This window comes from Impatiens glandulifera, chromosome 1 (genome assembly GCF_907164915.1).
Source record: "Impatiens glandulifera chromosome 1, dImpGla2.1, whole genome shotgun sequence".
NCBI lineage: Eukaryota > Viridiplantae > Streptophyta > Magnoliopsida > Ericales > Balsaminaceae > Impatiens > Impatiens glandulifera.
Genome location: NC_061862.1, coordinates 147379718 through 147451806, shown reverse-complemented (window position 1 = coordinate 147451806; position 72089 = coordinate 147379718). Strand labels below are relative to the sequence as shown.

The following is a 72089-nucleotide window of genomic DNA, read 5'->3' as shown; positions in this document are numbered from 1 at the left end:
AGGCTAGAACGATGAAAAACCCATTTGAAACTTCATTTCTAGAGAAACTGTATATGCTATCCTGCTTCAACAATCAACCCATAACCTCATAATTAGCAAATTGTGCAGTGAGTACTTCAATTCCATAAAAGCCCCTTCACATCTGAAGTGATTCTAAATAATCTAAACTTGATCATATAAAGCTTGATTACAAGCTCCTGAGCTTACTTCTTAAGAAATTATTAGCACAGCAACACTCAACATGCATTAAAATTAGCATAACCTTCCCATAAATTTAGTCATAGAATATTTAGAGAAGTGATATTTATCAAGTTAATTTATGTAAGTTATATGATAAAAATATACTAAACAATTACACATATGCATAATGTTCATAATGTTCATAAGGTCATTAACACCAAGCTACTGAGTCATCCCATCAGGTTGTGACCTATGTTTAAACATATGAAGCTCAATCAAAATGATTCATCAGTCAGAAAAGCTTGCATACATGTGAACTGAGCAGAAGATATCAAGCAATCGACACCTTCAGTCAGCAGTTCAAGACATTATGTATCAGAACCTACAATTAGGAAGCTTCTTAAGTCTATGCCAAAGGCTTGCATGGACCTTTCTTTACATTTTATAAGGGAAAACAAAATTAATCAAGACGTGAGAAATATGCATTCTAGATTTTAGTAGCCACAATTATGCATATAGAAACATCCATAATTAATTAAAATGTGATACCTCAGTTGGTAGTAGAACAACAGGTCTGCACTCAGAACCAGAACCAACATCCAGAACAATGGCAGTAAATTCTTTTCCTCCCTCAAGAAAAATTTCAATAAGGACTTTGTCGTCAATTCCCTGTCAAAGTGGCAAATGCAGATAAATCCAAATAGCATGCACTCCATTCTTTGCTGGAACTCAGATATTACTCGCTTTTTTGTGTTCATTTGAAAACATACTTCACTTTTTCTCGGAAAAAAACATAGTTCACCTATTTATGGCTTTTCAAATAGAGAAAAAGAAAGATTTTTGATATATTATTCTCATAATATGTAGCTGATATTCAAGTGAAGAAAAAGATAATTTTTTTATACAAATATTAAGTTAGTTTTCCTCTATTAGAATAGATCAGAATCCCTAAATACCTCAACTAACTTATTCTAATATGTAGAAATAAATTAGAGAATAAAATAAAAACAAAGCCTAGTTTGACAATTTCCACAACAACTAAAGTCAGAGATTTCACTCCATTATTGTCACTGCTAATGAAACAATAAAGCATATATTTTCTGAAAGTGCACTCCGTTTGGTTCCATGAAAGGTTGAGAAAAAAGTTCTAAAAATATTTTGTGTGGCCAACTCTTGAAGTTCTCATAACAAAATTAATCGGAATTTTCATCCCACTACAATAATTCTTTAAAGCAGCACCTTCTTGTCTATCTTAAATGATGTAAGAGAACACCCAACATAAAGAAGAAAGGAGCATACCTCCAATATTATGTCATTAGCTTTCTTAAGAGAATCAGTAACACCATAAGCAACAGAGACTCCAATGCTTGACCCTGCTTTTGCTGGTTTAACCTTCAATTTAAACAATGAATCCCAATGTAGACCCAGGTTTATCATCATAGTTCAAACATTATTACATATTTATCCATAAAGTAATACCACAACTTTTCCATGGTCAGCATCCAGATTATTTTCCACAAACCATTTTAATAATTGGGATTTGTCATATTCACTTCCCTGAAATTACAAGAATAAGCCCAAACAGAGTTAAGAGTAGGCATATATGTTCCAATAGCAACTCTAAATATTTCTCCACATAAGTAGTTCTTGATTAAATAAAAACTATTCAACATTCATATCATTTGCATCAGAGATGTAAGATTCTAAGCAATACCAATGAACAGGAGATTGAGTTCCTTATGAGGCTACTAATAGATAATTTAGTTAAAGCAACACCTGGAATAGGAAACCAGGTACAGTCACAAAACCTTCTCTATCAAGAGCCACAGAAGCATCATACTGCAAATCATCAGAACAGATAATGGTTCAAGTCATAATACAATGAAACATATATAGATTTTTTAGTAAGGCCATTTATGTGTACATAAACATCAAGTTCAAAAACATTGCTTTTTAGAAGAAGAATGTTGACAAAAACAAATGTCTACCTTGTCAAATGCTGTACGGCATTCCTTTGACCTAGTGCCAACAAATGGAATATTAGCTTTTTCCAATAGTTCCTAAAATGAGAACCAGAGTAAGAAGCAAAATGTAAATGGCTAAGTTTTCCAAAATTTTCTTTAACAAGTGATCATTACTGCATAGTGAATGAACTATACCTGAATTCCACCATCTTCACCAAATCGGCCATGGATAACTGGGAAAACTATATCAACTGAGGCAGCAAGATGTTCTGTAAAGTCTGATAAAGATGGGAAATCTTGGGCAAGGCTGTAAAAATTTAAAATTAACAGCATTCAGATCATCAATACTGGAATAGCAACTTGTGTGTTACAGCTTACAGCTTACAGCTAAAAGTTCACCTTTCAAGTTTGTAATCAAAATCTGCAGGAGTATTTGAATATACCTACAAATCATATGAAAAAAAATTAGCAAATCACTTGGGTTTATCTTCATTAGCAGGGAAAGCATGTTTATCAAAAAATTTAAAAAATTAGATTACACAGTCTATAAACCTGAGCAGAGGATATTGCAAAGGCATTGAGATTACTGTCAATGTAGTAGCACTTCACATGAAAATCTTCCCCCTGGTATAAAATATAAAGAAATCACCCTCCTATTCACAACTGTACTCATGCTGATGTACTCATGCTGCTGATGAAGTTATGATTGATAATTAATTTACCTGTATGTGATCAAGGACTGATCTAGCGGAGTTCAGCGAAATCCCACGCTCCGCAGAAGGACCTCCGCAAATGATCCCAACTCTTAATGATTTTCTTTTCTCTCTGTTCAACTCAAAAGTGTCTACTCGATCATTGGAGACAATCTCAGTGCTGGCTCGGATGACGGAGCATCGGTTCAGAGACAGAGTTGTCTTCACTGGCACGACCAGCTCCGGCGGAACAAAGGAGCTCCGAGAAGAAAGGGAATTCGATGGATCGTAACGGCGGCGGAGGATGGTAGAGAGGGAGGCGGGGGAGAGAGAAGAAGCCATGGAAGTAAGTGATGGTAGTGGGAGTATGGAAGGTTGGGTTAGAAATGGAGATAACTACTTGATAATTGTTCGTTTTCAAATAAAGAAATGAAGACGGCCGGCAGACGACGGCCATTTTGCCGGTTGCATCTTTTTTGTCGCCAAGCTGTTGATGTTTATGTGTTGTCGTCTAGAGATTTTTTTTTATTTGTTTTAAAATATTGAGAATTATGATTAAAAAATGACTTAGATAACAAAAGAAATGTCACAAATTATTCTATCATATTTGAATTTAGAGAGAAAATAAAATAATAATTATTGTTAAAAAATAATAATTTTTTTTTTAAAAATGACTATATTCTGAAAATTGATAATATTCGCGAAATTTTTTTCTGATACATGGTCATGTTTGGAACATTTTTATGGTCTTGTTTTCGTTCCCAACATGATTATTTTTTCGAATATGGCCATAATTTTAATTTATTATTATATTTTTAAGATAATTTTTTTATTTCTCTCATATACCAGTGACAGATCACTCTTACAATAATATTAACTTATGATAAATAAATTATTTGGTGAGGTATTCAAATAGACGTGCACAACATCGTTCTCACATAGTGGAGAGAAGTCCCGAACCTATATATAGACACAAAAATGACTGAATATAATGTAAAATAATTAGATTTTAAGTTCTTTACCATTTAGATGTAATTGCTTAATATCATTTGAAAATTTTATTATATTGAATTAAATGTTTGTTTGTTGTACCATGAAAACGACTATATTATCTCTCAACTTTATGTTATTTTTAATAAAAATTACAAAGATCCAACCACTACCCAACCAGCTAACAAGTCTCCACAAATAGACAAAGTTTGGTAAAAAAAATAAGAATATTGATTGTTAATTAAGCTCGATCCTATGCTAGAGATGTTTGTTAAGTTTTGTTTGTATATAAAAACTTTAACGTTGTTTGTTAAGAGAAATTATTTCTAATGAAAATTAGTCTTTAAGTTATAGTGTAGTGAATTTAAGTACGGATAGGTCAATTGAATTAAGAGTAAATCTTATAAAACAAAAATCAAGAGTAAAAGAGTTGTCAAATTGAATATTTTACTTGCATAAGAAAATGTTTTTTTTCTTTTTTATTGAGTATCCATATAATTAAAAAAACATTTGGCACAAACAAAAAAAATCATTTTTAACTAAGGCTTTGTTCAGTTTGGGATATTTTTTTACTCCCCTCTCATCAATAAATCACTTAATTCATTAACCAAAATACTAAAATACTCTTTATTTTAAATTATTATTTATTATTTTATTATTATATATCAATACCCTTTAAATAATTTTACCAAAAATATTTTAGTCTCCTCAAAAATCATCACCAATCATTATTCATTTCCCCTTTTAAATTATTACAATAACCCCAATTCAAACGAAGCCTAAATTTTAAATTAATGTACTAGGGAGATGGGACCATTTAAAGATTCCCTTTCCATAAAGTATCTCTTTGTCATTTTTTTATCTTCATTAAGGCTTTGTTTGAATTAGCTTATAAAATAGTTTATTTTCCTTTACATAATAATTTAGTATGGTAATTTTAACTTAAAAAATTAATGCAAAAATTATAATCAAATATATTTGTGTGTTTAAACCTCTTTTAATTACCTTTAAACTTAAATTTAAAATTCATTTTTTTTATAATCTTTTTTAATATGTTATTATTCATTTTCTCCTTTATTCTATTTTTTATCATTTATTATTTATTTATATACTTTATTGAATTATATATAATTATTTATATAAAATGATTGTAATAATAAAATATAAATTTAAACAAATATATATTTATTTTTTATTTTTTACAAAAAATATTTATCTAAAAACACAAATTTAAACTTATATATCTTTTATCTTATTTATATTTGTTATTTAAAATAATAGTATATCATATTATTTTTATAAATAATTAATTATATTATTAATTAAAAAATTAAATATTTATATTAAATATATTAGTAAAAAATATAAATAAAAATTGACTTTAGAGATTTCATAACTTATTAGTGAAGGTAGCTCAAAATTATAATAATTTATAAAAATTAATATATTTATATAATTGATTTTAAAATAAATTATATTTTAATTTAAATAATTTATTAATATTTAAAATTAAGTTAAAAAACAAACTATTTTAAATAAAAATATTAAGTTTATAAATATATAATTAAATAATAAGTTATATAGATTATTGATAATTTAAAAAAAGAAATAAAGTGATTTATCATGACTCTTCAAGTAGGATACCAATATATGGCAATACGTGTTCAGTTTGATGTACGAAATTTTCATGGGACACGTTATAAATGAATTTTTAATAGTATAACTTTATTTTAATATATATAAAAGTTGTATACAATACTCTTTATTTTCGCATAGCACCTACCTAATTTGGAAAGAAGAAAAAATATTTTTTTTCTTTCTTATATTTTTTTAAGATATATTTCTTTTTTTTTCAAATGAGGTAGGTGTTGTGCGAAGGTGTTGTATAAGAGTGTTGTATGTACCATTACTCTTTTATAAAATATGAAAAATAAATAAATATATTTGTAGTTTTTTTTAAAAGATTTATAAATATTAAAAGTAAGAAAGAATACTAAATATAACTTTGATGGTGTGATCATTTCTTAAATATATTCATTACCTAAAAATTTATTGTTGGGAAGAATGTCAATTTTATCTACAAAATTGGACGGAGGTGTCAAATTTATTATTAAAGTCGTAAAATTATATTTATGTATATAATCTTGACAAAAAGTGTCAAATTTATTTTTCTTAACAGAATTATTTAACGGCGTTAAAATTTTGTTGACATGGCAATGCCATGTCATATTCACATATTTTATATATACATATTTTTATATTCACATATTTTATATATACATATTTTTTATAATCCAATTTAATCATTTAAACATGACTTTAATGTTATCCCTACATTCATGTTTTCCAAATTTCACAACTTTCCGACTTCAATAATTGTTATCCTGTTGCCGCCGATCTCGTCACCAAATCCTTAACTCATACCTTCGTTCCTCTTAATTAATCCTCCAGACTTTCTCTTTCTCAGACGCCAATGTAATTCCGATCTCGTCACCAGATCCCTAACTCATACCTTCATTCCTCTCGATTAATCCGTCGGACTTTCTCTTTCTCAGCCGCCAATGTAATGTGGTACCACGTCCTCCTCAATATCTATCCTCTATCTTCCACAACTTTGAATCGACTTGTTCGCCGTCAAATCAACAGCCTCCTCATATTCGAGTTACCATGAATAGAGGTCAGCTCCAGATCATATATAGATATCAAAATTCAGGTAATTCTCAATCGCAGCAGCGATCAAGCTCGATTTTTTGCCCGAAGGACCATATAGCAAGTATCCTCTCTTCTACTGTCCTCTAAAACTCCTTCCTCCTGATGAACATATCCAAATCTTCGATTATCATCTTCTTTATATCTCCCTCCGTCGCCAATGTATTGCAGGATGAACCAGATTAACGCCGGTCCATGGACTACCATCGCTAATCTTCTGGTCCCGTGATTGCCGAGAGTAAAAATCTTGAGAATCTTCATCTGTTCGACTCGATGATTTCACCTCATGCGAGATCCATTTAAATTTTGCGCCATTGAAATAATCCAGCATCTCCTCATCCTTGCCCATTGATGTCATGTGTAGATCTTTTAGTATCCTTGTCAGGCATGGTGACTCTGAAAGTTGAGGTGGATTGGAAGATCTTAGATCTTAAATAGAATTGAAATAAGCAAATAATAGTAAAATTGAACAAACATTTGGGCAAAAGATCCGAACAATACTCTCATTCCTTAAACACTGTTACTGGTGATCATAAAATTGAACCAATTAAGCTAAAGATCAGATAACAACTAAGAAAACATGAATTATTCAGATCAAATTAAACTAATTAATTTGATGAAATTGTAAATCATTGGGTGCCTTAATGTCAATCTGCCATCATTTGAACTGAAGTGATGATGCAGAAGATCAGGCGGCGGCGGTAACTGTACAGAAGGGAATTTCAGTCGACGGTGGAATAGGCGGAATGAGAATTTCAGTCGACAGTGGAATTATGCGGGAAGGAAATAGAAAAGTAGAAGCGATGAAAAAATGTTGAAACCCTAAATCCTATAAGAAAGGTGAAACTTGCAGAGGGGCGTTATGGTTTGGTTTCAAAACTACTGTGCACTCGTCGGAATACCAGAGCTTAAAGAGGTTTAACATTTTAATTTATTTTATTTGTATGATAAAAGTATGTTTGAAATGAAAATTGAATTATAATATATATATATATATAATGTGTGAATATGACGTGGCAATGCCATGTCAACAAAAATTTAACGTCGTTAAATAATTTTGTTAAAAAAAAAATAAATTTGACACTTTTTGTCAAGATTATATACATAAATAGAATTTTACAACTTTAATAATAAAGTTGACACCTTCATCCAACTTTGTAGATAAAATTGACATTCTTCCCATTTATTGTTTATATACTTAACGTTGAAGGCCATCACAACTCCTCGACCCACTTGTAACGTTTTGTCTTTAGTATATGAATTAATAATTTCAGTTACATCACATTTATTCCACAGTTATGCTTATTAAGTTAGGTGTTTTACGTTTTCTTTCTTTCTTTCTGACTTTAGATAGCTGCAATTCTTTTTCATTAGTTGTATCTAATCTGTTTTATCTTTATCTTTGACAATAAAAGATCTCTCTTCATCTGTTTTTTCCACACTTCGTTGTTCATCACTTTCTTGCATTTCGCACAACAATTGGTATCAGAGCGGGTTAGATCCGATCAGATTATCACTATTTGTTTTCTGGCGAGAGAATGTCTTCAATGAATCTGAAAATCGAAAAATTCACAGGGCAAAACAGTTTTGGTCTATGGCAGATCAAAATGCGAACCTTGCTTAAACAACAAGTCGTCTGGGCACAATTGTCGAAGGAAAAAGCGAAGATAGTTGTAGGTCCTGCAAAGGAGTCTTCCTCTAGTAAAAATCACTGTTGAGTTTGAGGTCTTGGAAGAGAAGGCACACTCAACAATTTTACTCTGTCTGGCTGATGAAGTGATTACTGAGGTATCAGATGAATATACCGCAATCGGTCTGTGGTCGAAGTTAGAGGCTATGTACATGACAAAGTCACTGACTAACAAGTTGTTATTGAAGCAACGTCTATTCAGTCTTCGTATGCTTGAAGGTAAGTCTCTTCGTGAACATCTTGATAAGTTAAACACTATATTACTTGAATTGAGAAATATAGATGTTAAGATCGAAGATGAAGATGCTGCATTAATTTTGTTGGTATCTTTACCCAACTCGTTTGAAAAATTTGTTCAATCGTTCGTTGTGGGTAAAGACTTTGTAGTTCTAGAGGAAGTTCGATCAGCACTTCATACTAGAGAACTGCGCCATAAGGCGAGCGGTGAAATTCTAGACAATCAAGCATCTGGGTTGATTGCCAGCACAGTCAACTACAAAGGGCCTGAAAAGAAGAAGGATCAAAAATACAAAGCTAAAGGCCTTAGTGCTAAAGACATCTGCAATTACTGTAAAGAACCTGGTCATTGGAAGAATAATTGTCCTAAGAAAATTGTCAAATATTCTACGGCTGCTATAGCACATAAAGACAAAGACGCCGACTCGGAGGAAGCATTGCCCTTGTAGCCAACGCTTCTCTACACCCTATTGATACGTGGGTGTTGGATTTAGGGTGTTCATATCATATGAGTCCGAACAAAAAATGGTTCGATACCTATGAAGATTATGATGGTGGAAACGTTGTCATGGGAAATGATTCCATATGTAGAACGATGGATATTGGGACTATCAAGATTCTGACTGATAATGGTAAGATACGGACCTTAACTGGCGTTTAGCATGTTCCTCAATTGAAGAACAACCTAATATCTTTAGGCATTTTAGATGCTAAATGTTTCAAGTTTATCGGTGAAGAAGAAATATTGTGCATCAGTAAAGGTTCAAAAATAATACTGAAAGGTATCAAATAGAATACCTTGTATATACTACAAGGTAAGACGCTGATAGGTTCCGCTGCGGTCGCATCCAAATCTGTGAATCAGCACCCTTATGTAACCAAGTTGTGGCATATGCGACTTGGACATATGGGGGAGAGGAGGATGCAAATTCTGTCCACACGAGATCTTCTATCTGACCACAAGGTTACCAACCTTGAGTTGTGTGAACACTGCATTTTCGGGAAAAAGCATCGCCGTAAGTTTAGTAAGGGAGTTCACAAAACTAAGGGCACACTAGATTATATCCACTCTGATTGTTGGGGTCCTGCTCAAGTTGAAAGTATAGGAGGTTATAGCTGTTTTGTAACATTCATAGATGATTACTCAAGGATGACCTGGTTGTATCTTCTGAGACATAAGAACGAGGTATTTAAGACCTTCAAACATTGGAAGGCACTGATGGAGAATCAAATTGGAAAGAAGGTTAAGAGGTTGCGAACAGATAATGGACTTGAATTCTGTTCATCTGAGTTTAATGAGTTCTGTAGGGATATGGGGATTACAAGACATCACATTGTCCGAGGTACACCACAACAGAATAGTGTAGCAGAAAGGGTGAATCAAACACTGTTAGAGAGAGTTAGAAGCATGCTCTCTAATACTGGATTGGCTAGAAAGTACTGGAGTGAGGTTGTCTTAACGGCTTGCTATCTAATCGATTGTGCACCACACACCAGGATTGATTGCAGAATCCCTTATGAGGTATGGACTGGTAACGTCGTTGATTATTCTCATCTGAAAGTCTTTGAGTGCACATCTTACTATCATGTTAATGAAGGGAAGTTGAACCAAGGGCAAAACAGGGTATTTTCATGGACTATGGAGATGGAGTCAAGGGATATAGAATCCGGTCATCTTCTGAAGGTAGAGTAATCCTTAGTAGGGATGTCACCTTTAATGAGAAGTTTATACTTAACTCCTCTATCAAGCCATCACTTTCTGGAGAAAATAATAATACTGAGAAACAGGTGGAGCTTGAGGTAGCTCCAGTTCAAGGGACAACTGACATGACACACGATACTGATAAGCCATCTAAGGAAGTTTATCAATTTGGAGCACATGAAAGTCAATTTGACATTGCAACACGACCTAGAAGGCAAATTAAAGCTCCTGACAGGTTAATTCATTCAATCGAGGGAAGAAAGCTCTCAACTAGTCCTGGAAATAGGACAATCATTCCCTCTATGAATGATACTGAAGAAATAGTAAGTTATGCACTTCAGGTAGCTGGAGATGTCATACATAACGAGCCATCTTCTTACAATGAAGCTGTTAATTTTGGTGATTCTGTGCAATGGATTGCTGCCATGTGTGAGTAAATGGAATCATTTCACAAGAATAATACATAAGAGCTGGTTACTTTACCTAAGGGAAGAAGAGTCATTGGGTGCAAATGGATTTTTAAAAGAAAAGATGGAACATCTAGTGCCGAAGGGACCAGATATAAAGCACGATTAGTTGCAAAGGGATTCAGTCAAAAGGAAGGCGTAGACTACAACGAGATATTCTCACTTGTAGTCCGACACACTTCTATTAGGGTACTACTAGCTATAGTAGCACATCAGGATCTGGAACTCGAGCAATTAGACGTGAAGACGGCTTTCTTACATGGTGAAATTGAGGAGGATATACTGGTGAGTCAGCCTGAAGGATTTCTTGTTTCTGGTAAGGAAACACATGTTTGTAGTCTAAAGAAGTCTTTGTATGGACTTAAACAATCTCCTCGACATTGGTATATGCGGTTTAATAATTTCATGATTGAACATGATTACAATAGGAGTGCATATGATTGTTGTGTCTATCACAACAAAATCGGTGATGGTTCTTTGATTTATTTACTCCTGTATGTAGACGACATGTTAATCGCAGCCAAGAAGATGTCGGAGATTCAAAAGCTAAAAGACCTTCTCAGTTACGAGTTTGATATGAAAGATCTAAGTGGAGCACGAAAAATTCTGGGCATGGAAATAGTAAGAGATCGAGTTCAAAAGAAGCTATTTCTTTCACAGAAGAGTTATATTTTGAAAATGTTATCTCGTTTTGGGATGAGTACAGCAAAGGCTCTCAATACTCCTACAGCTGTTACTGATCATTTGTCTGCATTCGCACCCCAGTCTGAAGCTGAGAAGTTATACATGTCTAATGTACCGCATGCTAGTGCGGTGGGTAATTTAATGTATGTCATGGTATGCACTAGACCTGATATTGCGTATTCAGTTAGTGTTGTTAGCAAGTTTATGTCTCGACCTGGTAAGGAACACTAGCAAGAGGTAAAGCGATTATTTTGCTATCTGAGAGGTACATCCGATGTTGGTCTCATTTATGGGAGTAATAACCAGTGTCTCGTAACTGGTTATTCGGACTCAAATTATGCTGCAGATATCGATGGTAGAAAATCAATGACTGGTTATGTTTACACTATTGGTGACTCTGTGGTTAGTTAGAAGACAACATTACAGTCGACGGTGACGTTGTCCACTACCGAGGCTGAGTATATGGCGCTAACTGAAGCAGCCAAGGAGGGTATATGGTTGAAAAGATTAATTAGTGACCTTAGTATCCATCATGATCAGACAATTATTTTTTGTGATAGCTTAAGTGCTATTTGTTTGGCCAAAGATTAAGTGCATCATGATAGAACCAAACATATTGATGTTCGTTATCATTTTCTTCGTACTGAGAGGAGAATCAAAGTGAAGAAGATCAGCACACATCATAATCCTACTGACATGTTCACGAAACCAGTCCCACTTAACAAATTCACTCATTGTTTGGATTTGCTAAATGTTGACAGTTGGAAGTAGCCTGATAAGGCTTTTCTTGTTGGGTGATACTAAGGCAAAGTGGAGATTTGTAACGTTTTGCCTTTAGTATAGGAATTAATAATTTCAGTTACATCACATTTATTCCACGGTTATGCTTATTAAGTTAGGTGTTTTACGTTTTCTTTCTTTCTGACTTTAGATAGCTGCAATTCTTTTTCATTAGTTGTAATATGTTTTAACTTTATCTTTGACAATAAAAGATCTCTCTTCATCTGTTTTTTCCACACTTTATTATTCATCACTTTCTTGCATTCCGCACAACACCACTCCATATCTAAATAGAGTCGGGATGAAGGAGTCACTGTTTAAAAAGGTCTTTTGCCGAGACACCTTTCTCTTCGACTTTGCACAAGTCGGCCAATTTACTAAACTTATTTTCCTTTTCTCTTTGATGGCATCCAAATTTAATATATATAGCGGTAATAAAATGACATTGTTATATTTTGTTACGTGTCAATCATGTAAGCTATACGACTTTATATTTTTTTATACAATCACTAATTAAATTAATTTACCAAACATACCATTAACTATTCATCTCCCCACCCGTAGGGGTGAGCATAATTTAGGTTTACCCAAACCCAACCCTAACCCAAACCCAAAATATTAATTTGAGTTGTGTTGAGTATGGGTTGAGTTGAGTATGGGTTGAGTTTAATTTGGGTTGGGTTAAGGTTACCCAAATTATATAAATATATTTTAATTCTCTATTATTAATCCAATATAAACTAATTATCTTCCAACTTTAAGTCGAACATGTTTTTAACATATTTAACACATTTTTTCACACATTTAACACGTTTTTTACACGTTTAACAAATTTTAATATTTTTAACATGTTTCCACACTTATAACACATTTTTCACACGTTTAACACGTTTTCACATTTTGGCGCATTTAACACGTTTTTGACATGTTTAACACGTTTTCACACTAATAATACATTTTTCACGTTTTTGTCACGTTTTGACATGTTTAATACGTTTAACGTATTTTTGACAAGTTTAACACAATTTTTTTTATATTTTTGGCACGTTTAACACGTTTTTAACATATTTAACACGTTAACACGATTTTTACGTTTTTGGCACGTTTAACACGTTTTTGACATTTTAACACGTTTTTGATATGTTTAACATTATTTCACATGTTTAACACATTTTCCACATATTTTTCACGTTTTTGACATGTTTAACACGTTTTTGTTATATTTGACACATTTTTGACACGTTAACATGTTTTTCACATTTTTGGCACGTTTAACACATTTTTGGCTCATTTAACACAATTTTAGCACATTTAACACGTTTTGGTACGTTTAACACGTTATTCACATTTTTGGCACGTTTTTGGCACGTTTAACACATTTTTAACATTTTAACACGCTTTTGCACATTTAACATATTTTTGACATGTTTAACATGTTTTTTGGCACGTTAACACGTTTTGATAAGTTTTAACATGTTTTGTCACGTTTAACGCATTTTTCACGTTTTGACACGTTTTTCACGTTTTGGCACGTCAAACGTGTAAAAAACGTATTAAACGTGTCAAAATGTGAGAAACATGTTAAACATGTTAAACGTGTCAAAATGTGGCAAAACGTGGAAAACATAAAAAGCATGTCAAAACATGAAAAACGTGTTAAACATCTTTAAAACGTGTTAAATGTGTTAATAATGTGAAAAACATGTTAAACGTGTCAAAACATGTTAAACGTGCTAAAAACGTGAAAAACATATCAAAATATGTTAAATGTGTCATAATCGTGAAAAAAAAACGTGTTAAACATGTCAAAACATGAAAATAGTGTCTAGCGTATCAAAATGTGTTAAATGTGCCAAAAACATATTAAACGTGTTAAAAACGTGTAAAACGTGTCAAAACGTGGAAAACGTGTTAAATGTGTTAAATGTGCCAAAAACGTGAAAAACATTTGAAAATGTGTTAAACGTGTCAAAAATGTGAAAACATGTTAAACGTGTCAAAATGTGTTAAACGTGCCAAAAACATGAAAAACGTGTCAAAATGTGTTAAATATGTCATAATTATGAAAAACGTGTAAAACGTGTCAAAAACGTGTTAAACATACCAAAAACATGAAAAACGTGTTCAACTTGTCAAAATGTGTTATATTTGCTAAAAATATGTTAAACGTGTTAAAAACGTGTTAAACGTGTGAAAACGTATTAAAATGTTAAAAACGTAAAAAAAACGTGTTAAACATTTCTAAAAATGTTAAAATCGTGAAAAATATGAAAAACATGTTAAACATGTCAAAAACGTGTTAAACGAATAAAAATGTATTAAATGAGTCAAATACATGTTAAATGAAAAAATAAAAATAAAATAATTTGGGTTACCCAACTAATACTCAACTCAACCCATATTAGTAAATAATATGGGTTTGGTAAATTTAATTTTGGTTGAATATGGGTTAGGTAATACGGGTTGAGTTTACCCGTTTGCTCACCCCTACTCACCCGTAATTGTTCCTCTCCCTAATATCCTCCAACCACATGTTTATCTACTTTCTTCTTTTTTTCTTCCCTCTCTATTTTTTCACCTTCAAAAATTTTTGTCAATAACTAACCCTCACTAGTAAAAAAAAGAGTATTAGTAAGGCAAAAGCTGTCACTGAAAGTCCTTAAAACCGTTACTGATGACATTCTGTAACGGTAATTATCGCTATTACCATTCGTTACAGAAACGAGCGTCACTGATACTAGAAGAGTATCACTAAGGGCTTTCGAAAATCGTTACTGATACTGGTATTAGTAACGGTTACACAACCATTACTGATATTAACATCAGTAAGGACTTTACCAAAGATAAAACCGTTACTGATATTCTATTAATAACGGTTTTCTTATGCTTAATACCGTTACTGATATTAACCTTAGTAAGGACTTTACCAAAGATAAAACCGTTACTGATATTCTATTAGTAACGGTTTTCTTATGCTTAATACCGTTACTGATATATTATTAGTAACGGTTTTCTGAACTAACGAAATTCATCGCGAGGACCATCAACCGATGATATTCTCTTCTTCCTGAGCTTTGAACGATTTTTCAATTGTCTAATTGGGGCGGTAAAAGATCTCTTTCCACCACCATGTACGACGATATCAAGAAGGATACAGCTATCGATTTTCATGCTTTTGGAATCGTGCATATACTTGTGAGCTGAATCACCCTTTTTAAAATTTCACTAACTATGGTTCCTCTTCCTCTTTCACCAAATGTCTATAAAATTGAAAACCAAGATTTCAGAGGTATAAATATTACCACAAATGACAAGATTGAGATATAATAATCACCTTGATACTTGCATTTAGCAAATTCTCATGAACTGAATGAGAGAGTTGAAGATAAGTTGAACCACTCAATTCAACATCTGTGTTCAACAACATTTCAAGGCGTGTATTAATATAAAGTAGACAAGAATGTTTATTAAGAAAAGATTTGCCATACCTTGCATTGCATAATGACCCGAAAAGGCAATGTTTCCTACAAGATAAGAAAAGTTAATAAAAACTATCAATAAGAAACCCATACAAATTTATACAAAGGAAAAATTAAAAATTAAAAACCTTTCTTGGATGAGATGTTGGGAAAGGGTTTGGTCTTGTCTGTAGAAGAATCGAACAAAATAATGTATTTTGTTTCCTTCATCTGCTCTCTTTGTTTTCTTTTGCTGTTGCTGATGATCCTCAGCCTCTTCAAGGGCAAGTGATCTTCGACTTATGGCATCAAGTGCCCGTTTCCTTTGATCATCATTGTTTGATTTACTTATTATGAAAACAGATACCAGTGTTCTCTTTCTTAAGATGGTAGCTTGTTCTGCTTCTCAAATAACAACCAACAACAAAATGGGGTTTTTGTCTGCAAAACAATAAGCATGACTTTGTATTCTTCATTCATACATCTTTCAACAACAAAAGTATTCTTCATTCATATAAGATCATAAAACTACTAAATCGTAACACATATAATATTGAATATCAACATTGAAAGCAATAAAATACATCATGTAATTCTGTAAACACAACACAATACAAGAATGGGTGAACAAAATTCCAGTAAGCCTTAGCAAAAGCAAATTTTTTGGTTCATGCATTTCAACAAACACCTTATGTTCTGAATATACTAGACCTTAATTCACATAATTTCTGTTTCCCCTATCATATAGCAATCTGATCTTCTAACCTAGAAACTAATACATTTCACTTCAAATCAACTTTGAAGGAACTCAAACAATCCGAAAATTTACCTGAAAACTCAGGTCAGGCGAACTCCGCAAAAGGAAGATCACCAGAACTCTTGACAATAAAGCTTTCTACTAAACAGGGTTAGGGTTCTTCAGCACTTCCGGCGACGCTTCCACATTGTCGATTATATCGCAAGTAATATCATCGGCTTCACCGTCAGACTCCCATATGCATATTCTCGGGAAATTTCTCTCCGTCACGCTTCCTCTCGAATGATCAACAGATGATATTCTCTTCTTCGCCGCAACAAAATTCTCGTCCACCATCAACGGAGCTGTAAATTTCTGTCCAAAAGTTACCTCCTGGTCCTGGATAGAACGTACCGTTCAGAATCTGCTGCGATTGATTAGGTTTCGATTCCTTGGATACATTTCCATTGTTGTTGTCCTTGTCCAGCAGCCGATATAGCAGCTTCCATCTAGCCAGGAAAATACACGGTGTCTCTTAATCATATCAGTAATGGTTATTGAGAAAATCGTTATTGATACCGTGTGAAAATGAAACGACAGAACAAAACGCATATCAATAACGATTTTCAGAATAACCATTACCAGTAACGGTTTTAAGGAAAATCGTTACTAATACCCTTAATTCGAAAAAAAATTAAAAACATCTCTTTAACGGTGCTTACTTATACTCGTTACTAAAGATTTATATTAATAACAGTAACGGTTTAATATAATTGTTACTAATAAAAATTATCAGTAAGAGGTGCCGTTACTAAGCTTCGTTATCGAAGACTACTTTTCCACTAATGCCTATTTCAACGCTCGATTTTTACTGCATTAATATTTTCTCGAGAACAAAAACTTCGTCGTTAATCCACTTCGCCATTTGCACGCTTTATCTACACCAATATAGACAAAGATGAAAAGTTTGTCTTATTCGTTGTCGTCGTATATCATAAAAAAATGTTATATTATTTGTTGTTCGACTCGATGTGGAGATTTATATGATTTGTATGCAATCTGAAAATTTTAATGCTTAGGGTTTTAAGTTAAATATGTTTCCTTTGTCCAAATCTTACTCTTTTTTAGCGGGTCCTTTAACTTGGTGAAATTTTAATCCTCCAAATAATGCCATCGGATTTTCTTGCTCCATTTCATGTTCTACCTGTAATTAATCCTCCAATCTTTGGGAGGTTACTAAGCTCTTTAATTATATGAAAAGATGTACTGAAAACCGTCATATTATCTATCAAAAACCATTAATCTGATAAAAAAAAATTGAACATCATCATGTAATCATTCCATCATAAGCTTGTGAGGTGTCATTTTTGTTATATGTAGCAAACTGCCCGTAAATTTTGTTATCATGCACGTACACATCTATCATCAAGAAAGATAAAAGTTTGTCTTTCACCATCAATTGTGTGGGTGATGTCTTTTTTTTCAAACTTTTCTATCATTTGATCTTTAGCTTCAATCAAGGTATAATTTAGTATTAGTATATCAAAATTCATGGTTTCTAACTCAACATCTCAATTCAATTCAATGATATTAGAGGTTATGATCATGTAACAAGACTAATTCGCTACCTTTGATTTTTTATGTTTAAGAATTTAGTTTGATTAGTCTTAGTCATGCTAATTAATCTAAATCATGTTTAAGAATTTAGTATATATAAAATTTTAAGAATTTAGTATATATAAAATTTTCCTACCTTAATTTTATCATTAAATTATATTATGGGGTTTGTTAATATTATTAGAGTATATGGTTGTATTGTTGTCATGAGTTCCAGTCTTCATGTTCATTTGAAAAAAAATAAAAATTATCTCCACAAATTAATTTTGTAATATGTTTAATTTCAAAATTAGTGTGTAATTATCATGATAATGAATGATTTAATAAAAAAAAAATTGAGGCTACAAGTGGGGAACTTGAGTTGGTGGATTATATGATTTAGTGGAGGGTGGGTGTTGGGAAAATTGGGCTTATTATCTTCTGATTTAGTCACCTTTTTAAAAATAAAAAAGTTAAAATTATGAAAGTAAATTTCCTACTCAAAACATCACCAACAAGTCTTATGGATTCATTCAATACAAGAATATCAACAATTATGAGTATTGAATCATTATTAAACATTAATCCATATTTAGGGTTGAGAATTGTTGTTGATAATATTATTTGTATTTGTTTATTAATTATTACTTTCTTAATACAAGTTGTTAATATAATTAATTGTTTTATTTTTTCTTTCCTTCTCAGTTGGGATGACTATAAACTAGTCATATATTACGGTGGAACACTTCATATAAATATTAATGGTGACACAATTATGTTAAGGATCCAAATAGATTAAGTTTATAATGAATTTGGATACATTATGCTATTGAAATATAACGAATATAACTTACAAATTAGGCTATAAGTCATCATATACTGTCAAATTATACTAATTGCAAACCCAATCACGATTTATCGATAGGACTTGTCTCATTCAAAAGAGACAAAGAAATTTTGACAATGTTTTCAAATTTACAAGAGAACAAGAAGATTGACATCTACTTAGTTAATGAGCTAGAGATACCTATAGTTGTTGACACGGTAAATGTAATTTTATATTTGGAAGGGGAATCGGTTGAAAAAGAGTTTGAAGTACCGATTGAAGAGGAATTTGAAGTATCGATTGAAGTACCAGTTGAAGAAGAGATTGAAATACTTATTGAAGAGGAGATTGAAATATCGATTGAAGAAGAGAATGAAGAAGAAAGTAATGAAGATGATTCAACATTTGTGTTGCCACCATCTAATTATGAAAATCATGATGAAGAAGAAAGTGATAACCTGATTCAAAACACTTTTAACTATTCAAATTATGGAAACTTTGAGAATGAAGATGGGGGAGTAGAGATTGATCTTGAAAACTTTAACATCGAGAACTTGACAAATGAACCTCTGAGAAAGCTAAGTCGAAGACATGCTTATAATTCCAATGCTAGTGGGATTACTAAGCTTATGGTTGGCATGACATTTAATACCAAGACATATGCTAAATTAGCTATAACCGAATATAGTATTGAGAATAAAATGGTTTTGAAGTTATTTTTACAGGCCATGTTAGAATTAAAGCCATATGCAATAAAGGGAAGTGTCATTGGCTATTGTTTGTTAGAAAAGATAAGACCAATGAGACTTGGATGGTGAAGTCATTTCTACTGGAGCATACATGTTACACTAATAACAAAGATGGGTTGGTTACAACTCAGTTCATTTCTTTCAAGTATGAAAAAAAGGATAATAATGGATCCGACAATTACATTGAAAGTCCTATCTAAATTATATAAAACGAAACTCCATATCAAAGTTACATCAAAGGCTGCAAGGAAAAAAATATTGTTATGCAAAAAATTAAAGGGGACATTTTGAGAGAGTATTAGTTGTTGTTTAACTATACAGAAGAAATAAAATCTACAAATCTAAGATCAACGGTTGAATTGAAATTGCAAAGAGACGAAGACACAAATGAGTTAATCTTTAAAATGATTTGCATGCTTAGATGATGTGAATAAGGGTTGAGTGTGTGGTTATAGACCCATAATTGAAGTGGACGAGTGTTTATGAAAACTGAATCTAAGGGACAAATATTGTCTACAATTGGTAGTGATGGAAATAACAAAATGTACCCACACGCATGGACTGTTGTAGAAACAAAAAACGCAGACTCATGACGTTAGTTTTTTGAGTTATTATTGAATGATATTGAATTTGATTTTTCAAATGGTATCGATTTGATAATAATATCAGGTATGCAAAAGGTATTCTCATGTTTAATTAGTACATTTATATTTATTAAATATAATTTGATTATATATTTATTTTTTATTCTATTGTATAATTACATGGATGGATTGCAACTATAAGGGAGCATAGATTTTATGCACGACACTAGTAAGTACGCTTATTGGTCAAAAGAATTAATATGGACAAAGAGTATATTCTAATATGTTTTTAACATTACTAAGAAAATTAAAATAAATAACATTTGTAAAAGAGAAATTAGTAGTAAAACAACAATATTTAATCAAATTCAAACTATTTTAACAAAAAAATTAATATCAAACTCTTACCCGCAAGATAATTAATACACATTTTAACATTAAAAATTAAAGATAAGTGTGAAATTCTTAACAACTAAATAATCAATTTCCAATTTTGACTATCACATATACAATACATAAAATAAATATTATAAATTTGAAATTCATCTTTAACAAATGATTTTCAGTATTCAATAATTGAACCTCATTCTTCAATTGTTTCACTTTTAGTCTTCAATAATTGAATCTTCAATAATTGAATCTCCATTGACTAATTCTCCAAATGCGTATTCTGATTCTCCAATTGTTTCAATTGGATCTTCACTAACTCGTTCTCAGTCTTCGTTTCTTTGAATTGATTTTAGATTTATTATCTATTAATCGAAAAGAGATCATCAAATAATAAATAAATGAGATCATCAAAATAATGAAATTGATATTTTTATTTTTATTTTTTAAACGGTTTAGCACCATTTCATTAAGAATCTTAAAAAGTAGGAGAGTCAATAATCAAAATTAGACAAACTCTACTTTTGATTATAAGATGACAAACAAGCAACCCAATAGTTTCTAAATGGTAACAATCAAAAATAGTACAAACAAATATAACAATGTTCCCAATCTTTGTTGTTATTTCCATATTCGCCTTGTAGGACATGTTTTTTTCTTCCATGTCTCCTTTCTCGCTCATACTTCATGAAAGATGATTGAATTGTAGCAGCTGATGATTCATGTATTCTCCCATTGTTTAGCCTAGCTCTGTATGAACCTATACTATCTAATAAAATAAATTCTTTTTCAGAATTTCAGGGTTTTTATCAATGTTTGTATGTGCTTCAATTTTGCGCGTTTGAGAATAAACAATCCTAATTTTCTCCTCACTCTTCTCCACTATTATTTCTTTGTTTTCTTCTTTTGTTTGTTCCTCTTTCTTTTCTTCATATTGAACTTCTTCAGCATCCTTTGTTTCTTCAATTTCATTACTTTCTTCATTCTTTGATTCTTCTTTTATTTCCTCTACATTTTCCTCATTTTTGTCTTCTTTATTACTGTCCTTGATTTCCACAATATGCTCTTCCATTCTTAATTCTTTTGTTTCATTTCCCTGCTTTTCCGCTTCCTGGGCTTTCAGGATTTTCTACTCTTCCTCAATTGTTTTTGCACATTTAATATTAGCATGTTAGAAAATATTGTAGAAGACACACATGTTTTGCCTCCATTCATATGAAATTTCCATGACTATGGGCTTTCTCTTCCTGTCAACAATTGTCATGTTCTTTGACAGTGTATTTGATGCATTTCAATGTTTATTCGAGAAAAAGTAAGGTGTTATCCTCCCTCTGTAATTGAGTCCATATATGGTTTCCCCAATAGATTAGCAAAATGACTTAGAACTTTTGCATTATACATGTGTGCTAAGATGTTCTTAAACTTGAACCATATTTGAGTTGTTCTCTTGGCTTGCTTAGAAAGCTCAATTTTTCAAATCATCTCTCCAAGTTAATACAGTTGGATTCAATATATGTATGCAGAATATCATCCAAGTTTGTTCCCTACTTGAATTGTAGAAAAAAAAGATCATTGATGCTTGTAGAAACATTCTTTAGTCTCTTCTGCTCTCATTGTTTCATTAGTGACTAGAAAAGATACATGGTTATTTTCTATGTAGTTCCCAGCAACTATATTTCTCATTCTTTGACGCATTTCTCCTCCACTTTAGTTGGAAATTTAAATTCAAAAGGAGAGTTAAAAATATCGACTGTTGTTTTAAACTCACTCAAGTAGATTTGACCTTTGTATGCATGATCCTCTGCTTTCTTTTCTACATTTTTTTACAGACTTCGTCTACCTTCCAGATGGAATTGCTCCGGATAGTATAAGTCTTTCATTTTGGAGACTTCATCAGCTCCCTCGTTGTTTCCACTAACCAGTTTACTATCTTTTCGCATTCTTCCTTCTTCAGTAGGTTCCAATCTTGAAGATAGTGTATATATTCAATTGAACGGTTGTTTATTGTATTTTTTCTTTGTTGAGCACAATCTCTCCTTTATTTGCATGCATTAGTAGCTTTGTGATTTGATTTTTAAGTCCAAAAAGATTTGTTCTTTCATTTTATCCAACTTTTTATATTCCTTCTTTTTTCCCTTGTTTTTCTACTTTAGTTTCACCAATATTTTGAACAACAACTAGTTATTTACATTTGTTGCTTTCATTTACCTTTTTTTTTTGTACAGTTTCTTTGGTTATCCTGTTGATTTATTTTCAGTAGTCTCTGTTATACCTTCAAAAAATGAAAGTATAACAGAGAAGAACAGTAGTCTCTGTTATACTTTTCTTTCTTCTCATTATTATAGAAGAACAGAGCAATTACAGAACAGGGTAAACCATAAACTTTAATTATCTCTTCGACCATATAACCGGCCATATTTTCACAACCGTAAAAGCTTGGTTTCGATTGTGACTTAGTGAACATGATCTTAAGATCACGACCTACGACCGAGAGTCGGGAATGACTGTAAACTAGCAACTAAGTAACTCTGTTCACAACTCAACTACCGTTCTTAAATATAATCGTGACCCTAATTTCGCGACCCAAAGACCACGACCAAAGATTGCCGACGCTTGCCAATTGTGTCGATTCTTGCCCTAAGTTTGCTTTCTTCCTTAATTTATGGTTTTTTTTAATAACCTATTAGGGTAACATATTTTTACTCCTTATATATCCTTAAAGATCAATCATTTCCAAATAAAGACCTTAATTTAATTGTTAATTTCATGTTATAACAAATAAAAACAGAAGACTATTTTTCTAAAACCAAAACACAATAAAATATGAGAAACTAACTTTAAATCTCTAATTGTGACTAGTTAATTAATTATAATATATAAGATTAATCATAATTTATATCTATCTATATGAGGAGGCATATCTTATTGCTTTTTTCAGTCATATTGCTACATGTTATGTAATCAAATATGGAAAAAATATTATATTTATTCATGAAGTTGGGGTTCTTTTTAAAACTCATCCACCACAAAAAAAAATTGATATGTGTTCATATCTTGTAAAATTGTGTCATAAAAAAATAACATAATTTTTAAAAAATTATGCCCAAAACATGAACCCTTTAACAAAAATAATTTAATTCTTGCATAATTGGTCAACAACTACTTTTAATATACTTATAATTATTTAAAATATAATTATATTTGTAAAATAATTATATATTCAAAATTTCCACAAAATTGCTAACTTTAAAAGTCACTATGCATATTGTGATTTCAATTTCGATAAACTTTTTTTATACATTGATACAACCACTTTTGAAGATGATTGTATTTTCATCAATTCTTGTAGAATGAAGGACGAAGGTCGATAAGGTCAGGAGCGGGAAGAGATGGATGTAGGATGTGGCGAAGAAGAGGAATGAAAGCTATTAGAAGATCGATACATTAGAATAATATAATAAGCTGAGTTTGAATAATCTAGTCCTGAAATAGTTATTGACGGGGAAATTTGACGAAATGATCTTAATGATTCACTTATTTGACTTTTTGACCCGCCCTTAAAATAAAAAGCATTGGTGACACTTTTTTTTTTTTTTGACAATTTTGTCCCTGTCGCGAGACGTCCTCAATCGCGAGACGCAACCGACACTCGTGAGACGATTTTTTATTTTTTTTTTAAGTTAATATTTTTTTTCGTCTCGCGATTGCCGGTTGCGTCTCGCGATTGTGGACTTTTCACACGGCATCTGGTTGCGAGACCGGAGGACATTTTTGTCTAAAAAAATAAAAATGTCACCCTCGGATTTATTTTATGCGCTTGCAAAAAAAAATCAAATAAGCTGAAATTTACTGTCATTTCATCAAATTTCCCCTTGACAGCTTATTACCCGTTGACGGCTTATTAGTATTAACAGTTGGTGCCCGACTGGACGAAGATTGAATACAAAAAGGCAAACTAGTATCGGAAGTCAAACATAGATCGATCAATCAATCTTACAATCTAATGGCTGCAATGGCTCAACCTATCAGTTACCCGGCGGCGACAAGCGGCCCTGATCCAATCGTAGTTGTCGGCTCTGAATTCTGTACATCCTACCCAATTGATATCGTTATCCAAAGGAAGCTCCTCACCCTCAAGGAATGCAACTTCGTCGTCACTGACGTAAATGGCAATATCTTGTTTCAGATTAAAGGTAAACTCTTCAGCCTCCATGACCGTCGCTCCATCCTTGATGCCGCCGGAAACCCTATTCTCACTCTGCACCAGAAGGTACATTGTACCCTAAAACTGCTTGTTTCATCTGGGTTATTTGCATTGTACCCTAAAACTGTTTGTTTCATCTGGGTTATTTGAATTGTACCCTAAAACTGCTTTTTTCATCTGGGTTATTTGGATAAAGAATCATCCCTAATTTAATCATCTATCAAACAAGCTTCTTTAATGTGCATTCTGATACTTTGATGGGAAAATGAAATTTTCAGACAATAACAGCACATAGGAGATGGAATGTTTTCCGTGGAGATGACACAGAATCTAAGAATCTACTTTTTAGTGTAAAGAAGTCTTCACTTATTCAATTCAAGACTGAATTGGATGTTTTCATGGCCGGAAACACAGAGGAACATACTTGTGACTTCAAGATTAGTGGAAGCTGGTTGGATAGGTCTTGTGTAATTTATGCTGGAAATACTAAAAACTTGGTTATTGCCCAGGTAAAATACTTAAATCCTAACCTATAACTGCTTCTATTTTACAAATTATGTTATTGCTAATGAAGATGTGAACTGGATTGGATTGGATTGGATTGGATAGATGAAGAAGAAGCACAGTGTTCAGAGTGTTGTTCTTGGGCAGGACACATATTCGGTGACTGTTTGTCCGAATGTAGATTATGCATTCATAGTTGCACTTGTTGCTGTTCTTGAAGAGATTAATGCAGACAGAAATGGAGATGATTGAGATTAATTCATGTCCAACTTCCAGATTTCTTCTTCTTCTTCTTCTTCTTCTTGCCTAACTTGGTTTATGATCCATATTCTCTGTAAACAAACTTCCATTAGAATATGGGCTTGTTTTATTTATTTGGGATTTTCTTGTTTGATGAAAAAATTGATGATTTAGGGAAGGTTTAAATGTTATAAAGAATAAAGAATTGATTGATATGAAATGGTTTAATTTGTATTTTTGAAGAAAGGTTTCACAATTTTTTATTTTATTTCCTTCATTTATCACTTTATCTTTTATTGTTAAAAGAATATAATTTAAGATACAATTAATTTGTATGTTCTCTTTCCATATAATGACAAATTTGGTACTCTTATTTTACAACATTTTTTTACAATTTTGGTAAGAATTTAAGTTTGGATTTAATGATTTATACATATTTTGAGTTTATGTTTAAATAGGCTCATTTAAGTATAAAAATAAATTATGTCATTACTACTTAAATTTATTTATAATATTTAAATTTGGATTTCAATGCATAATTGGGCTAGAAATATGATAGATTTTAAGTTATTATTACCTTCAAAAGTTATTTGGCTTTAGAAAAACAAAGACTGTATTTTGAGATTTAATTAAAATATAAAAAATAATTAAAAAATAATGTATTTATTATACAAATTGGAGTTGGAATTTAATACTTGCTAGAATTATTATTTTTAAAATGAGTTTTGGCTTTTAAAAAATAATGTTAGTCAAATTTTAGGCAACCTTATGATACTTATTAATATTTTGAGATCAGATCAATTCAAATTTAACTAATAAAATTTTATGATTTTACAATTAATAAAAGACCATTTTGTTTTTACTTAAACTCTTAAGTTAGTTAAACTTAACTATATGATGTTTTGATGTGAACACTTTAGTTAATTAAACTTGATAAGGAACTTAAAAATTTACAATTTTATAAATTATTTTGATTTTACAAAAATAGAATAAATTTGTATTTATGTGTTTAAATTAATTACTTATTGAAATAAATAAATTCATGTAATTAATTTTATAATTATACATTTTCTTAATATCATTTATTTATTATTAGTTTTTAAATAATTTTATATTAATTATAAATGATAATAATAATATATAATTAATATTATTTTAAAGTAAGACTCTTACAATTTTACTTAATTTTCAATGTTTTCAAGTAAATTTTCAATTTTATAAAAAAAATGTAATTTTCTAGAAAATCTGAATTAGTTAAGTTAGTTATATCATGAAGAATCAATGTTTTGTTCTCCTGCTTGTCATCTTGATGGTGATGGAATGTCTTTCCTGCAAAAAAAAATTTGCAATTCTCCATCTTGCCTTAAGTTAATTTTACTTATGCAGACAAATCTCTACATGCTAAGGGATAAAATCTTGGTACTTTGTTGATTCTTGGCAAGAATCTGTTGGTGGCTCAGGATGGAATCATCCTCAATGTAGATTAAACTGACATTTGTAATTAAAAGAAAAAAAAATGATAGAGAGCGAAAATTTGGTGTCACGATGTCTGGGAATGACATGACAAAATGTGATTGGACTTTGAAAATAGAATCTTTCTCATATTAAATTTAAGGTGGGACATTATTTCTGAAACTAAATTCCGACTCTCTATCCTTACTCTTTTACAAATTGTATTAGATATTGTGGCAAGGGATAAAGAAAGAGGCATTGAGTTGAATGAAAGCTAGAAGCTCTCCTTTGCATTCTACCTCCAGTTAATACACAAAATCTTAGTCCCATGAGAATGGAGTTGGAGAATCCATGGCCTCAACAGCTTGATCCAAGGTAAAAATAGTGTTTTCCAAATGGGTTCAACCACTTTATAGTTAAATTATATCCAACCAAATCTTTCTTCAAGAAACAAGTGTAAAGATGATGGTGAAAAACAGAAAATGGTGTTTCAAACTCAATCCTTGCTATTATTCTTTTTCCATTAGCACAACTTTAAACAATAATATGAAAAAGAAATAGTAGTTTTGGCCATTTAAGTATTACCTACAAACAATTGTGGATCATCATCCCAAAATATGAAAAAGAAATAGTAGTTTTGGCCATTTAAGTATTACCTACAAACAAATGTGGATCATCATCCCAAAATATGAAAAAAAAATTATAGTTTTGACCATTTAAGTATTACCTACAAACAATTGTGAATCATCATCCCAAAATATGAAAAAGAAATAGTAGTTTTGGCCATTTAAGTATTACCTACAAACAATTGTGGATCATCATCCCAAAATATGAAAAAGAAATAGTAGTTTTAGCCATTTAAGTATTACCTACAAACAATTGTGGATCATCATCCCAAAATATGAAAAAGAAATAGTAGTTTTGGTCATTTAAGTATTACCTACAAACAATTGTGGATCATCATCCCAAAATATGAAAAAGAAATAGTAGTTTTGGCCATTTAAGTATTACCTACAAACAATTGTGGATCATCTCCCAAAATATGAAAAAGAAATAGTAGTTTTGGCCGTTTAAATATTACCTACAAACAATTGTGGATCATCATCCCAAAATATGAAAAAGAAATAGTAGTTTTGGCCATTTAAGTATTACCTACAAACAATTGTAGATCATCATCCCAAAATATGAAAAAAAAATAGTAGTTTTGGCCATTTAAGTATTACCTACAAACAATTGTGGATCATTATCCCAAAAGATACTTTGAACTTATTATTTTGGCCCCAAGCCCAACCAGAACAATTTCATGAGAATTGAATTTAAAATCTCAGTCTCTTCATTCAATAAGACTATTATTACCTTATTGATAATAAAACATTAATAACAATATATATTCCAGATCTGAATCTAGGTCAATGGAAAAATAATGCAAGTAAAAGAAGAAAACCAAAACCGAGAAAAACATCTGAGTATAGATAGAAGGGAAACAGGAATAGACAAGTTACAATGTCAACACCAGATTCAAATTATAACAATGACAAATAATTCCCCTGCTTCTTTTACAAATTGAACATGATTGAATATGGACTAAGAACAACCAAAGAAATCAATTGAAAAAGAAAAAGACACACCTAAAGAAAGTAAGAAAGTAAGAAAGAAAGATAGAGAGAAGAAAGCAATAGAAGAAAAGAAAAAGAAAAAAAAAGGAGGAAGGTATTTACAGTAGGCACATCAAATTATTTGTCAAAGCCTGCACCACCAACAGTAGTAATTGTTGTAGAGTATATAGAGCTGGAATCTGGATTCATTCATCTTCTTCTTCACAACTTTTGTTTATATGAACCATTCTTCTTCATTGGAGAAAGAGCGAGGCTAAACGAATATTTAAGATACAAGGGGGCAAACGTCTAGTAGTTGTAGTAACTAGGGTTGAAGAAATGTGAAGATTAAAATCCGGCAAACTCTTCTTCTTCTGAATTATGTATATGATGGTTTTCCTTCACTGTTATTTTCTTTTCTCTCCAACCCAATATAATAATAATATTAAATCATCTGCCTGGAGCGATTTCATCGGCGTAAACAGAAACGCATGCATCTGCAGCTCCGGCTGCTAACAACACTTCATAAGGATGAAAGGCAAGACAGCTTACTGAACCTATTTTCTGTGCCATAAATGTTGAGAGGTATTTAATGCTGCCTAATTGTTCACCCTCTAAATTGAACACTTTTATGAGCTGTTTTGCCGAGCCACTTGCAATAAGGGGTGCATGACGATGCACAGCTAAAGCAGTAAGAGACCCCCTGTGTGCGTCTATTGTTAAGTAGGCATCCTTTGGCCATCTTATATCAATGAACTGAATATCACCTGCTTGCGATGCACTCACAATCTGATCAAACCAAAACAAAACAAATTTGGTCAATTTAGCAGAAGAGATATATGGCCCCCACATTTGTAACACTTTATTTCTGGAATCTTTAGAAACTAAGAGCTTGTTTGATGTTGGGTTATTTGAAAAATAAAAAAAAAATTGTTTGACGAGAAAATGGATTATTTAGGTTAAATAACTAAAATATTCTTTGTATTTAATGTTTTAAAATGTTATACAAAAGTAAATAAGGGCACTTTAGTATTTGTATTTCAGTTGATGATGGAATTGATGTGTGTGTGATAAGGGGTTATTTGAGCCTTTGTTCGATCTTGGGTTTTTTGGATAGCCAGTAGGTTATTTCCAAATAACCTTGTTTAGTGTAGGTTATTAGGTTACAATAGGGTATAAATATACAATGAAAGATAAAAAATAGAGGGTATTTTGGTGATGAAATAAAAAAAATTGATGAAGGGATTGACGACGGGATAGTGTTATTAGAACTAAATTCAAACAACCCAGTTCGAACAAGGCCTAAATTTTGTCGGAGGCTAGACAAATTTCAGAAATCTATTTTTGTTTTTATATCTGAAAATGGTTCCATATCAGCATAAAGTGCAATAATTAAGCTCAATATTCCTTTATATACCTTTCCATGCTCAAACCCTGGTTGAAAACCAATGCCTACAACTCGCACTCTCTGTGTGTGTGGCCGGGATGTACAAATAAGCCTGAGTTTAAATAGTAGAAATACACATCAGAGGACTGTACCGTTAAATATCCTCATTTTTTATTCAATTTAACATCAAAACAAGTAGAAGCACAAAGAACTACTTACATCTCAGGTGCCCTAATATCATAAAGCCTCACAGAACCATCCAAAAATCCAGCAGCGAAATGTCCAGGATGGACTTGTGAGGCGGACTGCAATAACAAAACAGCATATTATGTATCAGAATGATTTCATAGTACTGCAGGTTTCATATAGAAGCAGGAGCAAAATGTTATTACTACACACGTCTTTTTTCTATTGAAATGACAATCATTTCCAAAGTTTTCAAAGCACTGTGTGAGTAATAGCCATGAGTTGGTACTTGAATATTGCATTACACAAGGAGATTAGTATGGCAGTTTTTGATAACACAGCTTTTCACTTAATCTAAATAAGTAATTTCATTTGCTAATTGTTACTTCAATGTCACTTATTATTTAGATTTAACTTAAGGTATAAAATATGGCTTAATTCAGTAAGTTATGAATTAATTCGTTCATATAACAAGAGCATCCAAAAGACAACTTAAACCCTGAAAACTAATCAATATGTCATTATAGGGGTAAAATAATCTTTAAGTACTTTTCTGACATTAGTTCAAAATCATATCAAATCAATTTACATTTCACATAATTTTCAATTTTATACAAGCCCCCATAGTATAATTTTTTTACTTAATTACTTCTTGGTCTTATCGAGCCTCAATCAATGCTGTCCTAGTGAATTCAACCTGAATAGTCCTTTAACACATAACATAGAAAAATGAACCTACCAATGCTGATATGCTGCAATCCGATAATGACGGAATAGAATGTACAAGCTGTTCTTTCTCCAGATCCCAGACCATAATGGATGATGTTTCACCAGATGAATACTGGTTACAGAGATTTATCGAAATGGATGAGAATTAATTAGAAGATGATAGAAATTATTAACAATTATTTATCACATTTGAAAAGAATTTTACCAGATAACCAGGTTGCTGCTGCCAATCCACAACCACATTATCATTGCGCACACCAGGCCTATGACCATGAATTGAAGAGAATGCAGTTACAAGTTTCTGCTTGCCCCTTAAATTGTAATCCTTCCAAATTCTGATATTCCCATCACCTATATCATACGAAATTGAAAAGGGTTAGATCCAGAAGAGACATCAAGCAATAACCAAGAATTGGCCCAATTTAAGAGGGTTTCTATGGCTGATCAAGCAAAAACAGTTGAAAGGAACTTACATGAAGCAGCAAGAAGTAGACTGTCATCAAGCTCATTAACAAGGCACAATTTTGAAATTCCTTTGTCAATAAGACCATGATTGTCAAAGCTATTCATCAAAGTAGCCTCCTCATAATTCCATATCCTTAAATAATAAATACAGAATAATGTTAGAGTAATGTTGTAAAAAGATAAAAAAGAATTTTCCACCAAAATAGACAAAATAAAAAGTTACCCACTCAATAAAAAGTATTTAACATCCACAAAACTGCCAAATAAAAAGTACCACCCCACCATATTTTAGATCATTACGATTTTTAGAAAATATAACAAATGTGCATTTTTTCAGGTCATAATCAACATGAAAAAAAATTATAACAAAACAGGCCATTATAAGATCAACTTTTTTACCCTGATAGAGTGGAAGCATAAACAAAGAACATCTATAAAATAACCATAAGAAATTATTATATGAATTCTCAGGAAAAGTGACTTCAATACCTGATTCGTTCAGTATCGTCTGCAGCAATTACAACTGGAGAGAAAGGATGCAGCAAAATTGCTCTGGTACCTGTTTCAAATTTTGTATCCCAGCTAGCTATTTGATTCTGCAAGCTGCTGACAGCTGAACAGAGAAAATAAACAAAGTTAAAAAATCAGTCAGTTGTGAACAAAAACAGTGATTGGTGATTAGCAACGGAAAAATGGAATGTCAAACCAACAAACCGATCATTGTTGTTTAATCATTTAGAGGACAATAAGAGACATACAAGAATGTTGACACTTTGCTATGTGGTCCAGAGCAAATTTTTCTCTTTCTTCTCTTCTGACCATTACTTCTTCGCTGTCATCAGCTGCTGTAAGTATAGGCTTCGAAAAATGACCACAACTCCAACTATATATTGTTGACTGCGGAAGAAAACTTCTATCAGATGCTGCATCTGACCCAACAGCACTTAAGAGTGGATCAGCCAATCCTGTATCCGGAGAATTCATGATGTGTGGTCTGAACTCTAGTGAACAAACTCTTCGGATTCCAGGTAAGTAACTGGGTCGAGGCGGACTAACAGGAGGAGTCCTAAAAGTAAGTGGCAAATGACCTGTAATAAGACAACATATCAGAGAAATCAATGGATGCAACAAGAAAAAAATCTCATGACAATTAATTGTGCTCTTTGGTAATCATCCCAAATACATGGTGTGATTTTGAATCAAGAGAAGAAATGTTCAGAATGATGGTGGCTAGAACATATCCAAAACTCGGAGGATGAGATTGATTCTTGAGAAATATGTGTTCTTGATTCGATCGGGAATGGATCAAAAATTTTGTAAGATGATGAAATTGAGGTCGTGTATTAGTATAGACAGGTTGTGAGTAGGTCTAGAAAGGGTTTGCACCGTTGGGAGGGTCTGAAAGAGGTTCAAAAACTATGTTTTCATTTTTATAGCTTCGAATTGAATATGAAATCCATTTAAGGTTTATGATTGATGAGTCCTAAGATCATCTAATGACCTGTCATTTGTCACATTAGTCAAAAAATATAACCTCAAATACAATGTCAAAGAGTGACTTGACCCTAACCTGAGACAAGAATTAAGTCTACAAACAATATAACCTGAAACTTATCACCCCCACTTCACTTCATTAATCATGTGTAATTAGTAACTTCCAAAACTAAAGACAAGTGTGATGTGTTGAAGATAATTCTCTAAACATTTGTATAAATTTGAAGGCCATGTAAAATGGCATATCTAAGAGCCATGGCGTTACATTTTCAAACCAAAAAATGGCATGAAGAATAATGTGGACCAGGAAATAATTCAAAATTCTCTCAAACAAACAAAAAAGGGCGACCTTACCTCCACTCATATCAAACCATGAAGAAGATCGTGCAAGGCCAGCAAGACTAGGTGAAGGAGCAATTGAGTCACTCAGTCTAGCCATATTGCCACTTGGCTTCACAGATTTTGTCACCACTTGTTCAATCCCTATAATGGAAAGTACTCTTCTACCAAGACTAGCATTGCGAGGAGAAGGATCCTTGGCTAATGTAAGCATAGCAAGCACACATTGTGCATATAATGCATTGTCTAGAGGCCTTTGCCTTGCACTTGCCACCCCATTGCTCAAGCAATCATTAAATATCCCAGAATCAGAATGCTGAGATGAATCATCTGATACAGGTGACCCATGCATTACTCCAGAAGATGTAAGTGGACTGCTAGTGGAGACTCGCCCATCTCGAACTATAGCTTGGCTATCTCCACTTCTAAAAACAGGACCAATTTGTGAGGGACCCATCGTACCATGCTGGACATACTGAGTTGGAGTGGTATAACCGCTAGTACTCTTCATGGCAAATGAAGGTAGGGAACTAAGGACGGAGTTAGGCTGAGGCTTCTTCCAATATGCAGCAGCAATTGCCTTCAACTGCTTGTTGTGCCCAAAGGCAAAGCGTGCTAGAGCTGTTATCAATGATTATAATATGTGAATGAGAGAATCATGTCAAATCGTAGATCATAGGATGTGAAAATATTAAATAAATGTTGTTAGAATGGCTGAAGATGGCATACCTACAGCAACTTCAGCTCGTACAAGTGGGCTTCCATCTGAAACAACATTTAGAAGGCATTTGATAATGCTAACCTCAGCTTTACTTTTTTCATCATCATCACAATCTTCATCACCTCCAACACCACCCTCTCTTGATGAATCAAATCCAACATCAAGCAGGGTTCCTAGAGCAAATACAGCTGAAGCTCTTACCTGAAAAGAAGATTCATCCACAATCGGAGTTACAGAGATATTATGTCAACAGAAAATGATTAAATCGATTTTAAGTAATAAGCAACCTCGGGTTGGGGTTCAGAAAGTAAGTGTGCAAATACAGCAGGAGCTTCTGCCTGCAGAGCAACTATTTGTGCCTCAGTGAAATCCTCCCACAACTTTCCCAGGCAAAGACAAAGCCATTGAAGAAATAAAGGTTCGGTTTGTGTTTCACTTTGTGAAGAAACACCAGACGAAGACTGAAGGTGCTTCAAGCAAACATGTAGCAAACCAGCTTCAATGCAGGCTTCCTGGCCTCGTCTGTGCCCATCCACAATGACTGCAAGAACAAATGCAGCCATTGCTCGCTGTTCTGGAAATGCCTCCATGCTATCAAGAAACCTTATAAAATATGTGTGTCCTCCATCCTTCACAAGATCCACTTGGCATGACTATCAATCAAAACCAGAAGCAAAATAAATGCAGTTGTTATGAGACAAAAAAAAACTGCAAATCCATAACAACAAAAAGATAACAAAAGGTGGTGATGATATGTACCTTGTCAAGAGCAAGAATCTTTGTCCAAATGAATACAAGAATTTGTCGTAGCTCTGGTGTAGTTGTTTGCAAAAGCTTCAAAACGTATGGGAATATCCCAACAGATAAAGCCTGAAAAAAGGTAAGAAAAATCTATCGATTCATGCCGATAAATGGCATATGTGGAATGTATGGTCACCTCTTATGAAACATAAGCACTTACAAGATCTACGGCCCATGATCCCATATCAAGGAATCTTCCCAGAAGCACCAAGGCTCGAAATCGATGATATTGGCTGAGTAAAACCTACATGCATAGTTAGTTTGTTAAAGTTCACCATTTTTCCTTCAGCATAGAGAATAACTGGTTTGGACATATATGACAATATTGTATGGGAAGATCATCTTCAGCATAAAGAATGAAATCAAACTTTTTACGCATGCATAATAATAGATTGACCTCAGATAAATCAAGGATGAGTCTAGTGGATAGATCATCAAAGACTACCATTGTGGTGTTGAAGCTCAAACAACCATTCATTTGGCATGATTAACATAAAATAATTCATACAAAAAGTTGAAGATCTAACTACAGTTGCTCATCACTTCCAGCCTCTTAAGTTATAAAAGCAAGTCAAGTTTACTCTTATTCCATCATGACGTGGCACAAAATTACTAAATGACATTTCAAAATAATCAGAACTGTATTATAACTAGGTGTAAAAAGTCCAATTATGAAATCCTAAACATTGGTAAAACTTTGAATGGAATGAAATTTGTATTACCATTGTTGCTTCACAGGAAAAAAATCCACTACACAATTCAGCAGTACAAATTATTGCTTAACGACAAAAGACTTTTTATTACTGCTAGAGATTTTCAGATGCTATAGAATGTTCAGTTCAAGGAGGTTAGATAATGTTCCCTGAGCAAACACTAGCTCTTCTATGTTTCTCTTTTTTTATGCCTACCTGCCATCTTTAATAAAATATTCATACTTGCCGAGGAATTCTACTTAGAAGCTCATATGAATGGGATAAAATATATTAATAAAATAAATCACGGCCAAATCTATCTAATTCACAGAACCTGAAGAACAATGGGCAGCTGTTCAGGTGGCTTCTTGTGTTCTGATCCATGATCAAGCCACACCTCAAAAGCTGTCAACTGTTCTGTGAAAAAGGGGCTTGGCTGGAAAAAATGATGAAAATTTACTCAATCACATTGACCAAAGATAGGACAATCAGAAGACAAGAAATTTTAATTCATTTTTGCGAGCTAAAGAATAAACCTGGAACTCAGCATTTGGATCCTCAACTAAACCTGGTAGCTGAGAAAGGCATATTTCAGCAGCCATGTCCCATGAATCCCTGGGCCACATGAGAGAATTTCATATAAGTCTACTATCCACTAATAACTGAATAAACTTATAAGTGACAAAATATATCATATCTGACCACATATGGTGCTGATGAGTTGGAGGCAAACTAGGAAATGAAATTGGAGTGCAATTTGCAGTCCGCAAGATCCTCTCAGCCAGTAGAAAGTTTCGAAACAAACTGGCAACTAAAAGATCCTGCCTAAACAGTTTTTGGAAGGTCTCTGAAGGACAAAAAAATTAAGTAATTGCCAAGTCACTACATTGGCCAACATATAGCATATAATCAGAAAACTTTTCAATGTTACAGATATAGCAAGAGAATCTTTTTACCATGTGGGAGTACATTCCAGGCAATTGTGTCGGTCACTGCCGTGAAAATCCAATTTAATTCACCTAAAAGTGTCTTGCGATCATTTTGGCGCCCTGGAATTCTATCTATAAGGGAGTAGTTTAGAGATCCACGGAGCAACGAACGAGTACAAAACCTGAAATAAGAAAAAATAAATAAAACAAAATGTTGATATATGAAAAAAAAGCTACTACAAACAGCCCCAAAACATTTTAAAAATTACTAGAGAAAGGGCAAAAAAAATGTCTGGTATATTCTAGATATAAAATACACATCTTAAAGCATTGTCAGAAAAAAAAAAACACACCAACACTATACCACAAAACAAGGTTAACCTATCATTCGTGCACATTGGCAAAAAAATGTATAGAAGGTCCAAAATTTTAAACAGTGGTAAAATTAGCTGAAAGAATAATATGACAATATATTATAAATAACTGAGAAGATGCAAAACCATGAATACCATCTCAAAGCCATCTTGATTGGCGTTGTGAGGCAGGATGTGAAAACATCAGCAGGAAATTCAGCACTTTGGGGAAGAGTCTCGTGTGCATCACATGCTGCAAGCAGAATACAATCCCTTGTAGGAGTGGTAGTTCCACTTGAACTAGAAGCACTCAAATCTTGAAGCTATAAAAAAGACAGTTTTTACAAGAAGAAACAAATAAAATAAGCCAATAACATTTTAAGCATCATTAATGTACCTCTGCAAAAGCACTAACAATCATCCCTGCAGCAGAGCAGTCAAAAACATATATTGAAGGTGTCTTCAGCCACGAATCAAGCTCACTTATTTGCAGCGGGATATATTGAGTATAACTCTACACCAAAATATACACTTCAGAAAATATTATTTTTAAGGAAACACTTGCAACTTATTAGCATACTAGAACTGAGAGAGATAAAATAATAGAAAAAATACAGACACCGTTTCTGAAACCTTGTTGAAGAGCCAAATTTCACCATTTGGAGTTGGTTTGGGTACACCATGACCATTGTAGTGGAAGAGAACTCTCTCTGTCTTTGCATATTTCCGACATGTAGTACAGAGTTTTTTCACTTCCTCCACAGTAGGATCTAGCTGAGGCTTGTACCGAGCCTTCATAAATTCAAACAAATTGAGCTTAAGTAGTGTCAATGAAAATAACTATACCAGAAACCCGGTGTCTGAGGAAATCTTTAAAACATGTTGCACATCCAGAAAATAAATTTCAAATTGAGCTCCCTCTATCAAAAAGTAAAGGGTGTTTTGTGATTGTCATTTCAGGAGTGATTTCGACGAATAAGACGATGATGATTAGCCTATGTATGTTCTTTATCGTAACTAAACAGAAGAGTACATAGAGAACTTTCAAGTTTTAGCACTATTCACCTATCAGTCTGTGAAATCCCACATCTTAGTATGGGAAGAGAGGGAAAAAAATGGAGGACAATGATGCTATGTATTATTTTTTGGCATTTGATAAATATGAAGTTCTTCTCTAGCTATTGGGTTAAAATTTTCATATGGATAACACCATAAATGGCAACAAAAAGATAAAGTTGAGCTTCAGCCTCACCCTGGGTTGCCACCTCTCATACTGAAGACTCAAGTTTTTTCCAATTGCTTCAAGTGCTTTCTGGGGTGCCATAGAAAATGGATCTGCAGAAAAAAGAGAGGAAAATAAACCATTTGTCCCTTTTCATGATGTTGCAATTCCTGCATTTGAAATCATGCCTACTTGCTAACAATTTTGTTGTCATACTTTGAAGAAGACTGGACATTATTTTTAGAAAGAGACCAAGCAAATGCAATTAGATTGGACAGCCATGATCTCTATGAACCAAAAAAATACAGATAGACAACACAAGCCAGAAGCCCAACTGACTATATAAAAAGCAACTCTATACATACCCACAACTCCAAACAATCGCATAGAGAATATACATACAGCAACTACTGAAGAAAACCATAATTTATCAACAACAAAAGAAAAAAAAAGATCTAGGAAAATACTTTACCTATCCAGCACTCCATTCTAGCACAGGGAGATATCTTAATTACATCAGGCGGATCAACACTGATGTTCAAGCAAAGTACAAGTGCAACACAACCCGTCTTCATCTGCAATAACAGTGCACAACCATTAAAGAGAGAGTTGAATACCTTTGAAGCATTAACTGAATCAGCTATTGAAGTTATTGGTCAAATTATATGAATATATGTTAGTGGAAAGCAATCACTCCATCCTTGAATGTAACCATGTCATTATTCATATTTTATTAGAGACTTTTATCTATAGGTTGGGCCTGTTACCAACTGTCAAGGATACGAATTTTATGTGACTATTGGTGATAAAGATGTAACCTGTCGTCAGGTATATATGTCTCCATGCCTATCAGTTATACAGATCCAAAAGACTACCAAGAAAGGTCCAATTGGAGTTACAACATCATACAAGAACTTTGCACCAATTAGATATTCATTCTGAAACAAGTTTGTAAATGACATCAAGTTCAAGGCTAAGACAAACTAACACAAATGGTCAAGAAACTAAAGAGCAAATATTCCTAGATTATAATGATCCAAAGTATGCGATCCTTCAAAAACAAGATGATGATACAGGCCATAGGAACCAATCATAATGTAACAGGAATTCATATAGCCTAGTATCAATTCAATCAGCATTACAATTAAAAGAAAAATAAACTATAAGCAAGTGGCAAAATCTCCAAACCAAATTTAGGAGAGTGACTTTGCTTCCCTTCAGAACACCTAACTACAGGGTGTTCTTGAAACGAACACTTCGACAAAGAAATCAACATCTGATAAGTCACGCATCTGTTCAAAATTAAGATATTACTCCTCCCAAATGCTCATGACAGTGCTGTGATGAGTATTAAAAGTTGAATTAAATGAACAAAGTCAAGTAGTTCATGCTTACTCCGAATAATAATCTAAAATCCAGGATGTGGTCCACGCAATATTATGTTGTTTCCAACACATATCTAAAGACCTTACTAATAGTAATAAGAATCTGAAGCAGATATTGCATAATACAGAATAAAAACAAGTAATGGACACATTCATATATAATAAAATCAGTATCCACCAGTGGCCTTATATTTTTTTTTATATTGGAGGAGATCTCTAACTGATCAAATGTGACAATAGCATGGTTTAAAGATAAAAGGAATTCACGGGAGACAGATAATAACCAGAGCATACTAGAAGTATTAAAAAGGACAGGCAAGGTTAGTTAATTATGTCCTGCGACTGAGCTCAATGCAAAAATGGGATCCAACAGCAAACACGAATTACAAAAAACAATTTATTTAACTGGTGATCAATTGGTAACACAGTTGAGTTTCAGTAAGTTAAATGGCACAATCAAGCTTGATTTTTGGAAAGACACTCGTTTTGCTTCCCAAACTTGCATCAAATGCTCATTTTGCTTCATAAACTTGTGTCGCTCTGTTTGCTTCCCGGACTTTTAAAATGGATTGTATGACTAAAATTTTGGTTAAATCTGTTATGTTCATAAATTATATATGCAGAATATATGAAGTTCCTTATCCTTAACCATTGGTATCAATATTATTCCCTTTAGACTAAAGCGTACAGCAAGTACTAAGTTAACTAAAAATGACTACGAAATGTAACTTTGGACATTTTTATAAATTGAGGAACAAGCCCGACGCAAGTTAAGGAAACAAAATAATCTTTTTTCCTTTATCATGTAGGCATCTTTTAAATCTGCACAATACAACTGCAACAAAAAGGTTAACTTCTCTTTTTCAGTGTACAGCTCACAGAACCTAAAGTCACTTCATTGTTGACTAGAAGAACATAAATTCACGCGACAAAAATTGGATCCAATATAAGCCATTTTGTCTCTACATCCCTTGGTAGGACACCAAAATGTAAAGAACGTTCTAGAACCACTCATTCAGGACACAGAAACCAAAACCCTAGCAGTTGAAAAATAATATGAAAGTTTGAGCAATACGGGGGACTTTTTTGAGTACCGACAAATTGACAATTATGGCCATAGAACACTTAAATGCGAAGAAAACTAACATTTGCCAAGTGGCTAAATCTTCGTATTTACGTCATCTATGGAATTTAATCATTGATGCCCCAAATCCAATTTCCTCATCATTACCAAACCGAACTCAAGCAGTTTGAGTCAGACTAATCTCAGCCAAAATAAAATAGGTCGACCTTAAAAGCTAATTCTCAATAGGGAGTTATTTATATTAATCCCTCCTAGACAACAATTGTTAACTTGGTTCAGTTTTCCGAACTAATTTGTGTTCCGCTTTATTCGCGACAAAGTTCCACAAACGATAAAAATTTAAGGCTTAATAGATTAGTCATAAGTAACTTTGAATATATATAAAGAGAAAACTTGTCGGCTCAACGGATACACAATTAATAGCAATAAATTACTACTGCAGCATCATAGGAAACCAGATTTCAAACATATAACTCATCTTGAATAACATAATAAAGATATCAGGAAAAGATTAAGTGATTAAGTGATTACCCTATCCTTGGGCCACCATTTCGAGATCAACCCACTTTCTGATGGACCAGAAGGAACATAAGTTTCGAAAGACTCATGCCTGAGTTCACATAAAACCAGAGTCTGAGGCAAATATGCCAAACTTGTTGGAGCAGTTGCAGCTGTAGCATTGACAATACTAGTACTCGCATTTTCAGCATCCCTATCCCGTCTCTGTCCTAAAATATCTACTTCATCACGGCTCAAACACTCCTCCAGATGATTTGTTAAAGGAACTAATGATTGAGAAAACTGAGACGCCATCAAGTCCCCCAATGCCATTCAAATCTCAACCCCTTCAGCTCCACACCCTAAATGAAATGCGATACACTAATGACATATCAAGCTTTGCCCTAATCTAACCAACTGGGTGGGTATAAAAAAAGCTATAAGTCTGAGCTATCCAAACCGAGATCGATCAAGCAAGCAAGCAAAATTGAAGAGACGAAAAATCGGAGCTTTAGTCTTGACAGCAAATATACCTCAGATAGAGAGAAAGAAACAGATTGATTGTTGTCTGATGAAGACGTAATCAGAAGCTAGTTCCTAATCAACAAAGCCGGTGAACCAACGACACATCGAGAATCTGATGAAGAACGATGACGAATCCAGCTCCGGATACTCAAGAGAAGGGTTGAGAAGTCAAGTATGGAGGCTGCAAAACCCCCCTAGAAACCCTAGCCAAGCGAAGAGGAAGAAGAGAGAAGGAAGGATGGAGGCGCACACACAACAGCCACTGCGTCCAAAGAGGGTCCGGAAGAGGCGATTTCTTTCTTTATTTTACCTTACTACTATTTATTGTTTTTATTTTTTTATTATATTTTACTACTTTTTCATTAATATTACTTTTAATTTATTTTATTTTTATATAATATTAAAATAATAAACTTCAATTACACATGTCCTATTAACAGTTTTTTATTTTTATTTTAATATTTACATGCAAGTTAAAAATTATAAATAAATTCAAAGACAACTCACTAGCAAATGGTGACATGATTATTATTTATGTAATGTAATCATTCAATTTCATTTCACATTTCTTTTCTTTTTTCCAAATATAAAATAAATAAATAATTTGAAAAATGTATTTTACACCTTCAACAAATTTTCTACATCGGAGTTGTGATCGGTTTTTTTTTTCAAACCATTCAATTTTTTAAAAAAATTTTGTAATTCGAATAATATTTTTAATCGTTTGTTATTAATACCATCTGATTTTGTTCATTGATTTTGTTCATGATCTTTTTTCGAGTTTTTTTTCGAATAGTTATTACATATAAAAATATATTTTTTAGAAGTATCTCGAGCTTTTATTTATTCCTTTAAAGAAGTTTTTATTTTCAGTTGAATCGTGAGCTTGACAATGTATCTTCTAATTATTTGCATGAGTTTTTCAATATTCTAGTCGTATACATAGATAATCATTTATTATTTAGCAAAAAAATGGTCTTGGTTAAAGATAATTTTATTTGTCATTTTAAAATATTTTGTAGATTCTTCCGACACCGTTTTATTAATTTAGACTTATTATTTTAATATTTATCGTTTAATAACTCACATGAGTCTGTCTTAGTAGAGACTCTCAACCAATTTTTCAAGATATTGAGTTCAATTCTATTAAATAAAAGTGTATGGTTCAAAATTTACTTTAAAAATGAATAAATTGAAGTCGAATCATGATAACTTCTTCAAATTTTTTATAAAATGATGTCATACTCAAATCAATTCATCTCCAAAGAACTTGTTTAATATTAAAATATTTGAACTTTTTATTGACCTTTTTATAAAAATATAAACTTTTTGAATAAAATATAAATTATTTGAATATTTAATTAATTTAATTATTATAATAAATTTTAATTAAACTTTATAAAATAAAATAATAATATTTTAATATTTTGGTTGGTTGATAAATTAAATAAGTAGAAAAATGGAAAAAAAATTAAATGTCACACCAACTAAATATTGAGTTCTAAGAGTTTGTTTGATTTAGGTTTTTTGCAAAGATTTAAATTATTAATTCAAAATTTTAAGAAATTACTTGGGGCTTGTTTGGGAGTGTGTTTTAAAACCAAGAGAGAGAGAAATTTTTTTTTAATAATAAGTGATGATTTTGAAGAGATAATGATTTTTTTGATAAAAAAAATTAAAATGGATTAATTTATGTAAATAAAATAAAATATAACAATTTAAAATATATTAAATATAATAATGAGTTATGATTTGGAGGAGATAATGATTTTTTTATAAAAAAATTTAAAAGGAATTCATATAGGTAAATAATTTAAAATATATGAAATGTAATAATGCGTGATGATTTTGAAGAGATAATAATTTTTTTGATAAAAAAATTTAAAAGATATTGATATATATAAATAAAATAAAATATAATAATTTAAAAATATATGAAATATTAGTACTTTAGTTATGAATTAAGTGATGTGATTGATGAGAGGAGAGTGAAATATTATTTGATTTGGTTAGGATTATCTTAATAACTCGAAATCAACGCAACCTTGATATTATTTATATTAAATGAATAAATCTTAGTTTTTTAAAAAATTGAAGTAAAGATTATTTGATATTTTGATTGACAAAAGTAAGTAAATTGATAATTAATATGATAACTAAATATTAGAATTAAATCCTACCAAACAAAGTTTCATTTACATATGGAATCTGAGTATCCACCCATGAAAACCAAGTGCTCTAAAGCATTGGTTTGGTGGGTTGGTGAATCACTTACTACTTATGTCTTGTTTGGTGTTAGAATTTACATAGGGAACTAGCACTATGAGGTTTTAGATTAAAAATATATATACATTAGGTGTTCATCTTAATCAGTTATTGTTTTAGTCTCTATCTAATGAAAATAAAAATCTCACAATAATTACTTAATAAATAAAAAGTGTTATCTCACATATATAATTTTTTAAAATGATACAAATATAAAAATTTCGAACTCATACCCATATTAAAATCTGATGAATAATGTGTACAATATATTTATATATAAAAATCTCAAAAGCATTAACCGATGAAGTAACTTAAATGGTATTTAAAGATACCAAATATCACGAGTTTGTTTTTCACTTAAAATATTTTTTTAAATGTGTTTCGCAACTCTTTCAGGTGCGACTAATCACTATGGATTAAACATATAACTCACGAAACACATTCAACTAATTTAACCAGAAAGTGTCAAATGTGTCGTCTAACATGTTCGAACCTAGAACCTCGGGGACGCCGTGGATATTCATTTTTTTTTTTGTCGTTACTCGTTAGGTTAAAAAAAAAAGGGAATATAACATTTTAAATTGTACTAAAAGCATAATAAATTAGGTGAATTTGGACTTTTTGATGTGATTAAATAATTGTTTTTGTTACTTAGGAGGTGAATGTGCATATTTATAAAATCAATGTACATCTCCCTTTTTCCACAGAAGACAGTTGGGATGTGTTGTTTTATTATAAGAGATGAGTTGGTATGTGTACTAAGTAACCCAATAATGATGATGGACCTCCCAATAAAGTTTTGCTAAATTAACTCATGCTTCAGTGTCATACACTTACTACCTTATTCATATTGTTTTTTCATTTCTAGAATTTAATTCCTATTTAAAAACATCATCATTATATTTTTAATTAATGACAACATTAAATCATACAAACAGCTCACACAAATTCAAATTCTCTCATTTTAAATTTGTATGTAAGATGAAATTATTCTTTTTAAACAGATGAGCATCAAACAAATTATGAATATGTGTTGGTACAAATATAAGTTTTGGAGTATAATCTATATTTTATAATTCCATATAAATATAAATATGCCCTTATTCATTAAAAATATTTTATGAAGTGGGTTAGTACTTAGTACTTAGTACACATTATTCATGACATTTATTATAAATTGTGATATTCAACATTATATATATATTTGAAAAATGATTTAGACAACGAAAATATAACGAAATCAATGTCACAAATTCGACATGATCTGCCGCATGTGCAAGATAGAAATAAAAAAAAATATCATGTCTAAAATTAATAATAAATTTAAAAAATAATCATATTCGAGAAAATGGTAATATTCGGAAAAACGACGATGTTTCGAAAAAATGGCAATGTTCGGAAAAATTGACCCATAATATAAAATTTATTGGGTGATGGTCAAATTAATTTGGATGTGCTTTCCTATACATAATTAACCGTTAAATCCAACTGCTAATAGATTAGCCAAGTTTTAGACCCCTATTGATATTGACTTATAAAAAATAAAAGTAGGTAATTACTTTGATTGATACATTAAAAAAAAATAACATGTCAAGTGTCACGTGATCACTAGCTTAGATTTTGTACTAGTCTTTAAGAAATTATTTTAAAAGTTAACCTTTATTTTACATGCAAAATAATAAACTTTGAGGTGTGTTATGATGGTGATGCTTTTTTTATATATTTCTCCTCATTTTCTTGGACTAACTAACCATTATTAATTTCACATTGACATGACTTGATGAAAGAATACATCCACTTGATTAAATTAAGCCGCCTCTAACAATATATTTTATATAAATTACCAATTAGAATTTACAACATTTTGCCATGCATGCATCATTTTTATGGATAATTTGAAAATTTGTTGAAAATAAGCAAAAGGGTCCAAATGAAAATAAAATAAAATAAGGCATAGTGGTGGTGATTTAGTAATTTAATTGTTTTAAGTTGACATATGGACTTTGAATAAGTTTTGAAAACAAAAGGCAAATTTTATTTGAGAAAATAAAGAAAGAAGAAATCTTGAGTGAATCTAAAGATAGACATATCATAAAGAAAACAAAGTTTAAAATCAAAATTCTTAAAAATCATATTTTTCTTTATTGGAAGCTCACTAAAATGATTAGTAGTTAACATGGTTTAAGTTTTATTCATTCATTCCTCCTATTTTGATTTTTCAATTACCGATTTATACTTATCTTACGTTTCATCCTTAACTTTCTAATAAATGTGCATCCACAAAACTTAATGTGTCTTGAACGTCATGCAGTATCTTCATGCCTATTGCATTCCTAAAATATTTTTTCAATTGAAGAATTTTATAAGAAATTGATTCACAATATTTTGTGATAATGATAAATTCATTATACATAATCTTGGTATAATGAGAGTAAATATTATAGATATCTATGATCTTTTTGTTGCATAATCTTGAATCAAGAAAATAAAATTAATATATAGAGAAAAATTATATAATTTAATATGGTACCACATTTAAGAAAATATATTGACCATTTTTTAGAGACTATTGAAGAGTTTTGAATAATGTATTGGTGTTTACAAAGTTACAAAACTTCTATAAAATCAATGTAGACATTTTGGTTGAATCACTATAATATATATTTTTTCAAATTCAGCGAGTGTTTGGTGTTTGTATTAGCCCAAACGATTCGCCTATTGTCTGGAAGGAAAACCGAACACGAAGAAGTCGAGAATAGACTAACAATAGAATTAGAGATCATACTATTTTGTCAAGACTAATAGAGTAGAACATTTTAAGGAACAACAACTCACAGTAGTGAAAACTTAAGAAGAAAGACAGGAACACAGAATAAAGAATAACTAAGTTAACTGACTGACTAACTAACTAGAAGTTGTTGACTTCTTCTTCTTCTTTTTGTTTTGCTTGCTCACAAGGATCGAGAATCGAGTAAACCGAACAAACTTCTTCCTTTTTGTGGGTAAGTGCTCCTTAATGCCATTGTCACTGGTTGGTTTGCAAAGCATTTGGCCAAATGAGACTTTCTGCTTTACACAACCTTTCTCATATTCTTCCTTCAGAAGTAATTTCCTGCTTAGTATTTGCCCTATGGACAAAGTTGGCCTCAAGACAGGTTTAGTCTCATCCCCTTCATTTACCAAATTCAGAGGATCCTTTCCATGGTTGATGGATTTGGTATTCTTTCTTCTCTGGCTATGGCTATCGTGATCACATTTCCATTTCTTGAGAGATTCTTCAACAACCAACTTTGCTGTGTTTGCAGCCTCTACTCTGTTAAGAGCTTCTTCCAAAACCCTCTTGCTGGATTTCACTTCTTCAGTAGCTTCTTCTACCCTTTTCAAAATCTCCATTTGCGATACGTTTTCTTTGTCAAGAACAATCATAGCTTCTTCTGACAATCTCTTTCTCGAAGCTGAAGTTAACATCAAGTAATCATTGTAGGAAAGAGTTACTCCTTCTCCTTCTCCAAATTTCTTTTCATTTGTTGTTGATATTGCATTGATCTCTGCAAGAGCTGCTGCTTCTGAAGCTCGGGCAGCATCCTTCATTTTCTTAGCAGCAACTAATTTGATTTTAGCTGCTTTAATCTTGGTCTTTGTAAGTTCTATTTCAGATAATGTACTGAAAACTTGACATCTTGCAGCTTCCCCAGCTTTCTTATACTCTTCTGCCTCGGAATTCAATTGCTGAAGCACCTTGGATAGATTATTGTTCCTGAAATGGAGATTTGTCGAATTCGTCCTGCTTAATTCCTCCTCCAACGATATGATTCTCGAAGAATTCGCTGACAATACATCGCGGGTCTTCGAAAGTGAAACTTTCTCCTTAGCTATAATTTTGTTATAAGTTTCAACACTAGTTCGGATTTCAGCAAGATCAGTTGTGGTTCTAGTAAGGTTCAATTTGGCATGTTTCAATTCCATTAGAATGAATTCCGGGAAGATACTACTACTGGGATTCTCGTTTTCCTTTCCCTTTTCTGATTCTTCCATTTCTTTCTGTAACTTCAACTTCAATTCTTCAAGAATGTTCTTAGTGGATTCTAGTTCTTTCAAGACATCAAGAGTCTCCTTTTCTCTTGCTATCAGATCTTTCTCCAGTAACATAGTCTGTTCCTCAATTTTCATCACATTAATGGATTCATCATCATCATCTTGCTGTAATAAAGAAACAAGTTCCCCAATTTCCATAATCAGTATCAAATTAAACTACAGTTACGATCCAATCCTACCTAATTAGACAAAAGCAAGTAAAAATAACAAGAGATAAAACAAAAAGAGAACCTGGGTCGGTTCAGAGAGCTTGTGTGAAGGTTTCCAGAATCCAATACCACCAAATCGAGTCACGGCTTCCTTCACAGACTCGAACGGTGCGGAAGTGTCGATTTCTGATCGTGGGTTAGCTTCATTCTGCATTTTATCACCGGAAAACGTCGAACCGGAGTTGGCGGATGGAGGGTTTTTAACATGATCATGAGCTGGTTGTTGTACAGGGAGTGACTGTGGATCGGGAACAGAGGAACCTTCCTCAGCCATTGAAAGACAAATAGGAAACCCTAACTGTGGTCACAGAGATATGGAAGAAGACAAAGGTAGAAGATGAAACAGCCAAAGCAATCGGTAGAGTGAAAATGACAAACTCGAAGATAGTGGAGAAAGAGGGGCCCACTTTGTAACGTTAACATGTAGGATAGGCCTAGACCAGATTGTAACGTTCGGAAATCGGACAGTATAATATAAGATTAAATTATTAAAATATTTTATTTTTTATTATTTTATAAGTTATCCGTTGGGAACCGTTTTTTTTCTTAATTAAGAGTTTAGCAGTTTACCCAACACTTTTTTTTAAAAAAAAGTGAGAGTTTGTCCTGATTAATAATAATTATATTTAAAAAAAAAAAAGTTAATTTCATTTATATTTAATATAAAAAAATATTATGTCCTTAAAATATATATATATATTTGGTTTGACATTATCTCTTAATTTTATAAAAAAAATTAAATTCATAATTTGATTATCTAATTTAAAAAAAATAACCAAAATTAACTATTTATAATTTTTCTGTTATTTTTTTTAAGTCGATTAAAAATGTTTTTAAAACCCATCCCAACTCAATTTTTTAACCAGTAGAGTAGTTTTTTTTCTCTTTAAAGTATGCATATGATTCACTTAATAATGTATAACTATTTAAGTAGTTACTGAAAAGTTTAAATTAATACGAGATAAACCTACATATTTAAGTAATCATCCAGATTATTTTACTTCATTAAAATAGTTCAATTCATAAAAGTTGTTCATAAGAGACCAATATCACAATAACGATTTACACTTAAAATGTCTTAAATAAAAGTGGAAGTTATAAATGTCGAGTGTGTAATACTAACTTCCTATATTAAAAAAACTAGCATTTATCCCGTGCATTTGCACGAGTAATAAAATAAAAAAATCATGAAAAAAATATTACGGTAAAAATATGATAGCATTTTTAATTTTATTTTTAATCGTTTTAAGTTTATGGGCGGGTCAACCCACAATTCGACTCAAGTATTCATTTACTCTCACAATGCAGAACGATATCTAAAACAATTGATACAGTTTGATTCCTCAACTCATTTAGTTTCATCTCTAGAGTCCACTTCTTCCCTATACTACGAGTGAAAGGAAAATATAAAGATTACCATTAAAGTAACTCAGACGAGACTTATTATATCCATATAAATTATGTCCCTTATCTCTATAAATATGACATAATTCTTCAATTTAAAAACTATTGATGAACTACCGCATTCATCAAATTTTGTGTTAAATTTAAAATATAAAGTGTTATTAGCTTAATTGTTTAAAGAGTTGTACTTGTTTTTGTTAGGTTACAAATTCGAATCATACCTATAGCATTTTAATTTTATTTTTAACCGTTTTAAGTTTATGGACGGGTCAACCCACAATCCGACCCAAGTATCAATTAACTCTCACATATATATCTAAATTATCCACAGCTCTCGACCTAACAATCCGAACACTTTAAAAATTAAGCATCATTATATAAATATATAGATTAGTTAGTTAAAAAGTTGAATTTATATTGTTAAAACGTCTCGCGTTCATCAAATTTGGTGTTGAATTTAAAATATAAAGTCTTATTAGTCTAGTTGATTAAATGATTTTACTTATTTTTGTTAGGTTGCAAGTTCAAAATATACTTATAGTATTTTTAATTTTATTTTTAACATTTTTAAGTTTATGGGCGGGTTAACCCACAATCCGACCCAAATATCCATTTACTCTCACATATATATATATCCAAATTAACCACAACTCTCGACCCGGCAATCCGGACACTTTAAAAATTAAGCATCATTATATATAAAGATTAGTTAGTTAAAAAGTTGAACTTATATTGTTAAAACGTCTTGCGTTCATCAAATTTGGTGTTGAATTTAAAATATAATGTCTTATTAGTTTAGTTAGTTAAATGGTTGTACTTGTTTTGTTATGTTGTAAGTTCAAAACATACCTATAGCATTTTTAATTTAATTTTAACCGTTTTAAGTTTATGGGCGGGTCAACCCACAATCCAACCCAAATATCCATTTACTCTCACATATATATCCAAATTAACTACCGCTCTCAACACAACAAATCGAACACATTGCAAATTAAGCATCATTATATATATATATATGTTAGTTAGTTAAAAAGTTGAACTTATATTTTGTTAAAACGTTCCGCGTTCATCAAATTTTGAGTTGAATTTAAAATATAAAGTTTTATTAGCCTAGTTGGTTAAATGGTTGTACTTGTTTTTGTTAGGTTGCAAGTTCGAAACATACCTATAACATTTTAAATTTTATTTTTAACTGTTTAAGTTTATGGGCGGGTCAACCCAAAATCTAACCCAAATATCCATTTATTCTCACATATATATATTCAAATTAACCACAATTCTCGACCCGGTAATCCGGGCATTTTGAAAATTAAGCATCATTAATTATATATATATATATATATGAGAAATAATTTCCGAAGAAAATATCCATTTACTCTCACATATATATTCAAATTAATCACAGTTCTCGACCCGATAATCCGGACATTTTGAAAATTAAGCATCATTAATTATATATATATATGAGAAATAATTTCCGAAGAGAATTTAGGAAAGAGAATGAGAGAAAAAATAACAATAAAAAATAAAATAATATTCTCATTTTTCTCTCAATTTTTTCATTTTTCCAACAATGTCATTACCTCTTAAAATTATTTCCCCAAATTCTCTCCCTTATCACTTATATATATATATACTCTTTTATTTTTTTTTTCCAATTTTTCTACTTTTGGCTCTTATTTTTTATGTATACTTATTTTTATAAAAAAAAATTAATACTTATCATATTAAATAAAAAAAATTAAAAAATTTATTTATTTCTTTAAATAATATAAATATATATTTAAATAAATATAATTTTTCTTTATTTCTTAATATAATATTTATATAATATATATATGTTTATTTATTTATTTATTTTCATCTAACAAAAATAATTTTTTATTAAACTTTTGACTTAAAATGGTAACCTACAAATAAATTTAAGCTTATATATTTATATATATAAATGTATAAAATACATAAATACACAAAATTACTTATTGTATAGATATAGAATTACTTATCTAAAATTTTTATTATTATTTTATATAATATATTTCATTTATATTAACACAAAAGATAAATAAGTAATAAAAATTATATTTTTAATTTTATTAAATTATTCAAAGTTTGTTTGTGATTTAAAAATAAAATATTTTTTTATTATTAAAATCACTTTGTTTATATTTATTTATTTATTTTTAAATTATTTCATATAATTTTGTTTTTGAAATAAATATAATAAAATATTTTAACATTTGTAATGATATGTATCTACTGAGCTAATTTTTTTTATTAGTTTAAAAATATTTTATTATTAGATGATGTGCTTTTATTTATTTATTTATTTATTTTCAACGCGTTTAAGGCTAATTGTGATTAAAAGAGTACACTATACAGAGGATTCACTATTTTTTTAATCGGATAATAATTTGAAACTGTCCTGCGAAAATCGAATCAAATTGCCTCGTTTGAGATGGTTTTTCTTCGAAATCGAACGGGGATGGGGCGGGATGGTATTTGTGTCCCCTGTCCCGCCCCGCCCCGATTTTACCCTGATTCAGCCACGAACACCATAAATATAATTAAATATATTAAATCATCAATATATTTATTTATTCAACATATTTTATAAGAATAATAAAGTTATTTCTTTATAATAATATAAAATTTTAATATATTACAATATATATTATATTAAAAAATTTGTTTATATAATTTTATTGTATTTTTATTTTTATTTTTAAAAATTATAAACGGTACCCCGCGAGATTTCCTAAAATCGAAAAAAATCGAACGGGGCGGGGATGGTAAATGTATTTCTCGCCCCGAACCGCTCCACGTCATCCCTACTTAGAGGTTGTTCGGTTGTGGGTTTTTCAAAAAACGAGAGAGAAAAAATAAATAATGGGTGATGGTTTTAAAGATATAATGATTATTTTTAGTAAAAAGATTTAAAAGTTATTGATATATATAAATAGGGGTGGGTCGGTTCGATATACCTTAATGTTTTATCCATACCTTATACTTTACCTAAAATTTCGGTATGCAAAAAATGCATACCTTTACCTTACATTGATTTCGGTATACCTTGATTTTGATATACCTTAATTTCGGTATATAAAAAATTCATACATTTACCTTACTTTGATTTCAGTATACCTTAATTTCGGTACGATATCGGTATTATACCTTTGATACCTAAAAACATATTAACATAAAAAAATCAAAAAATCAATCTCATCGGTAAGGTAAAGAGACATATATAGAATAATATTTCAGTATAATTATATTTTGATTTTATTCAAAAATAATATTTCTATAATTAAATTAATATTAAATTTATTTAATTATTTCCTTATAAGTATTATATATATATATATATATTTTTATATATTTTAACTTATAAATACTATTTTGGTATATCTCGATATACCAAAATTTTAAAAATCTCATACATTTACCGTACCAATAATTTCGGTATCGGTATCATATCTTACCTTTTTTCAGTATACCTTAAAAATCGACATTTTCGATATATTACGGTACGGTATTTTCGATATACCTTTCATATCGGTATTTTTTCCCACCTCTATATATAAATAAAAGGGCAAATTATCTGGGTGACCCTCTAATTACTCTGATCGCTCACTTTTAGCCCTCAAATAATTTTTTAAAACAAATTTCCTCTTCAACTTTTAGAAATGTCACCAATGGTCATTCCGTCAACTTTTTGGTTAAATATAACTAGTGATGGGTCGATACAGTATACCTTAGTGTTTTATACATACCTTATACCTTACCTAAAATTTCGGTATGCAAAAAATGCATGCATTTACCTTACCTTGATTTTAGTATATATACCTTAATTTCGGTATACAAAAAATTCATACATTTATCTTACCTTGATTTCGGTATACCTTAATTTCGGTACGGTATCGGTATTATACCTTTCGTACCTAAAAAACATATTAACTTAAAAAAAAATCAATCTCATCGATAAAATAGAGATTGCATATATTAAATAATATTTAACTCTAATTATATTTTGATATTATTCAAAAAAATCATATTTTTATAATTAAATTAATATCAAATATATTTAATTATTTCCTTATAAGTATTATATATATATTTATATATATTTTAACTTATAAATACTATTTCGGTATTTCGGTATATCTCGATATACTAAAATTTTAAAATTTTCATACCTTTACCGTACAAATAATTTCGGTATGGTGTCATAACTTACTTTTTTATGGTATACCTTAAATATTGATATTTTCGATATATTGCGGTACGATATTTTCGATATATTTTAAAAATCGGTAATTTTTTCCACCCTAAATATAACGGCTTAAACTTAAAATAGTTTTTTTTATATATATTATCATTAATCATTAATTTTTATATTTATATATATATATATATTAACTGTTTATATATATATATATATATTATCATTAATTTTTATATAATAATATAATTATTAAATCTCTTTTTATATATATATATAAAATATATATTATTTATTTTTATTTATATTTATATCTATATTTATAAAAAAAAGTTTAAAAATAATTTATATATATTATTTTTAAACATTAAATATATATAAATTTATATAATATATATTAAAAAAATAATATGAAGGCTAAAAGTATAGTTGATTTCCCCACTACTCAATTACTTTTTACCCTCAAATTATTTTATAAAAATAAATAATAATATATATATATATATAATTATGATTAAAGATAATATATAAAAAAATTATATTTTAAATTTAGACCGTTATGTTTAACCAAAAAGATGGAAGGGTCGTTGTTGACCTTTTTAAAAGTTGGAGTGACGATTTATTTTATAAAATAATTTGAAGGCTAAAAATGAACGATTGGAGTATTTAGAGAGCCGTCCATGTAATTTTCCCTAAATAAAATAAAAATAATAATTTAAAATAGATGGTATTTTTATGTTTTAGTTAATCATTGAATTGAATGATGTGATTGATAAAAATGGATTAGAATGATATTTGATTTTGTATGAGTTTATTTTTTAAATTTCATACCGAACAAGGCCTTATATTTAATATAATTTTTTTTAAAAAAAATAATTAATTTTTACACACCTTCAAAAGTAACGGCCCATCATATAAACGAATTAAAATCCAACCCACACCTTTATGTTGAGAGTATAAGTTTCTCCAATAATATATCTTGTTAATGATATGTTTTTAATTAAATTTAAATATTTTTCGATTAAACTAAAAACATTCTTATAGAGTTACGTAGATGGGATTGTGGGTTCATATTAGCTGACTCCAAATATAAACTCAGGTAAAAAAATCAAATAATTCATAAGTCATTTAATTATTCAATTAAATAATTTTAAACTTTCATAATATTTTAAAATATTAAACATTAACTATATTTTAATTATTTAAACTAAACCATTCATGTTTCATTAAGCAATTTATTTTAAAGAAAAACTCAGGTCAAGCAAACCCCATGGATTTTAGTAAATAAAAATTTTTATTTGAAGAGATGGATTTGGGCCTTGATTATTTGGAATTATTGGGTCTTTGAAAATATTAATAAATTTATTAAATATAATTATAGTTAAATTATTTTAAAAATATTATCTAATTTAAATTAACATATTAGCGAGATATTAGATAAAAAAATATTTTCAAATAAATTAATTAATATTTTCAAGTTCAAATTAAACTCCAACAAAATAAGTATTTTCAAATTAGTTTATTTTTCATAAAAAGTTTTTATTTTTGACTTAATATATTTATTTATTATAAGTTATAGTTATATATATATATATATATCTTTATTTTTCAAAATATTATTTAATAAATATTCACTTTTCAAAAATCATTTATACATAAAATGTCAACTCAAACATAGGGAAGAAGAAATTAATATTGGAATTAGGGGTGTTCAATATTTGGTATGAATGGAATATTCGACCGAATTCGAATTCAAATTCGAATAAACTGAATTTGAATTTCATTTTCGGTTTTCGAATCGAATTTCAAACCAATTCGAATTTAAATACGGTTTCGAATTAGTTTTCGAGTTTGGGTTTCAACTCGAAAATCAAACCGAAAACTGAATTTATTTTTTTATTATTTATTCTTCCAAATTTAGCTTAAGAAAAAGTTCAAAATAATCAAATTATAATATTTTGAACTCAAGATTTAATAATAAAAACAAGGTAATAAAAGTAATAGTGGTCTAGTGGTGGAATAGTACCCTGCCACGGTGCAGACCCGCAAACTTGAGTTTAATTTCCGGCTTATGCAATTTATTTTGAATTATGCTAGTTTAAAAAAATAATAAAAAAACGAATTCGAATCGAATATCGAATTGATTTATTTAAAATTTATTCAAATTCTGTTCATGTTCATGAACACTTTTAATGTTTTTTAAGAGATTTAAATATAATAATTATATTTAAAATTTAATTTCAGATAGAATTATATATAATATATTTATTAAAGATTGAATTCTAGTTAAATTAGTTAAGAATTATAAATTCAATTTTATAATTAACTAACATCACTTATTATTCCTTTACCATTCCCTCCTCACGTATATTTACCATTCCCTCCCCACATATATCAAGTAATTGAATTGTTTTATTAAACGAGAGAAAATTATTAACAGAGACGTACACATAATTTTCTCTTCTCCAAACAAAAATATTTTACCTCTATAAATGCAGCATTGCTTTGATTCTAAGTTAGCAAATAATGCAGGTTCATACAATATAATCATAATGATTTTAAAATTCTTAATAAAGTTAATTTAATGATGTTTTTAATACTATTTAAAACTTTATTATATGTTTTTTTTGTATGTGTTGTAAATGTTAGATTTATTGGACTAATATATATAAATAATGTGTTTGGGCTATTGTTTACTCAGAACCGAATTGATAAAGTGATCCTCTAAAGTATTTAAGTCATGTTTAGTTATTAGTATGGTACAGTTTATTATGTATAGAAACCGGATATTTATTTAATATTTATGATGAATTAAATAATAAATAAATGATAATATAAATAGAGTTGTGGTCCTCGATTCATAGATGTCAGTTTCATTTCTCATAACCTCCATCGCTAGAGAGAAGCAAGAGAGACGGACAATGACATCAGGTACGCTTCCGCTTAATTTATCGTATCGACTTATTAACATAGAGAATCATTAATCTTGTTTTGTCTAGTTAAACACTAATATAATATTAAAGATTATAGATTATGATTAAAAAAAACTATTAGATAATCCGGACTAAAACAAGATAAGAATAAATATATCTAACAATTGGTATCAGAGCAAATCTCTATGTTGATCAAGTTGATGTTAAGATTATGATATGAATACATTTTTGATCTGTTAATACTAAGATTGTGATACGAAGAAATCGTTGATCCGTTAATCTTAAGATTATGTTAGAAAGAAATTATTATTGATTTGTTGATCTTAAGATTCTGTTATGAAGAAATTATTAATCTTTTAATATTAAGATTATGAAGAAATCACGATTTCTTTATACTGACTTTTGAGTTATTAGTTTATTTCCTTTGCTATTAATAAAATAAAGTAAATAAGATAAGTATTATTATTATTATGTTATTTATATATATATATATATATATATATATATATATATATATATATATATATATATATATATATATATATATATGGAATTTGAAAAGGTTCCAACTTTTATTTATTATTTATTTTATTATAATAAATAAAGTAAACAAATAAAGATTAAAGTTATTATATATTTATTGTTTAAATATATATATGAAATTTGAAAAGTCATCGGATAAATAATTTTAAGTTTATTTTTACAACCGTTATATATATAATATTAAATATATATTTTATATTTACATTAAATATGTAAGTGACAGTTATTTTTTTTGCTCATATATTTTATATTGGTTATTAAAAATATAACATATATTAAAGAACTTTTAATTATTTTGATGATATAAAGTTAAATCACACCAAAAAGTTATTAGAAATTAAAGAATTAAGATTATATTAAGATTGAAGAAGTTTATTATTATTAACAATTAATTGAAACAACATGTTACCAAAGTATCCTCTCTTGTGAAGATTAATTTGTTAAGAATTTTAAATGATAGTATACTTTTAATTCATGCGGATATTGTATCGGCCCAAAAGAAGATCAATATTGTCGGGCCGGATTAAATATATACATGTAATGATAAATATGTGACAATTATTTGATATTTTTGTGAACAATAATTCGGTCCAAAGATAGATTTATTGTTTGACATGATTTATTGTCAATATTTGATCATAACACTAAATTATCATTTACAAGTTAAGATTTACGTCAAAAGACTAACTTTTAACGTTGTGCCAGATAATTTATTTATTTTTTTGATGGACAAATCTTAATATAAATACTAATTATATTTGGATAAAATATGTGTTTATGATTTCAGTTAATGTTTTCGCTTCTTCAATATCTGCCAATGTTAATTCGATTTCTATACTGAATGAAAACAACTTTAAGGACTGTAAATAAAATGTTCTAATTATCCTCGGTTGTATGGATCTAGATCTTGCGCTTCGGATTGATCGTTCCACTATTACAAATGAGGGTACACTTGATGAAAAACGGGACCTTGTAAAGTGGGATAGATCAAATCGCATGTGTTTAATGATCATCAAGCGAGGAATTTCAGAAACATTTAGGGGTGATATCTCTGAAGTTACTTATGCTATGGAATTCATTAAGAAAATTGAGAAACGTTTTGCAAAAAACGATAAGGCTAAAACTAGCACGCTTCTAGCGAGCTTAACCTCAATGAAATATAAAGGAAAAAGAAATATAAGGGAGTACATTATTGAAATGTCTCACATTGCTAAAACTAAAAGCACTAAAGTTAGAGCTTTCTTATGAACTGCTTGTGCATTTAGTTTTGATCTCTCTTCCTGCACAATTTAACCAGTTTAAGGTAAGTTATAACTGTCAGAAGGAGAAATGGACTTTTAATGAGCTCATTTCATATTGTGTGCAAGAGGAAGAGAGATTGAAGCAAGATCGGACTGAAAGTGCTCATCTGGCTTTGAAAAATAACTTCAGAGATCAAAGAAATAAAAGGAAGAACCCTAAAGAAGTTGTTGGTGGTCCCGCACAAAAAAAACAACAAACTAAAGAAAATGAGGAATTTAGTTGTTTCTTTTGTCGGCAATCCACACACATGAAGATGGACTGCACAAAATATCATGCGTGGCGTGCAAAGAAAGGTGACATTCTTACTTTAGTTTGCTCTGAGGTTAATTTAACTTCAGTACCGAGTAACACTTGGTGGGTAGATTCTGGTGCTACTACTCACATTAGTATTTCTATGTAGGGTTGCCTGAGCTGCCGAAAGCCAAGTAATGATGAAAGATTCATATTTGTGGGCGATGGCAAATCAGTTGAAGTTGAGGCTATTGGAAACTTTAGATTATTATTAAGAACTGATTCTTATTTGGATTTGAAAGACACTTTTATTGTACCATCATTTAAACGGAATTTGGTTTCTATTTCTGTTTTGGACAAATTTGGTTTTTGTTGTTCATTTAGGAATAGTCGGTTTAGTCTTTCTTTAAATTCAAGTATTATTGCAACTAGTTCTTTGTCGGTTTATGATAATCTATATTTACTTGATACAGTTGCCTCATATAATGAAACTTTGCATACAAGTACACGCGGTACTAAAAGAAAATTAACAATTGAGAATTCTGCATCAATTTGGCACAAGCGTTTAGTCATATATCTAAACACAGAATTGAAAGACTTCTAAGTGATGGAATTCTTGATTCCCTTGATTTTTCCAATTTTGAGGTTTGTGTTGGATGCATTAAGGGAAAGCAAACAAATGTAAGAAAATTGGGTACCAATAGAACTACAGACGTCTTAGAACTAATACATACTGATATATGTGAGCCATTCTCTACGATCTCTTGGAATGGTCAACGCTATTTTATTTTCTTTATAGACGATTATTCAAGATATGACTACTTTTATCTAATTAGTGAGAAGTCCCAAGCACTGGACGTGTTTAAGGCATACAAAGCTGAAGTAGAAAATCAGCTTGATAAAAGAATAAAATCTGTCAGATCTGACTGTGGTGGTGAATACTATGGTCGATATGATGGATCCGGAGAACAACGTCCAGGACCATTTGCTAAATTCCTAGAGGAATGTAGAATTGTACCTCAATACACTATGCCAGGTTCTCCTCGCATGAATGGTGTATCTGAGAGACGAAATATAACTCTTAAAGATATGGTAAGAAGCATGATTTCTCATTCTACTTTACCAGAATCTCTCTAAGGAGAAGCAATAAAGACTGCAGTATATATTCTCAATAGAGTTCCAACTAAAGTAACAACTAAAACTCCTTATGAGCTTTGGACTGGTAAAAAGCCAGTCCTAAAGTCTTTTCATATTTGGGGATGTCTAGCAGAAGCAAGGCCTTATAAGCCAAATGAAAAGAAATTGGACTTCAAAACAGTTGTTATTTTATTGGATATTCTGAGAAATCAAGGGGTTATAAGTTTTTTGTTCCTTCGAACATAACTATTTTTGAGACGGGAAATGCGGTGTTCTTTGAGAATATTGAGTTTGAGGGGAGAAATACTACAGAATTTGTATTTGAAGAGGAATTTGTTCAAATTCCTACAATTGCTACTGATGATAATCATGAATTTATTTATGATATTAATCAAGAAGCAATTCCAAAACTTCAAGACATTAATACAAATCTTCCCATTGAAAATGAGGTAAACATTCCTGAAGAACAAATTCAACAACCTCAAGAACAAATGTCATTACGGAGATCTACGGGAGAAAGGAGAAATGCTATTTCAGATGACTATATTGTATTTCTCCAAGAACATGAGGATAACATTGAAATGATGGAAGATGATCCTATCAACTTACATCAAGTAATGCATAGTTCTAATTCTCATAAATGAATTATTGCCATGAATGAAGAAATTAAGTCCATGAAAGACAGTGACGTTTGGGATCTAGTCTCATTACCTGAAGGTGCAAAATCTATTGGTTGTAAATGGATATTTAAAACCAAAAGGGATTCAAAGGGTGATGTAGAAAGATATAAGGCACGTCTTGTTGCAAAAGGTTTCACTCAAAGGGAATGTGCTGATTTTACAGAAACCTTTTCCCCTGTTTCAACAAAAGACTCTTTTAGAATAATCATGGCATTAGTGGCGCATTTTAATCTTGAGCTGCACCAAATGGATGTTAAGACTACGTTTCTAAATGGCAACATTGATGAAACAATTTTTATGAACCAACAAGAAAATTTTGTGGTGGGAGAACCAAATAAAATGGTTTGTAAACTAAAGAAATCCATATATGGTCTCAAGCAAGCTTCTCGTCAATGGCATCACAAATTTCATGAAATTATTACCTCATTTGGTTTTGAGAGTAATGTAATTGATGATTGTGTATACCACAAGTTCTGTGGGAGCAGACATATTTTTCTGATTTTATATGTTGATGATATATTGCTCGCTAGCAATGATACATGCTTACTGCATGAAACTAAAAGATTCCTTTCAACTAAGTTTGAAATGAAAGATCTTGGTGATGACTCTTTTGTATTAGGAATTCAGATACATCGAGACCGTTCTCGAGGTATACTTGGATTGTCACAAAAGAGCTACATTGAGAATGTACTAAAGAGATATGGCATGCAGGAATATAAATCAGGAATTACCCCCGTTGTTAAAGGAGACAAATTTTGTCTTCAACAATGCCCTAACAATGATCTTGAAGTTAAAGAAATGTAGAAAATTCCTTATGCATCTGCAGTAGGGAGTTTGATGTATGCACAACTTTGTACTCGACCAGATTTGGCATACATTGTCGGAATGTTGGGCAGATATCTGAGTAACCCTAGTATGGATCATTGGATAGCAGTCAAGCGGGTTATGCGGTATTTAAAAAGAACTAAAGACTTCATGTTCACATATAAGAAATCAGACCAACTGGAGATCGTTGGATATTCAGACTCGGATTTTGCTGGATGCCAAGACAGTCGGAGATCCACTTCAGGTTATATCTTCATGCTTGCTGGAGGAGCAATCTCATGGAAGAGTGTTAAACAAACACTCATAGCTTCCTCTACTATGGTCGCTGAATTTATAGCATGTCATGAGGCATCTAATCATGGAATTTGGTTGCGGAATTTTGTCACTAGACTGAAAATTGTGGAAGGAATTGAAAGACCATTAAAGTTATTTTGTGACAATAAATCAGCAGTCATGTATTCAAACAACAATAAGAGTTCAACCAAGTCAAAACACATTGACATCAAATTTTTAGTTGTTAAAGAAAGAGTTCAGAGTGGTCATTTACATATAGAACATATTGGTACAAACTCTATGATTGCGGATCCGTTAACTAAGGCACTACCACCTAAGGTCTTTTTGGAGCATACTGCTCGAATGAGTGTTATGTCATTTAAAGATATTCAGTTTTAGTGGTAGTTTGCTTATATATATATATGTAACACAGACTTATTGATTACTGTAGTTTATGGATAATAAAGAATTTTTGTTACACTCTGTTTTTTTGAAAACTTTGATCTCATTAGGGACCAGTTAGAAGTTGACATGATTCATGATCACATTAGATGTCATTTCTATGTTACACATCCATACTATGATCTATGTCATTTAGTTATACTGATATGCGTGATCATTGATGGGTTGAATTACGAACTAATGTAATTAAAACCTCTTTGGTCCAATGTTTATATAATTATGATAGCTACATTATTTGCGCATAAAGATGAACACATTTAATTACATATATTGTCCAAGTGAGAGATTGTTAGATTTATTGGACTAATATATATAAATAATGTGTTTGGGCTATTGTTTACTTAGAACCCAATTGATAAAGTGATCCACTAAAGTATTTTGGTTATTGGGCTAAGTCATGTTTGGTTATTAGTATGGTACAGTTTATTATCTATAGAAACCGGATATTTATTTAATATTTATGATGGATTAAATAATTAATAAATGATAATATAAATAGGGTTGTGGTCCCCGATTCATAGATGCCAGTTTCATTTCTCATAACCACCATCGTTAGAGAGAAGCAAGAGAGACAGTCTATAGAATTGGAAGATCCAACCTGTGGTAACTCAAAAGCTTTGGGTAATGACATCAGATACGCTTCCGCTTAATTTATCGTATCGACTTATTAACATAGATAATCATTAATCTTGTTTTGTCTAGTTAAACACTAATATAATATTAAAGATTATAGATCATGACTAAAAAAAACTATTAGATAATCCAGACTAAAACAAGATAAGAATAAATATATCTAACATTAAATCTATAAGTTGTATCATATAAATAGAAATTTTAAATGTGAGAAAAAAATCAATAAAAACAAGACAAGAGTGCATTATCAAGTTGATAATCTCATCAATAAATAAAATTCTTCTATTTTGTAAATCCATTGAATAATTTTCATCATAATTTTATTTCTACCTTTTTTATCACACATATCAACTAGTATAACTAGTAACTTTAATTATTTAATCTACTTTTCATCATTTTCATCAATATAAGTGTGTAGTATGAGATTAAAAAAGCTAGCTACATGTGATTTCAAGAAAAATAATAATTATGACAACAAATTATTGATCTAATTGAATGTCAATCTTGTGTATCTAAACCTACTAGCTATACACAAGACTTAATTTCATCCACACTTACAAATTTACAATGAATAGTGGATCCAATTGCATGTCAATCTATTGCATCCAAACATTATTTAATTTTTATTTTTATTTTTACAGCATATTATAAGTTCATTCCAACCCTCAATTCTCTTTTTTATGTAATTTTATTATTAATGAACGATAACATATTGATATTACAATATATTCTCTGATATTGATCTATTATCGCGTAAAACGATATTATTCACACTTATATATTTCTATAATTGCAAGACACTACACTATAATAATTAGAGATGGCTTAATATACCCTTTAGCTACTTTGAAAAAGAGAGATAGGAGGGGATGAGAAAACAGGCAGAAATAAACATGATTAATTATGGTCTAATTCAGTTTCAAGTCCCAAAATTAATTACTTAAGTGATCAATATATGATTTAATGTTTGAAATCGTTGGCGCCGCGTGAGAAATGCTTAGAGGAGTAAGAATAACCAATCTTTCCACGTTCCTATTGAAGCTCAAATTATTTGCACCTATAACCGTACATGGTCTTCTAGTTAATTAGAGGTGTTCATCGGTTCGGTTTTCGGGTTATTTGAGTTTCTCGGTTCGGTTTATTCAAAAAAAAATTAGCTAATTCGAAAACCGATCCAAATTCGAATTTGATATTCGGTTCAAATTTTGAATAATTTGAATTCGATTTCATTTTTTCTTTTTTCCTTTTTATTGTTAAATCTTTAATTCGGATTATTTTAATTCAAAATAAAATTTGAATTATAATGTTGAACGAACGAAGATTGATCTTGAATTCGAAATATGTGATAAACGACACAGAGATATATCAAGATTTCACAATTAATTTTGACAAAGACGGCATGGACGGATTTACCCGACGACATGGGCGGATTTACGTTAAAGCTGAGTTGGGCTCAAATCTATTTTTTTTACGGAAAAGATGTGACATAACTCCCTAATTTTGTTATAAATTTTTTAAATTTATCACTATTTATATTTTAATTCTAAAAAATAGGTAAGAACTTACACTAATCTACCCGTTTCATACATTTTCAAAAACAATTCAAGCCCAACCTAATTATATTTTAATTAAACCCCCACTTTCAAATCTTGAATTTGTTCATGTCCTGCAGGTAATGTAGTCCCTATGTGCAACAGGTTTTCACATTTTGTTTTTTTGTATTTGATTTTATTTTTCTTACTTTATTTAATTTTATAGACATTTTTTTAGATTATGTTGCTGATATTAGTCTACAAGGGGCAGGCGGGACATGCAGCCATCTACTGTGAATTTTTTTTAATCTTGATCATATATACATTTTTATGCTGCCATATAATATGTAAATTTCATGTATGTATTTCATATAAAATTGTTAGATTTCTATTTAAATTTATAATGTATAGTAATATAATTTATTAAAGCTTGAGTTTTGATAATTGATTATTAATTGAAAGTGAAAATTAGTTATGAATTAGGAACAATGATAACAAACACAAAGATTATGTGAGGAAGGTATGTGATAAAGTTTTAAGTAAACAGAAATATTAGAAACCACAAAAAAAACAAGCCTTTGTGCATTGTGAGATATTTTTTCACAAAAAGTTATGAGAATAATAGCGATAATAAATGAAGCCAACTAATAAAAGAATATCTTGTCAAAAATATATTGGCTGCTAGCTAGAGGGGGCAACAAAATGAATTAAAGTGGATTTGAATGGAGTATTGTTACACATTTTCTTTGCATTAATGATTTGTTTGTGGGGGACTTAGATTTAGAGAAGATATTGGGAATTGGAAACCCAGATTCGGGTTTTAAAAAAAAAAAAATTATATATTTTTTTCAAAATATTAATTTAAAAAAAAAATATTTTAAAATGTATACTTAAATTATATATATTAACAAATTTAATAATATTAATTTATCTTTCAAACTCAATCTCACTTCAACTCTGTATTTTCAAATAGAGTCAATTTGTTATAATTATTTAGTCTACATTTAATAATTTTTTTTTCAAAACACAAAATTAATAATGGTTGTTAGAAAAAGTTGGTTAATATATATTTTAATTTAATTAAAAAAACTATTCAATTTACTTTGTATTAAAATTTCATTTAATTAATCATATATTTCATATCAAACCAAATTATCATTATACCTTTTTTATGACAATTTTTAAAAGTGATTATGTTTGTGATAGTTATAAAATACTAGTTTTTAAGTGATTATTTTAAAAATTAATTATGAATTATAAAAGGGTATTTTCTAAGGTTGTTTGATGATTTTTCACGTATGGTATATTTTTGAGTTAAACTTATTATCTTGTACTCATTAATGGATTTTAATACTTTAAGAATGAGCTGGAGTTTTATTTTTGTGTTTTTCACTTGAAAACTAAAAGTTACATAAATTTATATATATATATATAAAAGATTTGTGATACTCCATATCAACACCATTTTAAATTATATACTAATCCAAGCATTTTTTTTTCCTTCTTTAACTTTTATCCTTTTTCTTTGTAATTTTTAATTAAAATATTCACATATTTAATTAAGACATTTCATCAAATTTTAGAAATCACTCCTACTTATTAATATAAATATACTATTCTCTTTTATTTTATTTTTTAATTTTGAAGAAAAGAACTTAGTATGATCCCTACACTATATTGAACTACTAATTAGTAGGTAGGTTATATGTTCATATTTATTATATATATATATATATATCATATTTATATTTATAATAATTAAGTATTCAATAATTTATTCAAAATATATAATTTAATTATTAATAAATCATATTTATAATTAATAGTATAATATATAGTAATTTACCCTTATTATAGTACATTTATATTTATTATAATTAAGTATAATATAATTTATTCAAAATTTATAATTTCATTATTAATAAATCATATTTATAATTAACAATATAATATATAATGATTTATTATAATTATTATTAATTAGTATTATTATAGTACATTTTAAGTTAAAATTATTAAATAATAGTATCTATTTATTATTATTATTGAAAAAAACAACAATATATTTATATTTTGGTAGATATTTATTTTACATAAAATCAATTAATGATATTTAAACAAATTAAAATAAATATTAACATAAAAATATATATTACATCAATTTTTAATTATATATTTCAAATATAAGAATTCAATTATTAAATAATTATATATAACAAAATGAGTAACAAATACAACTATATACTTGTATATATCTTGTACTTCTTACCAATATATGAATCTAAAGAGAACATTATATTTTTTTTATATGGAGTAATAAAAAACTATAGAGCAACTTGAAGGAAAACAAATCAGATGACACGACTTCACTTACAAGCAAATGGGTGGATTTTTTTTCTCTATTTTTTATATATATATTTTAAGCTACCTAACTAGATCAAACATGTTTGTTTTGAATCTTCTTGTTTAATTTCATTATTTTTGTTTTCCAATTCAAATTTCTATTAGAGAAACACTTGTCTTAATTTATACCTCAATAAATATATATAACATTAATTTTTGTTTTTTTAATATTTATGAAAGTGTGTCTCAAATCATAGTAAGAATCATCCAATTCCAACCAACCAACCAAATTTACATGGTCAAGTCCTTATTATGTTGACCCCACGACTTGGACAAGGTTTGATTCAATTACTTCATGCATGCAGATATTTATATATATATATATATATATATATATAATTAAACATTTATTGTAAACATATTACTTTTTTTTTAATATATATGAAATTATTATGAGTCTAATGGTCATAACTTTCACTTTTAACTTAAAATATTTTAAATAAGATTGAACGGTAACTTTTGTTCTTTTAGTAACCATTTTTATCACTTATATTATTTTAGTGAGTTATATTGCAAACTTAGAACTACAAATTGATTTTTTTTTTATTGTTACTCAATAAAAAAAACAATAAAAAGAGAAAAAAAAACATATATAACTCATTTAATTATTAACTCACTCTCAATGTCCCCAACCGTCCTCTTCTCTTTCTGTGGGCGTCGCCCATATTATTAATTGCAGCAAAATGTTTGACACACACATGCATTGGTGAATGTACAAATGGGCTAAATATGGCTAAGAGTGCAAATGCAAGGACCACATTACATTCATTCATATTTATTGTTCATTACATAAAGTAGCTAAAAGATCCCCTCACTAGTCACAACTCACAATATTGTTGCATGGGCTACCTTAACCTACTTAATATTAGTAAAAATCTTTCAATCGGATCATTTGAAATTATTAACATTATTTTTTAATGTAAAAAGCTAGCATCACCTATAGTTCAACTTCGTTTCAACTTAAAAGTAATCTATATGAGAATCGAATCTTATAAAATCGAATATGTGATCTTTAGTCTATTAAAATCACTTTTATCACAAATTATTATTTGAAAATAACTATCAATATATGTTCATGGGTCAAAATTTTCAACAAATGAAAATAGGTTAATTAATTATGGTAAAGAATTATGTATTTTAAAATTTGGGGATGAATATGAAAAGATGAAAATAATTGAAGGATTATGAAATATATATGAATAGGTATTGGCTAATGAGGTCCATGAGTTGGTTAGGAAAGAGTAGCTACACTCATAAATAGTTGAATGCCCATTTAATGGAAGAAGATGCTTGGAAATAGCTATGCATTGTAATTATTATATATTAAATAACCCCATTATTTAATTATCTATTTATTTTGAACCCCTCCATAATTTAAGTTGTGTTATAATTATTAAAAAATAAATTATACCCATTTAAAACATAAAATTAATGATTTTTTTTTTTCCTAAAGGGCTGACCTGGTCATTCACATTTTGGGTTTCATTTCAATTCCCTCTTCAAATTATATATACTTCACTAGGAGTGCTGATTCATTTAACATTACTTTCTTCTTCTTCTTCTTCTTCATCCCCTTTAGCTGGCCGGCCGGAGATGTTCCGATCAAGTTCCGACCTTCCGGCGAAATCAATGTCGACCCAGGTCAGACCGGAGGACAAATTCTCCGGCAGGCTAATTTCCAAGGAAACATCGTCGACGCCGGCGCCGAATTCCTCCTTCCGAGTGTACTACGGTGGAGTCTCCGGCACCGTCCCTTTTACATGGGAATCTTGTCCGGGAACTCCAAAACATCCTTTATCACATTCAACATCTCTTCCTCCTTTAACTCCTCCCCCTTCATACTACTCCTACAACTCCGATTCCACCCACCGCCGCCGTCGTTGTTCAAGATCCAATCTTTTCCGCAATTTCTGGTCAAATTTCAACCAAAGAACATCATCCCGCCGTATTCCTCCATCTCCATCGCTATCATCTTCATCATGGTCATCCTGTTCTTCCACAAGATCTTCATCGTCCTCTGTTCATAGCATGCCTTCCAGTTTGAGAGGGAAAAACCAGATGCGGAATTGGGAATTCTTTGACCATAATCGAAACAAATCAATTAATGATGATGATGATAGTGGCGGTTGGCGTACGCCGTGTTTTGGTTTTGGAAAACAGATTAATGGTGGGTCGATTCGAGATGTTTATGCGGTTGGAGTGGCTAAGAAGGCTTTGCAGGTGTTATTGGGTCGTGGATCTGGTCATTGAAATGGGTTTTTTGAAAAAAAAATAAATGTGGTTGTGGATCTGTGTGAAAGTATCATCAGTACTAAATGTGGGTCTAGTTTGGTTTTTTTAGTTGTTTCTCTGTTATTTAGTTAAATGTTTTGAATATTATCTCATCTACTTCCAAATGGGACAATAGGCCAGATGTAATTAGAGGACATCACTATATAAGTGTTTGTGTGTGTTCTTGATTTCAGAAGAAACTAGTGTAATGAATCCGAGGTTAGTAATGTTGATTGTGTCAATGTGTTTGTTTTGATGTTTTGTTCATGATCAATTACACAATTTTAGTCTTTTTTAAAAATTGATGAATAAAAAACTTTCCAATTGTATGGGTATTGTTTATCTCGTCTATTTTGTGTAATCTATGGAATTGTTGCAACTGGGTTTTTATGATGCAATCAAAGAATCAAACATTTTTCTAATTTTGACCATTATGTTAAAAAAAAGTAGATGATATCTTTTGTCAAGCTTTTTATTTTTATTTTGTCACTTGGTAAAAAATGGAGATACCAAAGGGTCATTTTATTTATGATATTGGTTAGTTTGGTTTAATAGGTTATTCCCTTTAATTTGACAGGGTTTGAGCTCATTCACATAACTATTGTTGTTAAGTGTATTTATACATTTAATTATTTAGTTTCTTTAGTTTTTTTATTAGTTTATTCATCAAAAATATTGTAATTAGTTATCTAAGTTTGTAACACGCGACTAAAAAATATTTGGTTTGTGGTAAAAAAAATGTCATATTTATCAATAAATTTTTTTTTTGAACAAGTTAATTATTTTGTCTTCTTTTTTATTTCTCCATATGATTTGTCTAGTCATTTTCTCAAAACCCAAAATTTATTTTTGAAATTTGTGAATCTCAAATCTAATTTTTATTTTTGAATCCATGAATTAAATTTTGTTCGAAATATTCCACATCGAATATCAAATCCAAAAATAGTTTGTTTGAATTCGTATCGTTCACATAAAAAATGGATTTTTCTCCCTCAAAAGATTAGATGTTCAAGAAATATGGAGACAGCTTCTTCGACCATACTCATGCCTTTTTTATCTTGTCCAAATTCTTTAAAAATTGAATTGATTTGACCAACAACAATTTTGTTATTAGATTTGAGTCCGTGAAAGAGAAGGAAGAAAGAAATAAAAGTTTGTTTATTTATGATGATACTACACTTTTTATTAATTATATATATATATATATATATATATATATATATATATATATATATATATATATATATATATATATATATATATATATATATATATATACAACTATCTTATAGTAAATATAATATTTTACTCTTAGATTTTGTTAGTTTATTTTTTTAATAAAGGAGAGCTAAATGACACCCAATAATCATGACTTCGCTTAACATTTAGATTTTATTAGTCCAAACTATGGTGTCTACAATTTACAATTTATTTGAGTTGTAGCTTAATCTTAATAATAAAGGGAAAAAAAGAGTTCCTAATTTCTTCAAGAACCATCTATATACAATGTGAATATTGTTATCTTTCTGCATTTATCTGAATTATATATGATTAGTGCTTTATTTAGTTATTATTATAATGTAATGATTTGAGTTATTTGGATTCACATAATCGGACCCCATTAATAAACTTTTATACAAAGGTAATCCAAGTCAATAATAGTTATTATTCTAATATTCTTTCTTTTTTGATTGGCGTGATCAAAATCTCGATGAAATAAAGCACATAACCCAATGTTTGCATTTTCTAATTAATTGGATCCTTAATTCAATTCATATATATTATATTGTTTGGAGGATATGGTCATGGGCAGAAGGAAGTTAAGAAGTAAATTATGACAAAAGATGGAACTCTCCAAAAGTTGCACAATAACATTTTTTTTTTAATTACTTGTATTATTTTATAAATTAATCTCAAAGTGAGAAAAATGATAGATAACAAAAACTAAGTTGGGTTTTGCCATATCAATTTTATCAACAACAATATATAGTAAATATTAGAAGAATTATTTGACCTTAAATATTATAATATGTCAAGAATCTAATTATTATACACTATAAAAAAAGAGTAATGAAATTAAAATGAGAAGTAGTTAGAGTTTTGAAAGAATAGACTAAGATTTAAATTTGATTCACAATATATATAAGACTACTTTGTTTGAAATGTATGTAATGATTTTTGAGATATTATGTTAATCTTCTCATTAGTTTGAAATGTATGTATTTAAGATACTCTCATAGTTTGTTTGAAATGTTTGAAATGTTTGTATCCGAAATATTATGATAATATTGTTGATTCCAAAAATATTTTTGTAATAAAAAAGAAGATTTTAAAAGCTAAGCTCATCTAAACATCAACACATAAACACTTTAATTTTAATATGAATTAAGGTTTTCATGATATATAAAAGGTTAATAATTAAGTTTATGCATTTATGTTTTAAAATGTGATCATATTCAAATTCAAATAAGATACTTCACAAAGTAAAAAGATCTATTCTTATAATCTTTTATCATTAATTTTTTCTTAAACACCCGCCAAGCTTCCGATTAAACTCAAAATCTTTTTCAATATATGACTTATAGGCTATAGATTTATTGTATTTTACACCTTTAGTTCATTTTAAGAAGTTTAACTCATAACCTAACTTTCACTTAAATTAGAATATTATTAGCAAGTGAGAATCAAATATTTAGACTTTTTAATTTCTTGAATAATGTTTTTTCATTTAATTGAATCACCGAGTTTTCATTCAATTCGTTTAGAACATCCTTAGCAAGTGAGAATCAAATTAGACTTTTTGATTTCTTGGATAATTTTTATACGTTATTTTTCTTATAGGATTTTCATATGTGTGATACAATAATGTTTTATTTACAAACTAATACAACATATATAGGGGTAACAAGTTTGAATATTGGTGTGTTCTATAATAAATAATTAAATATTCTAATAAATGGTGGAGTGGTTATATATGGGTATTAAAAATTGGAGTAATTTAAGGTCAAAATTAGTTTAATTGTGGTTTGTGTTAGAGTAGGTATATATAATCAGCATGATTTGGACGGTTCTCCACATATTTTGGAGGCAATACCGATAATGGACGGTTCAGATCTTTCATTGCTTGGGATTACGGGAAAATGAGTTGTAACTTTCAGTAGATGAAATTTATTAATAGTGAAAGGGATCCTTACTGAACACAATATATATATATTAATTAATAATAATAATAATAAGACAAAGCCATTATTAGATATTTTTGTACTCTTCTAACTAGAAATCATGGTAATGTTTATTTAATGAAGTGCAAACAAATAATTGTGTTAAAAAACTATAGAATTAATTAAGAAATTACACTAGTTAGTTGAAACGTAAAAGGTCTTACTATGAATCTCATGTTACTTATATATATATATAATGATAATAATAATAA

The 72089-nt window shown here is 30.1% G+C and overlaps 5 protein-coding genes across 8 annotated transcripts in view; 2 read left to right on the top strand and 3 right to left on the bottom strand.

The window, feature by feature from the left end:
* The window catches only part of LOC124920059, an 8471-nt gene extending 5138 nt beyond the window's left edge, over positions 1-3333 (bottom strand). The window contains exons 1-9 of the mRNA XM_047460462.1: positions 2867-3333; positions 2697-2768; positions 2544-2587; positions 2340-2451; positions 2169-2240; positions 1957-2019; positions 1660-1737; positions 1480-1572; positions 730-849 (exon numbers count right to left, since the gene is read on the bottom strand). Coding sequence (XP_047316418.1) covers positions 730-849; positions 1480-1572; positions 1660-1737; positions 1957-2019; positions 2169-2240; positions 2340-2451; positions 2544-2587; positions 2697-2768; positions 2867-3178 — 966 coding nt within the window. The 5' untranslated portion in view covers positions 3179-3333. The remainder of the gene's footprint in view (positions 1-729; positions 850-1479; positions 1573-1659; positions 1738-1956; positions 2020-2168; positions 2241-2339; positions 2452-2543; positions 2588-2696; positions 2769-2866) is intronic.
* Positions 3334-24333: 21000 nt separating this feature from the next.
* Positions 24334-25592, top strand: LOC124914251 (protein LURP-one-related 15-like). The gene is made up of 3 exons (XM_047454760.1): positions 24334-24701; positions 24914-25144; positions 25245-25592. The coding sequence occupies exons 1-3, from the start codon at positions 24435-24437 to the stop codon at positions 25389-25391; spliced, it is 645 nt and encodes a 214-aa protein (XP_047310716.1). The 5' UTR covers positions 24334-24434; the 3' UTR covers positions 25392-25592.
* Positions 25593-28335: 2743 nt separating this feature from the next.
* LOC124920058 (regulatory-associated protein of TOR 1) lies at positions 28336-41531 on the bottom strand. 4 transcript variants are annotated; one of them, XM_047460457.1, is made up of 24 exons: positions 41245-41531; positions 40745-41073; positions 38217-38319; positions 37775-37857; positions 37144-37314; positions 36920-37036; positions 36679-36845; positions 36197-36351; positions 35943-36087; positions 35777-35855; positions 35575-35676; positions 34709-34792; positions 34507-34617; positions 34035-34400; positions 33756-33948; positions 33042-33647; positions 31949-32281; positions 31683-31806; positions 31202-31326; positions 30934-31079; positions 30739-30840; positions 30033-30118; positions 29844-29925; positions 28336-29215 (listed from the first exon to the last, which is right to left on the bottom strand). In XM_047460457.1, exons 2-24 carry the CDS (start codon positions 41042-41044, stop codon positions 28877-28879), a joined length of 4119 nt encoding a protein of 1372 aa, XP_047316413.1. In that variant the 5' UTR covers positions 41045-41073; positions 41245-41531; the 3' UTR covers positions 28336-28876. The 4 variants fall into 4 exon arrangements, with proteins under 4 accessions (XP_047316413.1, XP_047316415.1, XP_047316416.1 ...); XM_047460459.1 differs by having other exon boundaries at positions 31952-32281; positions 40745-41530; XM_047460460.1 differs by having other exon boundaries at positions 37156-37314; positions 40745-41530.
* Positions 41532-46253: 4722 nt separating this feature from the next.
* Positions 46254-48146, bottom strand: LOC124914240 (WEB family protein At2g38370-like). Its single transcript, XM_047454752.1, has 2 exons — positions 47828-48146; positions 46254-47701 (listed from the first exon to the last, which is right to left on the bottom strand). Exons 1-2 carry the CDS (start codon positions 48077-48079, stop codon positions 46406-46408), a joined length of 1548 nt encoding a protein of 515 aa, XP_047310708.1. The 5' UTR covers positions 48080-48146; the 3' UTR covers positions 46254-46405.
* A 19832-nt stretch (positions 48147-67978) lies between these two features.
* LOC124909971 lies at positions 67979-68635 on the top strand. Its single transcript, XM_047450601.1, has one exon. It carries the CDS (start codon positions 67979-67981, stop codon positions 68633-68635), a length of 657 nt encoding a protein of 218 aa, XP_047306557.1.
* The last annotated feature ends 3454 nt before the right edge of the window (positions 68636-72089 follow it).

Excerpts from the sequence above, each read along its gene's own strand:
- LOC124914251 (XM_047454760.1), top strand. The coding sequence starts at position 24,435 with ATGGCTGCAATGGCTCAACCTATCAGTTACCCGGCGGCGACAAGCGGC. Across the intron at positions 24,702-24,913 it reads TTCTCACTCTGCACCAGAAG|ACAATAACAGCACATAGGAG; the intron begins GTACATTGTACC and ends TGAAATTTTCAG. Across the intron at positions 25,145-25,244 it reads AAAACTTGGTTATTGCCCAG|ATGAAGAAGAAGCACAGTGT; the intron begins GTAAAATACTTA and ends TGGATTGGATAG.
- LOC124920058 (XM_047460457.1), bottom strand. The coding sequence starts at position 41,044 with ATGGCATTGGGGGACTTGATGGCGTCTCAGTTTTCTCAATCATTAGTT. Across the intron at positions 34,618-34,708 it reads GATCATGGGCCGTAGATCTT|GCTTTATCTGTTGGGATATT; the intron begins GTAAGTGCTTAT and ends ACCTTTTTTCAG. Across the intron at positions 34,401-34,506 it reads AGATTCTTGCTCTTGACAAG|TCATGCCAAGTGGATCTTGT; the intron begins GTACATATCATC and ends TTTGATTGATAG.
- LOC124914240 (XM_047454752.1), bottom strand. The coding sequence starts at position 48,079 with ATGGCTGAGGAAGGTTCCTCTGTTCCCGATCCACAGTCACTCCCTGTA. Across the intron at positions 47,702-47,827 it reads AGCTCTCTGAACCGACCCAG|CAAGATGATGATGATGAATC; the intron begins GTTCTCTTTTTG and ends TCTTTATTACAG.
- LOC124909971 (XM_047450601.1), top strand. The coding sequence starts at position 67,979 with ATGTTCCGATCAAGTTCCGACCTTCCGGCGAAATCAATGTCGACCCAG.